The sequence below is a fragment of the Diceros bicornis genome, chromosome 39, assembly GCF_020826845.1.
Source record: "Diceros bicornis minor isolate mBicDic1 chromosome 39, mDicBic1.mat.cur, whole genome shotgun sequence".
Classification (NCBI taxonomy): Eukaryota; Metazoa; Chordata; class Mammalia; order Perissodactyla; family Rhinocerotidae; genus Diceros; species Diceros bicornis.
In genome coordinates this window covers 6,918,887-6,990,975 of record NC_080778.1, presented here as the reverse complement: position 1 = coordinate 6,990,975, position 72,089 = coordinate 6,918,887, and positions in this window count along the sequence as shown.

Genomic DNA, 72,089 nt, shown 5'->3' with positions numbered 1-72,089 from the left:
GGACAAATGAATGGCAAGAAACGCTGGTACTGGTGAGTTTAGATGTCTGGGCTCTCCTGAGAAACACAACCAATAGGATTTACTCCTTGTCTTTAAAAATTACTTTTATTAATATATTCTTCTGATTATAAATCTAACACATGCTAAAGTACAATAAAGCACAATAGTGGGGGCGGCCCCGTGGCTTAGTGGTTACGTGCACGCGCTCCGCTACTGGCAGCCCAGGTTCGGATCCCGGGCCTGCACCGACACACCCCTTCTCCAGCCACTCTGAGGCTGCGTCCCGCATACAGCAACTATAAGGATGTGCAACTATGACATACAACTAACTACTGGGGCTTTGGGGTAAAAAAAAAGGAGGAGGATTGGCAATAGATGTTAGCTCAGAGCTGGTATTCCTCAGCAAAAAGAGGAGGATTAGCATGGATGTTAGCTCAGGGCTGATCTTCCTCACACACACACACACAAAAGTACAATAGTAAAATGCAGTGAAAGTATAGCAAAATAAATAAAATCACTTGCAATCCCTCCACCCAGAAATTACCATCCTTTTATATTATGGTGTATTTTCTTCTAGCTTTAATATAAAAAATTAATTTTGGTGTCACATAAACGGCTCTCTGAAAGGACTGCTGAAAGTTTACATTTAACAGTTTTATATCTCATGATTTAAACTTGAAACATATACACACACGCACATATTTGGAGAGAGGGAGAGAGAGGGTCAGAGATGGTAAGGAATTGGCTCATGAGACTGTTGGCCTGTCAAATGTGAAATCTATAGGACAGGCCAGCAGGCTGGAAACCAGGAAAGAGTTAATGTTTCAGCTCAAGTCCAAAGGCCACCTGGAAGCAGAATTCCTCTTCCTGGGGTAAGTCAATCTTTGCTCTTAAGGCCTTCAACTGTTTGGATGAGGCCCACCAACACTACACAGAATAATGTTTTACTCAAAGTTTACCAATTAAAATGTTCATCTCATCTAAAAAATATTTTCACAACAACATCCAGACCAGTCTTTGATCAAACATCTGGGTACCGTGGCCAAGCCAAGTTGACACATAAAATTAACCATCCACCTGGTGACAACAGCATGAGAGCAGCCCATGCTGTGATTGGCTGGCCAGGAAGCAGCTCTGCCTTGATGGGTTAGTGGGAAAGTCAGACATGGGGGCGGTTCTTGGGAACAGAAGGGACCATCTTGTTCCAGCCACTTCTCCCCAATGCTCTGTTGACAATTTAACAACATTTGGTGGAAGCTTGTCTCAGCACATTCCCTGTACTCAGCCTCTCTGGGCTTCTGGGAGGCAACCCTGGGAAAAAGTCCCAAAAAGAACCCAGCGTGAGCCCCAGCTCACTGGGAAGTAGTTCTTGGAGATGATTGCTCGCCAGGCCATCCGAGGACTGAGACGTAGGAGATGACTATGCATGGCTTGGGGATCAAGTCCATCCTGAGATTTCTCTGATGACTCACCCCAAACCCAGTTTACTCAATAAAAAGAGAGCAGCAGGTCACCCCTGGCGGAGGAGGGCCTGTCTGAGGCTTTGTCCTTAGGAAGAGTCTCGGTTCTTCTCCAACACTTGGCTTTAGTGCGGAGCCTGCCGAGGGAGAGCTCCTGGGTTTGATTAGCAAGAAATGATTCAGTTATCCCTAAAACAAAGAAATTCACTCCCATATCCTGTCCACTTTCTAGTTATAGATCCTTGTTATCACTTAAGAACTACTTTATTTTTAATATCTTAAGAATTTTATTTTTATCACATATTTTTCCATAAGAATATCATATGACACAAATTAAATATTTTTCTATGTTTCATTTTATCTACTACTTAATTTTTTTCTTGATGGACATGTATATCCTGCTACATTTTCAAGTTTAAAACCATGAGATATGGAATTGCTAAATATAAACCTCTAGCAGTCCTTGGAGAGAACCATTTATGGGACATCAAAATTAATTTTTCATAGCAAAGGCTAGAAGAACATACACAATAATATAAAAAGATGGTAATTTATGGGTGGAGGGCTTGCAGGTGATTTTATTTGTTTTTTATAATTTTAAGGTATTTTACTAATGTCATACATTAGCAGGTATATCATTTATAATTAGAATATGTTAATCAAAATAACTTTTAAAGACAAAGAATATAAAATTACATTACAAGCAGACATTATCTATGTAATAAGTCTTTCATAATTTAATATGAGAGAGATTTCGATAGTTTGCTAAGCTTGTCTTTCCCATCTCTGATGTGGGAGCTAGATGAACAATTATTTACAAGCTCCTAGTGACAGAGAGGTGAGGAAGTCTTGGAGGGTGGACACCATTCTACATGTCTTATGGGCTGATTTTACCTTTTATACTTCTTGGTAAGATTTTGCATCCCTCCTTGGGTAAACGTGCAGTCACCCATACCTATGCTGTCCAACCTCATTCTGGGCCAGGATGGAATAGCTGTGGTGTCCCTAAACCCAGTGCGCCCCATCTTCTACAATCGGGGTCACCTGGTGAGAGGGAGAGGAGACCCAATGTTCTGGATCCTAAAGTCTCACCTCAAACACATCTCTTTCATTCTTTCTGCTGGAATTACTTTTTCCCCTTTTGTGCGTGAATTTTGTCTGTTCTGCCATTTGAGAATTCATTGTACTTTAATTTATTCGCAGTAACTTGGTAATGCCTCATTCCGTTAATACACTGTATATAATTTGTAGGCAGGTGTCACATCGATGTCTCCTTGTAGTCTCTGCAATTGCTATGCTAGCACATTGCTTTGCATGTAGTAAATGTTGCATTGCGTTGATGTTTCCATGATGCCATTCTGGACAAATGAATTATCTGTCTGATGTCTCCCCAGTATCATGACTAGACACTTAGATATCTATTAGACGTTCTCCGTGGGATTGATCCTGGGGAGCAGGGTCAAGGATGTTGCCTATGAATCAGGCTTTGTTAAGACCCTCAGGTCAAGGTTAGGGATGAAGTCACTATTCCAGTCTGAAGCATCTAGCCTCTTCATTTTCAAATTCAATTGAGAAGAGCGGTCAATTTAGAGATTAAAATGGATTCTGGCCATAAGGGGCCAGTTAAGTCTTTTAAATAAATTATCCACAAGGTCCAAGCCAATAACAGGAAAAGCAGGGTGAGTTCTATAAAACAACCCAGGGATATTTAGAAATGAAATTTACTTTTTTGGTGATAAAGGAAGGCCAGACTCTGTTTTTCATTCACTTGACAAGGCTGTGCCTGATGACACACCAAATTCTGCTGAAGAACAAGGGAAAACAGGGCACTAATTAAAATATTAATATTAATAGTTAACACTTACATACCTCTTGCTTCATGACATTCAAGTATTTTTTGGTGAGTCATTAACCCCTTCTTGAGACAATTTGGCTTTTTGTTTCCTCAAACATCTTCTGTCCTTAAATTCATATCCTGGTTAGAAGTCATTGAGTTTCCTTGGATTTTATTGAGACTTTCCAGTTTCTCAGAAATGATTTCCAGGCATCAAAGCTTCTGCAAAGAGTGTGCAAATCAGATTTTGTACATCAAGTTTGCCTGCTGTAACAATTATGTTATATTTTTATGTTAAAAGCCATTTAAATATGAGATTTTTTCTTTATGCTGCGAGGCTAAGATTTTGAAAGAGGGATAGATACCTTATGAAGATAAAAGATGAGAAAGAGAGAATGGAATTGTCATCAACAATTAGAAAAATGGTGCTGAAAATTGGAGATGATTTTTTTTTTTTTTGCTGAGGAAGATTGGCCCTGAGATAGCATCTGTACCCATCTTCCTCTACTTTATATGTGGGACGCCTGCCAAAGCATGACTTGACAAGCAATGTGTAGGTCCATGCCCAGGATCTGAATTTTCAAACCCTGGGCTGCCGAAGCAGAGTCCATGAACTCAACCACTACGCCACAGGACCGGCCCCTGGAAATGATTTTTTTAAGACCTGTTTAGATGTGCAGGTGGCATAAAGAAAGAATCCTCCAAAGTTTAAGACCCACAAGGGGTTTAGTGGCTTTTTCAGGTTGGTGAAGCAAGACTGGATTGGAAATTGTGTATTTAGCTGGCAGGAAAGAACAGCGAATTAAAATTCTTCTAGTTCAGATTTGAAGGAGAGTGCTGGAGAGGGTCTGACATGGGGAGATTCACAAGGGAGCAGGTGAGGAAATGTTAACTATGAATGTTCTGGAAATTCATTTCTTTTCTTTCTTTCTTTTTTTTTCTTTGCTGAGGAAGGTTGGCCCTGAGCTAACATCTGTTGCCAACCTTCCTCTTTTTGCTTGAGGCAGATTCGCCCTGAGCTAACGCCTGTGCCCATCTTCCTCTATTTTGTATGTGGGTCGCTGCCACAGCATGGCTGCTGAGTCGTATACATCCGTGCCTGGCACCCAAACCTGCAAACTCGGGCCACTGAAGCAGAGCATGCCGAACTTAACCACTACACCATAGGGCCAGCCCATCATTTCTTTTTATACAAACTATTCTCTCTCTCTCTCTCTCTCTGTTGCAGAGTACCAAATAAAACACAGTCTGACCAGGAGCAAGTGCTCCCCAGAGGGAGGGGAAGGGGCTGTGTTGTGGAATATTTAGTCCTGTTCCCTTCCTTCATTCTCTGAAGAGAACAGACTCCAGAAAAACACAACAGCAAAATGAAAACTCATCCCCCAGACTCTACAGAAGACCCACCAGCACTTCTTCTACAAGAAGAAGACTGACTCTGCAAGGCTAACCTTGGTAGTGTTGGCAGCTAAGACTGAAATTTTCTGAATTATTCTGGGATGGTACATCATGGCTATAAATGTTCTGAAGAGCAGTCTTCATTAGAGCTACGAACCAGTCAAACAGTTTTTGGACATATAGATCATATAAATAGTTAACAACTACATGAGTTGAGAATTATTCAGTTCAATACTGAATAATGTTCTTTTGAGCCCTAAATAGGTGTAGACAAAGCAGCTGATAACATCTAGATATATGAAGATGTTTCCCTACACTCGTGTTAAAAGGAATTATTTGTGTGCAGACACTATAGGATCTGGGCAAATCGCACTGAATACTCTCTTGATATATTGATGCAGATGGCATACAGCTAAAATTAGCATGGTAGCAGACATCTGGTGGGGTCTGGGAGTGTGTGTGCACTAGAGTTTTGGTGGCGGGTAAGGAGGCTTTGGGATCAAACCACAGGCTAATCTCAGTCCTTAAAGATAGTAGAGGAATTTATATGCTGATCATGTGTGTATGTATGTGTGTATGGATGCGTGTGTGTTATGCATACACCCCAAATCCTAGTGGTTTGTGGATTTGCTTGTCATGCTAACTCTACCCTCAACAACGTGGTTCTCTCCAAAGTTCAAGACTCAGAACAATTGATCTCATATGCCTTGCGCTGGAGTTGGCATTTATAAGGATGTGGAGCACCACCTCTGCAGTCGTCATGTTTTCACATATACTTAGCATATCGTCTTCTCAAGGTCGTCATTGAGTCAAATCTCAGGAGTAGAGTGGATTCCAGAGAGTGGTATTTAATCCAGAGGGGCAACCTGAATGGTCGTCCTTAATTGTTGGAATTTAAACAAGAGAAAGGACTTTTAAATGAAAAAGCTAAGAGCTTTGACACCGTTTAAGGGAATGGTGATGCTGACATTTTGGTTCTTACCATAAATTTAATGTTCTCAATTATGGCTTTGGGGAAATGGAAATTGCTGTAGTTGGGGGTAATAGATACAGTAAGTGTGCAAATTTTACCCAATATATAAACCAAGGCTTATGGTAATTATAATCTACATTTCCTTTTTCTTGTTCTCTGCATCTTCCGAATAAAAACTCTCGGCTTTGACATTCAATATTAGGCTGATCTTTGCAGGACATTTTCTCCCCTTCTATCTACACACATTTCACACATGCGCACACACACAGACACACATGTACATGGACACATACACTTTCTATTAGTATTCTGCAGCCCCTCACAGGCACATTTAAAGGTCTGGATGAAGTTATAGAGGTATACTAGTTCAAGCCCCTGCCTCAAGCAACGCTAGCCAGCCACATAGTAAAGATGGCAATAAATGGTATTAGTGGAGATTTCAAGGACTATAACTTCTCTTAGTGGCCCGTGCTGGCACTTAATCATTTAGATAATAAATTTTCCTTACAGTTGAACAAATTTTCTTTGTATCTGATGCAGATTTACTTTATTTAGGGTCTTGATTTAAAGATAATTAAAATAAATATTATTTTGAGGGATAGGGATTCTCAAAATTCTTCAGCCTGTCTGTGGGTAAGCTTGATAGACTGCAGATGCCACATGAACTCAGGCTGCCATAGCAGTAAGTGACTTTAGGTTCTTTGCAAAGCATATTTTTGCATACCGTCCAGTTTCTTATAAAAATAAGACTCCATTATGTGTTTTATTGGTTTATTCTTTTAGTGTGTGTCTCAACTGAATCTTTAGTTCTCTACTATTATCTCTCTTTCTAACATTCACTTAGTTCATTGCTTGGCAAAAATAGCATTCCATGAATATTTGTGGAATGGATAAATGAATATACCTCAGCATTTCACAAACTGTTAATAGGTGTTATGCAGCACAGGGTTCCATTGTCAAATTAGTATAGAATATATCAGATTAAATAAAGTCGAGGAGGTTCCTTTGCTATAGGACCTGTCAGAGTATAAAATGTCAATGTACATCGTGTACGGATAAGAGGGAGATGGGGGATCCTGAGCTTCCCGGATAACTGGTTCTTAGAACAGTGCTTGGCACAGAGCAATGTGTGTGTGTGTATGTGAGTGTGTGTGTGTGTTAGTTGTTGTTGCTGATATTGTTGTTATTGTTATTGCATTTGTCTTTGGAATACTTATTTTCATAGAATTTCTTAGGAGTAGAGTTCCTCTAGCACACACTTTTGGGAAAGGCTGACATACCCTCTCTTTGCATTAAGGGGACTCATTGACTCCTATGACACTGATTAGGAATTTGAAATAATTCACTGGGGCTAGTCTGATGTTCATCGTTGTGCTATCTATGACAATGTAGTTTGTAAGGAAATCATATGGCAAAACAAACTTCAGGAGGAATTCTTAATTTTAAGCAAATGAAGTCTTCAAGATAGCCACGAGCACTTTGGAAGCTCCGTTTACTTACTTAGAAGTGTCTGTGGGCCAGAGATCTCTAAGAAGCCCACCATGGATACCTTCCTGGCAACATCTGATTATTTTCATTTACTTTATGTATGGTAAAATAAGGACTCGGCATTTGCAGTCTTCTCATGTTAGAACTAGTGATGCAACACTAAACTTTTTCTTTTTACACTGAGTTGTGTCAGTATCAAATTTCGTCCTGGTTTTCAGGCTGATTCGTCATATTCATCAAGGTCACTTGGGATCCTTCCTGTGTTCTAACGTGGGAGCTTGCATCCTTTGTAAGCGTGCTCCCAGTTCCTCATCCTGAGCATCCGCTCAGATGGGGAATCCTGGTGAGAACCACCGATTGCCCTCTTTCCTTCCCTCCATCGAACATCACTGCTTTGTGACGTCCCCACAGGCCCATGAGAGCCTTTCTGAATCTCCTAAACTGCTCTCTTTCTGTGTTGTTTCCAAAATTAACATTCTTACTGAAGCCCTGATAGCTTGTGCCCATTGCTTAACCTGTAGCTCTGAGGACTGTCATTGTCAGAGAAGGAGCTAGAACATATCAGATAGGATGTTCTCCCATGTGTACAATCATGATTCTCAGTGTGCATTTGCAAAGGAACCCTTATTTGGAATAAATTCTAATATTTAATCAAGCATCAAATTTCATTGACTGTCCTTAATTACCACTAGACTAGGTCTCATCTGTCTGCCCTCCCTCCTTCCCTCTTTCCCTCCTTTTTCCTACGAGCCTTGTGTTTGTCCCTTTCCAGGCCTTGGGAAATTTTCCTGCCTTCCACATCAAACGTAATCACTGATGGCTCCTCAATAGCACTTGCTGATTTGCCAACGTAATGCGCAACTTTCCAGACTGCCTTTGGTGTTCTCATCAATCTGTCCAGAAAGGCCTTTTATACTCCGGATTTATGACTAGTGGCCCCAAAGAAAGTTACAAATTCATAGCACGCATTTAAAAGTGGGATTTTAACACTGATTTTCTGTTTTCAAATTTTAAAAAAAGGATTTAAAGTTGAGTTTATTACAGCTTGAGAGGAGTTGGAAAAGGATTCAAGACAAATATTTTCGGGCTCAGCACATGTGTGAGGTCACAGTGCCCTCACAGAAGTCTTCTCGTGGTGAGGCAGAATGGTAATAGGAGACGGAAATCTGGAGTCTATTCCTGGAACCTCCTCTGACTCATCCCGTTATCCGGGGATGATTCTTATTATTTCTGCATCACTTTCCATCTGTAAACTGTGGATGCATGTCAATGCTCTAACCTGCAGGCATCCTTGAATCTTGGGTTTTCCGCCAGAGTCTGTCCTTCAGTAACTTCCCCGGAAGCCACACATGGAAGAGTGGGTAGCCAACCCCAGGCATGGAGGGACGTGGAGGGGTGGGGATCTTGGCAGCAGAGCCTCGGGTGATTGCACAGTTGAAGAGCTGTTCATCAGGCTATGCCCAGAGGGTTTTTGTCGGGGTGGGAAGGGCTGAAACGCCTCCCAAGTTTAGGGTCTGGGCATCTGCCAAGTGATCAGTTGTATGATTTTTATGATGGCTTAGAGATGCTGAGGGCATAAGCATTTTAAAGCCGTTATAGGGTAATAGTTTCTTTTGATTTAAAAGAAACTTGGGCAGGGCAGGGGAGGGTGTGGAGGTGACAGAAATCCAGGTACGTATGCTCAGATATTCGAGATCAGCCAAGAGGAGCATGACCGGATTTCTTTATGCAAAGTCCTGGTTGTTTGCTAGGGGTATCTTTTTGCAGTCCTTGTAGCTATGGTTCTGTTTAATACTGCAAATGGGAATGTTGGAAGTCATGTTGAAGATGCAGTGATGAGAGGACTCTTTGGAAACGTCAAGTCCAATTGGAAGGGGTGGGGGACATGCAAACGGACTTTTGTCCCGTGGCACGTGATTGACGATCGTTTGGCAGTGAGTGACTTCTGTGACAGGTAACAAGTTTACAACTAAAACATCAAACGACGCTGATAAAACAGACTAGAATGTATTGTAACTTCGAGGTACGTGGCAGAGCATACAACAGTATCTGCTCCATGAATTGACCCATCTTACAATGCTTACAAAAGAAAAAAAAAAGTTCATGATATAAAATGGCTCTTTATCTTTCTATTTAATCCATTTGATTAAAAAATGAGAGAGAGAGAAAATCACTATTTCCTAGTTTTCTTGTATGGCAAGAAGGAATGGTTGAACACAGGGTCAGAATTGAATCCTTATTAAAGGAATAAGGAGAGGATTCATCTCCAGGGTCCACGTACTTGTTTTGAGCACGCGATATATTGTAATTAGCACTGATATATAGAGGACCTCGAGTTAGAATGATTTTCACCAATTAATTCTGATTAGCACGTGAAGACAAGAAGGGCATGAATCATTATCCTTCTCCATCAGTGTAGAGAGGCTGCCCCGAGCCACATCACAGGGCGTCACCTCGAACACTTGCCCAGATTCCCTCTGGATTCTTCCTTCTCCGGAGCCATTAGAGCTTGAAGATGCACAAAGACTCGAAGTTCCCACTGGGCAAAGCAGTTCAGATATTACCTTGCACTGAGGGAGACTTGACTGCGGGACTGAGGAATGTATAGTAACAGAAGTCCTTAGAAAGCTTTGTTCTTCCCTCTTTCTTTCTAAAGCCTTATGTTGGAGGTTTAATGACAATGGCTAATATTCGTTGGAAGCTTACAGTGGACCAAGCAAAAAGAAAAACACACTCCATATTGTTGTCACAATAGTCCTTTGACACTGGTAGTTAAAACTCACGTGGTATATATTATACACAGCAGGTAAGCATGGGGACTTGGAGCCGGATCACCAGGATTCAGATCCCAGCCCCATCGTCTGTGAGCTGTGTGACTTTGGGCATGTTTCTTAACCTCTCTGAGTCCCAGTTCCTCATCTATAAAATGAGGATACTAGAAGCTCTCTGCCTCACAGGGCTATTATAGGCACACTCCGGAGACATTGCAGATTCATTTCCAGACCACTGCAATAAAGCGAATATCGCAGTAAAGCGAGTCACACAAATTTTTAGGTTTCCCAGTGCATATAAAAATCATATTTACACCATACTGTAGTCTATTAACTGTACAATAGCATTATGTCTAAAAAAACAATGTGCATGCCTTAATTAAAAAATACTTTATTGGTAAAAAATGCTAACCATCATCTGAGCCTTCAGCGAGTGGCAATTTTCTTTGCTGGTGGAGGGTCTTGTAAAAAAGGTAATATCTGCAAAGTGCAGTAAAGTGAAGCACAATAAAACGAGGTATGCCTATGCCTGCGTAATGATGAAATTATATAATGTGTCAAGTACTTAGTCACTACCTGATATTGGGTAACTTTTTAATATGGACTAATAGCATGACTCTTGCTGAACTTAAGAATATAAATTCAGAGAAGAACAAGCTTGTGCAATTCTGTCCCTGCCAGCTCAGATAGGAGCTTTTCAGGCAGGGTTTGTAGACAGGCCTGAGTTGGTGAAGTTTGTTGCTGTGGGATCTGACTTATGCTGAGGCCGTTTGAAGCGCACCTGCAGCTATTTGAAATGTCCGTGACATGTACAGCACACCCGGGCCACTTGAGGGTCCCGTAGTTTAGGATGAGCTGGGTGTAAATCGGTATGGGTTATAGAGGAATGACCCGACTTTTGCTGGAACTCGACCTGCTTTAGGGCCTTTGGATAAAGATGGACAAGGTGTCATTTACACAGACTTTGGCTTGCCACTGCTTGGACTCTTTGGTTCCACATGTGTGCACGTGATTTATGTGTCTGTAATGCAATCAGCGTTTGTTAGAGTAAATAACATCCATTTCAATTTCTGCTGAGGAATGACCTTCTGTTGTGGTAACAGATGCTGCCTGGAGCATGGGCTCATGTATCTCCCAGGTACCAGGGTGGTGCTGCTGGTACCCCGAACAGCAATGCATCTCAACATCAATAAGATGAGTGGGAATGTGTAACAAGTGGGCAGTAAGGAAGGTGTGAAATTCAGATGTTTTATTGGGATAATTTTCCCTTTATTTGAGTTACCTTCACAGGCTTTTGAGCAAAAAGACAAAATAAAATCCAATGAGCTTTGAGGCAAACTGGTGTACCAATTTATTATTTCTTCTGTTATTAAAAACATTCTGTTCATAAAAGGAATGCATGCTCATTGAAGAGCATTTAGGAAAAACTAGAATTATAAAAAGGATAAATGAAACAAATTTTAGTTTTGTCACCAGGAAGTAATCATTGTTGACTTTTTAGATAAGTTTCTTCTAATATTATTTTTAATGGATGTATGTACATTTATGTGTGTGTAAAACAGGGATTATACACTGTGAAGAAATTTGCATCTTGCTTTTTTATACTTACGTGTTGTAAACGTTTTCCCATGGTATTCAATAATCTTCAAAAACACGATTTTCCATGTTGCCTTACATTCCATTGTATATTTGAATGTGATTTATAAAATGATTGATCTAATATCAAATAAGTTTCTTTAAATTTTTCACTATTATAAGTAATGTGGCAATGAACATCCTTTTCTACAAATCTTTGATTGTGTGTCTGATTGCCCCCTTAGGATAGATTCCTAGATGTGTATTTAGTTTATCTAAGTCTATAAATACAAAGAAATTAGTACATATTGCCAAAGTTGCCCTACAGAAACATGACCAGATTAACTTTCCACCATCAATGTATGAGAATTACCGTTTCTCCACACCCTCATGAGCCCTGAGAATGTGCTTGTTAAGTGCTCTTTTTATTCTGTCTTTTCTATATTTTTAATATTCATCTTTAATTTCTAACATTAATCTTTAAAAGTGATCTTTTTCATTATATAAATTCAAATCACTCTGAAATATACAAAGTGAAAAGGAAGTATCCCCTTCTTGTGCTCACCCCTCAAAGAGAGCTTCAGTGAATAATCCAATGTGCATCTTTCTAATTCTTTCTCACAGTTATAAAATTTTACATATGCATAGGCAAATGTAAATATTTATAATAAAATTAGAATGAAATGCTACATATTATCATGCAATTTGCCTTTTTTCCACTTAAAATACAGAGATCTTTCCATGTCAGTATATTTAGAGAGTACTTATGTAGATGTAAAATGATTTACTTCATTACTCCCTTACCAAAAATGGGGCAATGAGCATCCTTACACATTCATCTTTGACCTCTTATGTTCACATTTCTGCAGGGTAAATTTCAAATGGAATTGTTCTGTCTAATTGCTTTTGATGGCTATCTTCAAACTGACTCCCAAAAATCTTGTACTAATTTACAATGCTATCAAAAGTGTATGAGAGTGTCTATTTTCCCACATGTGCATCAACATTGGATGTTGTTGATATTTTTCATTTTTTCCCACTCTGTTGGGTGAAAAATATTATCTCATTCTGTTTTAATTTGCATTTCTTTGGTTTATTACAGTTAATTGTTTTATATTGTTCTTTTTCTATCAAAAATGGCTTATGAATTGTGACATACATTTCTGGTTTACATGCTGTATCTGGGTGGAGAAAAGTACATAAAAATGTTCCAATATTTCTGATCTTAAGACAATAAAGTGGGGCCAGCCCCGGTGGCTCAGTGGTTAAGTTTGGCATGCTCCACTTCGGTGGCCCAGGTTTGGTTCCCGGACATGGACTAACCCCACTCATCTGTCAGTGGCTGTTCTGTGTGGCGGCTCACATACAAAAAGAGGAAGATTGGCAGCGGTTGTTAGCTCAGGGCAAATCTTCCTCAGCAAAAAAAAAAAAGACAAAAAAATTCACTATGCATCCTCTTCCAGTTACTGCCTTATTTTTCCATTTCTCTTTCAAAACAAATTGTGTGTGTGTATTTGTGTATTCCTTCTTGACATTTTACCATGAATACTTAAAGCAATCTCAAATTTAATTTGGCCAAAATAGAATTTTCCTCCTAAAGTTGCCCTCACACAGACATCCTCATCTCAGAAACTAGACCCACCAGTTGCTTAAGGCAAAAATCTTGGCGTTCTCTTTTACTCTTTTCTTTTTTTTTAGTGCTCCGACCAAGCCCATCAACAAGTGCTATCAACTTGAACTCAGGGAACATCCTTAACCATTCACGTCTCTCCATTCCCACCACGCCTCACCTGTGTGAAACATTATCAGCTCTTGCTTTTTCTCACAATCCTTGCTTCCATCCTGGTTGTTACCACATAGCACCCAGCACTGTCTATCAAAAATGGGAATCAGATCATGTCACCCCCCCAGCTTAGAACACTCCACATCCCTCCCAACTCATCCAAAACAAAATCCAAGCTCTTTACCCTGGCTTACATAGCTCGATGTTGCTGCCGCGTCTCTGTCCTCACCTGGAGCCCCTCTCCCCTCCTCTCCTGTGTTCCAGCCCCACTAGCCTTCTGCACACAGTCAAGGGTATCCCCTCCTTGGAGCCCTGTGCCAGCTCTTCCTTCCACCAGGAATCCTTCCTTCCCGTGACTGGCTCCATAATATGCGGTTCTCAGTCTGAGTGTCATGCTCTATCCCATCGGCCTTTACTGATTGACACTCACTATTCTGATATTTGTTAATCAACGTATATATGACCTATCTCTAAGCTCTAGGAGAGTCTGCTTGGCTCACTGCTCTGTTTTCAATGCCTAGAGCAGTGCCTGGTGTATAACAGGTCTTGGTAAAGTTGAATTAACTAATGAATGGGCGGATAAATGCCCTTTATACCTGCACTGTCTTACAACTTTTATTCATGCGGTTCCCTCAGGCTGGAATTCCCTAATCTGCTCATTCTGTTTTTTGGGATAATTTCTAAACTTCTGTCTTTCGAGGCCCATGCTAAAAAGCCTGTCTCAGTCCCTTTTACCTGATTTCATCTCTCCCTTCCTTGAATCCCTGCAGCGCCTGATGTTTCTCACTGACACTTACTCTTTGCTTCCTATTTCTAGGGAGCAAATCATTGTCTAATTATTCCCATAGAATTTAGGAATCTTGATGACGTGAATGACGTGTTTCTTGCCCAGCACCCAGTGAGGCACTACACACCGAGTGGGGGCTCTGAGAACATTTGCCTAATGAACCCATTCTTGCTATTATAGCATTGCAGAGTACTGTAGGGCTAATAAAAGTACTTCATGAAATATGCTCTGATCTATTTCCCAGTTTCAAGAAAAATATTCCACCTTTGGTACCAGTTAGAGCTTTATAGATTCTGAATTGGAGTGAGGTGGGGGATGGAGAGTGAGGGAGTCAGGTGCAGGCTGCGGATCAGATCTGAGAACGTTTGGAGGCACTTCTACCTGAAATCAGGGCTATTCTTCCTTCCCAACTCAAAATTCATTAGAATATCTATGGAAACGGTCCTCTAGCCTCTATTTTTCTGAATTTGACAAATGCACCTTCGCTCTGCTCGTCTCGTGATGGATCTGCATGGACTGTCATATTTCTAGTTTCCTGATGAATTGGGCTGCTGGTAGCTGACATCTCTGAACTGCCGTGGCTGGTGACATCACCTCAGGGTGTCTGTGCTCTGTCTGAGTGACAAGGGCTGACACTCAGCTCAGCTTCCCTTCTTGCTCGAAGGGGGGAGGGAGGGAATGCCGCTGGCAGTAACGAGGATGGCAAAGCTGCACGGAAGGTGCCTCTCGAGGGTGAAGATTCCCTCCTGGGGCTCTCAGGGTGGGTTAGTAGACAGCTGGGCAGTTAGGGGAGGGGAAAGGAGATGCTCTGATATTTTCCACCTCTTCCCTGAAATCTCGCTATGAAACACTCCATAGAGGACAACACCCTCCTGAATCAGGCTTTACTTTGACTTTACAGAACTTTAACCTTGCTGCCACAAGCCATCTTTTGCCCTACGAGTCTCAGCTCCTCCTCAGGGCAGCTGATCCTAAGTACACTCTTTGAAGAAAGCAGCATAGATTAGACACAGGTTTTCTTTTTTTTTCTCTCTCCTAATTTCCTTTGTATTACTCCATTGTCCAGTTGCCAATACTATACTTTTATCTACTACCAAGATGAGAATGATAAAACCATTTTCTTTGACACAGTCATTATTTTAGGGCTTCCTATAGAATTTACTCTGCTTAAACATGTTGTAGGATTGATTTTTGCACTTAATGCCTCGAGCTTTTCACTTACAGCACATTTATTAAAGAAACAGAGACAGACTCAGCGAATCCTTGGCTTCGTCATGGGGGTTGGCTCTCCATGCTGTGGGTGACTGTGACAGCTGCAGACACAGGGAGGACAGAGATGGGCAGAAAGGGGGGTGAGGCTTCTGTTATTCTAAGACGTTGGTGGACAATGACTGACAAATCTTACAAAAGCACTGGAAACAGGTAAAAATTTTGCTTTGCTGTCACCCATCCACTCTATTAGAGTTTTCACCTTTTTAAAGCATCTGTTTCTCTTTTTTTATCTCTTTTGGGAAAACCATCAAACTAGAGGGGACAGGCAGGCTAGTGTGTGAGAACATAAAAGAAACGCACCCATTAAAAATCAACTGACTGGAGGGCATCGCCGTGTGTGATGATGGGCTGTATGGATATAGGAGCAGAAGCCCGTTCACCCAGTTCTAGCATGAGACACCGAAGGGTGTTCTGGGAGCTTGAAAAGGACTCAGAAGTCCTGCTTCACTCAGAGGTGGTAGTAACAACACCACCAACAATGACATTTCAAACATGATTCCTTGAAATGAAACTCTGGCCACGCTTGTTGGACTGGGATGCTCCAGCGTCTCCTTCCTACTCACTATAAAGCATCACTTAGGGTGGGCTTCTCTTCAGATGGTGGCCATTATCCATTACTTGTCGATTCTTCTGGGTTTCAGTCTCATGAAGCTCTTTAGTTTCCAAGTTCTTTTGGACATCTTATTTTCCCCCTGTGTAGTAACGACACATTTCTCTAGAGAAAGGGAATATTAGTAATTTGGAGTAGGCTGAAAGAAAAAAGCAGGACCATCACAAAAGGCTGTGACTTTCATGCACTGCAAGTGGTGATTGACATCAGCTCCATATTCTGGCTCCTGCATCTGCCTGACGTGGACAAAGATGCTGCATGGACCAGCCTTATTCTCCGGAAGAGGCACTGTGTGCTATTCACAGCCTAGACTGTGGCAGCAGCTCAGGGGAGCAGGGGTTTCAGACATTATTGCAGACCTGGCCCAGGTACTGCCGGCCAGGCCTTACTCCAGCTGGGTGCTCCCATCTCCATTTCAACAAGGCCGTCATCTTGGGCAGCATTCTGTGTCCCCTGACCCGAGATGTTGATTAAATTAAAACGTGTTGTTTTTCTTCTCCATTAAGCCCCTATATTGTGTTTAAAAATAATGATAAAAGATTTTACTAATTAATTTTATCTTATTTCATCCACTTAGAGTGCAAGGGCCTCTTGAACTGTATAAGAAAATTTAAAGAATATGATATGGAAATTTTCACTTGGAGTCCAAATCTCTAGCACTTTGGTCAGTGGAATTTCAGTAGGAGTTGTTTCATAAAATTGTCCCCATAAAATTCTGTTTTGGAAAACTCTTACTCAATAACTATACCTACTACATGTCAGGAACTTGCCAGAGTGGTTGGGGTATGGTTAACCCAACAGCTAGAGTCCATTTGGAAGAAGCAGGTGTATACATATGATATAAATACTATATATATATATATATGTATATACAGTCATGGGTTGCTTAATGATGGGGACACATTCTGAGAAATGTGTCATTAGGCGATTTCATCATTATGTGAGCATCATAGAGTGTACTTACACAAACCTAGATGATGTGGCCTACTACACACCTAGGCTATATGGTACTAATCTTATGGGACCATTGTCGTATATGTGGTCCCTCATTGAAACATCATTATGCAGCCCATGACTGTGCATATATATATATATATATATATGTGTCATATAAATGTGTGAAAGAAAGTGTGACACCATGCATTGTATTTAGATCAGGGTTTCTCAATTGTATCATTATTGCCATGTGAGGCCAGATAATTCTCTCTTGTAGGGTTGTCCTGTGCACTGTAGGATGTTTAACAGCATCCCTGGCCTCTATTCACTAGAAGCTAGTAGTACCACACCAGTTGTGACAACCACAATTGTCTCCAGATATTCCTAAATGCCGCTGGGGTACCTAATCTCCCCTGGTGAGGACTCCTGATTGAAAGGAAGTTGAGGAAAGGCTTTGAGGAAGATGGTGGCATTAAACAGAACGTGCCAAGGGAGTAGGATCGGGCACATGGGTTCTGAGATGGGAACCAACGAGCCCTCCTCAGGTAGGAAAAAGCTCAAGAACACAGAGTTAGAGATGGAACTGTATTTAGAAATAAGAAGTCACTCTTTAAATAAAAATAGTTACCATTTATTGAGTACTAAGTTCATGTCAAAGGTTTTAAATGTTACCTCATGTAATCTTCACAATCAGTCATTTTACAAACATGAAGATTGGAGCTTGGGAAGATGCAGAGACCTGCTAAAGTTACAGCTATACAGGAGTTTCTCTCTGGGCTCCTAATCAATCAACATTCCAAAAATGGATCTAATCATTGTGCTAGGTGCTAGCCCCATTCTTTCCTTGCCTTTTCATGATCCCAAAACAATTAAAATCAGGGAGTGGAAAACTATAAATTCAAGACAAAGCTGTCTTTGTCACTTAGGAGATTGAAATAGGAAGGAAGGCTCACTGGGAGAATAATAATTTCTGAAAACTACTCACATAACCCTTTTATGGATATCTGTGTGTTTTCTTAGCGAGAACACCTCTGTTGGTAATCTCTCAGTGGCTTGTTGTCTCACTCAGAATAGTAGTCAAAATCTTCACAGTGACTGCCCTTTCCTACCTGTCAGGTCCTCTCCTACCTAATACCCCCTACTCAGTCACACAGGTCACTCCTGCTCAGGGATCTGGAACCCCCGGGCCATGTTGGGGCCCTTGCACACGACGATTCTTTCACCTAAAATGCTCTTCCTCACTTAGCTGTTTCGCTAGCTCCCTCACCTCCCTCAATTGTTCATTAAAACAGCATCTCTCAGTAGAACTTTCTTTTTCCTCCACAGCAATGATCTTTTAATCTACTATAGATTCTACTTATTTCATTTGTCATCTGGCTTCCCCTTCTAGAATGCAAATTCCATGAAGGAGAGAAGTTTTATCTGTCATTCTCACAGCTGTAGACCTTAGAACAGTGTCTAGCCCACAGTAGGTGCTATTCACAATAGTTTTAAATCAATGGGTAGATTTCCTTGTTGGACAGGTTGGCAGGATAAAATGAAGCAGCCACGGGAAAGGTGTGTCCAGTGGGTGAAGAAAGCAGAGTGCCATCCTGGGAACCAGACTCTATGCCTCCCCCCTTGAATACCTCTCTCCACCTGCCCAGTGAGCCAGGTGGTCCTGGGAAGGATGCTGAAGACGCGACGCAGTGCTTTTTTGAGTAGTCACGGTCTGTTGGATCCTTGTGAGTTTGAGCTTGCCTTGGCATGAAAAGAATAATCACATTTGGAGGAATAAAAGTAATTACTCCATATTGCTTAATACATCTAATAACTGTTTAATGAAGGATATAGAAATTTCCCTGCTTTTCACCTTAGTAAATGTCACTCAATCCATAACCTAATTACTTCAATTTTCCATTTAGAAAATTAATTCATTTTGAAGGCATGCAAAAGCAGCTGAGAAATCTTCTTTTCTGGCCAAAGACTTAGAAACTCAGAAACCTAGAACTCTGAGGACCTCCTAGTCCTCAGAGGTCAAGAACAGCGCTTTCAAGTCGGCTAAATGGACTTCCACTTATGTCCCTGCTCCTTGAGTGTGACCTGAAGTAAATCAATTAAAGCAGAGAGAAGATTCTCAGGTTTCTCTCCGTCCCTTTCTCACTTTCAATTTCTTCTTGCAGGGAACATGCTTGATACAGAGAGATCGCAGTAGCAACATTAAGTATGGTATGTGGACCTTGTGTCTCTGTATTTTAGTTCCCCATCTGTGAAAAGGAGGGGAGAAATAAAATTAACTGTGTCAAGTACCCACTCTGTGCTAGGCATTCTGCATATCTTTTCTTATTTAATTTCTGTGCCTTTGTTAAATGAATAAATGAATGGACGAATCATGAACAACACACATATTCCCTAACATTGAATACAAGTCTACTATCTTCCAAATATTATGCTAAGTATTTTACATAAATTTTCTCAATTCACATAACAACTGTATAAGGTAAGAATTGTAATTATAATATTAGCCCCATCTTCTAGGTAAGAAGGTGGATGTTTAGTGAAGGTAAATAATTTGCCCAAATCACCTAGCTTATAAGTAGTAGAGCCTGATTTTGAGGTATTATTTTTTTCTAGTTTAAACAAAACTCAAAATTTTTCAAAGCCTTTTTCAAGATCACCAAGCTAGTACATGGCAGGACAGACTACAGAGTATCTCTTCATTACATGACATGCTTATCTTCTTCAAGATGGTTTCATGCAGCCTACATGATGGTTGATTTAACACTGAGATAATCCTTGGACGTAAAATTGTGATTGGCTGGAACACGTCGGTGTGAACAGAGCTGAGATCTGCAGCCATGGGGCTCTCTACGCCACTTCCCAACAGTGCTGGAAATCCTGCTCGCTTCCTGTTGAAGCTTCTCTCAGTCCTCAAACATGAGGCCTAGAAAGCCGATGGCCAAGAGAAGAGCCATATCATAGTGACATCTCTGGTTCTTGCACTGGAGCAGGGAAGCTGTAGGGAGGCCCTGGGGGACAGAGAAATCCCCCACAGGGCAGGAGGGCACTAGGTGGACTCCAGAAAGTGAAAGGAAGACATAACCCAGTGGCAACCAAACAATAGACAGGTGTCTTTCTTTGAAAATAAGCATATTACCTCCTTGGCAGGACCTATCTATATTAATTTCAGAGTCTAAGCTTGGTCCAAATGATTTCCCCGATGAAAGCTCCTTGCGGCTCGGATTTAGAGTGGGAGTCAGCTTGCTGTGGCCTGCAGTGGCATTATTAGATTCCTGCAGCCTTATTATAAAACTGACGCACCAAATACTAATTACAAGTTTTTTTAAGTAAGGGACTTAAATGGATCCTTGGCGTTTTGTTCTTTTCACCCAGTGACAGAAATTGGTTGTAACTAAATCTGAATAATACTTCTGTCCTTTCTCTGGCCTCCTCTGGACAATAAGGGCAAAGTCAGCCAGTGGAGTGAACTCCTTGCAGGTCTACCTTGTTCTAAGCTGACACCTACTCCCGGGGCCTCGTGCAATCTCTGCTTTGAACATCGTGGGTCCTCAGTCAATATCTGTTTCTAATACTGTGATGATGGCGATGTCTAGTCAATGTCCACATATGGGGAAAAGAATGATGTTCTTTCCCTTAAACCACCTGACACAATGCCCGGGGAGGATGTTTAAACAGAAGGAGGAATGACAGCAGTGGGGTGGCTTGCTCAGGCTTCACAGCATTTGCCCAGGTTGCAGCTAGACTGAGCAGGACCTGAAGCCAACAGAATTCAAGATGCAGTTCTCCAGGGAGAGTGGGTGTGCTTAAAGAAACCACCGATGGAAATACAAGGGCCACCCCTCTTGCACTCTTGAACTACCAACTTTAAACACAGACAGATCAATGGACCATTGTTATTAAAAAGAATAATCGAAATGATTTTCCTCAAAGAGCAAAGTTCTTTTCCAAGTACGATGGGTCAGTCACTTCTAAAACCTAGAAATTACTGGTGTGGAAGAGAGTGGGCTTTCCTCCTTGATTTTATAGAGTTAAGAATTCAGACCTGTATAAGGCTAGATGCAGAAGATGGATGGGGAAGTACTGACAGGGTTTAGGGTTCTTGACACGGACCAGTGGCTTTGTCCCCAATTCACACCACCTATAGCAAACGCTTCCTTTGTTCTTATCTGGTTTCTTAAGATTCTCTACTGATGATGTTCACGATTAGAATTTAAAGGATAAAAAATGCATGAAATAGCATTGAGACAAAGCAAGTTGAGCTTGGTGAGCAAGAAAAATGCTATTTACTGAGGTGTGTATGAGAGTTTATCTTTAATTAACAGTTAAATTTTAGGTAGAGCATATGTTCAAAAGTTATAAGCTTCAGTATTTTAAGAGTCAAGGAGGAGAATTATAATTCATTTTTGTTCATCAGGATTGTGAACCTGCCAGGAATTACACAGGGTGCTGGGAACAGCAGTTTATCATGGTAATAAGACATTGGCCTTGAGTTTTGCCCTAAGAACAAACAGGACCCTGGTTGAGGGTCTGGCAGGGCCAACGCCTCAACTGTGGAAGTATTTGAAATTGTGCCATTTCTTGGATACATCAAGACTACATTTTATTTATCTATATTTACTATTTTTATAATGAGAATTTATTAGTTTTAAAAGAGAATAATTTGTATTATAAAATACAAGATATATCTTGCATCCTTTTCAAAATGTTGATGCACCTTTGTGTATGGATGTTTCCTCTCAAGGAGGGAAGCAGGATATATAGTGTAGGAGGATGTCCGCTCACTCAGTGATGGAGACATGTGTGTAACACGTAGCATAGTGTTGTGATGTAGCGGGAACTTCAGGAACCAGCTATGATAATGTTGATCTTTTATTTGCCTTCCTAGTTTCTAAATATCTTGCATTACATTAAGTTGAATCACATGAAATTGGTCATATTTGGGTATTTTTGATCTACAATAATGGCAATTTCATACAAGTAAACCTAATAGTAATGGGTTTTGGTAATAATAATACTCAAGCAGAGTAATAGTAACCTCCTAATAGCGAGTTATCTGTGGTTGCCGGATCCAAGGAATCAAGGTGGGAGTTGGGAAAACAGCATCACTAGGCAGTGTGGAGCTGGGCTGGGGGAGCTGGAATTGTTGATGGAGTCTTTCTGGGAGAGCATCCCAACTCTTTCACCTCCTTGCACCTCCTGAGTGGTACAAGAGCAGACTTGAAAACCTCAGGGGTAAGAACTAGGTAGACTTGGCCAACTCCATACTCTGTTGGAGGCAGCAGGAGAACCAGATCTGCTGACAGTGAGCTGGAAGGTCTTCTCTGAAGCCACTGCTGGAGCAGAGACAAGGTGAAAACATTTCCCCCAAGGTGAAAGCAGTCAGCCTCACTTTGGGGGTGTGTGACGGGGTATTGACTTGTACACAAGGCTTCCCAGTGAATATTGAGTCTCCTTCCCTCCTTCTAGCTCACTTTAGACTTTTAATGGCCAATGCTCAATTTCCTTCAACAGGTGCTTCAGGGCATCTTGATTCCTTAAGATGCCTTTTAAGGCTCTTTACTTGCTTAAGGGTATTTCGGTGCAATGGTAACTTCTAAACACTCCCCCCACGCCAAACAATATTCTAAAGCTCAGCTAATGTCTGTGAGGATCCACTGAAGAATTATTATTTTCTCCCAATCTGTATGTTGCAAATAATGCATGCAAAACTATGTTTTCGTATGTCATATTTTTAAGTTGGACTTAGGAGCATTTTGAGCCATTTTTAGAAGGTATCTTCTACAAGCAAGATGTTCTTCCCCCGAAAAGGTACTGCAAAATCAATACCGATGCCTAGGGCGAGGCGTATGATATGCACCTTCACAGCCTTTTCTATATCAGAATCAATTCCAAGCCCACAGACACAACTTTGAGCCTTAAAGATTAGTGACCTTAATAACTTTGGCAAAAGGCCTTGTGAGAAACTACTGTGAAGGAGTCTTCGTTACTCCACACCACACATGGAAATGACTTCCAAATTTTCCTCCCAGGTACTGATAAGTGTTGCTGTCCAAAACCATAACACATGCTCCTCTTGAACTTTTAAATTTACATTTTAAATATGATAATGCTTCCAGCTGTAACAGATAAACCCAGAAATCTCAGTGGCTTAGCAAAGTTGAATTTGTTGCTTATGCAACAGTCCAGCAAGTGTGTTTAGTAGATGGTCTTCCACATAGTGATTCAGAAATCCAAGCCCTTTCTCTATTATGGCTCCATTATCTTCTACATGTGGTTTCCATGTTCACTGTAGAAAGGGAACAATAGGGCAGTGAAGGCACATTAGCGTCTTATTCGAGCCCAGAAAAGACACGTTACTTCTGTTTACAATCCCCGGTAGTGAGAACTGGTATCACGGCCCCACGTAGATGCAAGAGGAGCTGGAAACTTCATTTCCTTGCCTCAACATGACACTGGAAGGGGAGCTGACATCTTTGTTTGACAGCTGGCTCTCTCTGGCACAGTAGAATATAATTTTTATGCTTCGTTTATTAAAGAATCAAGATATCCTAGTGACTTGTGCTTGGAATTTTTTTCTGAAGGATTCTGGAGAACATACATTCTTGAAAAGTTGCTTCCTCTTGCAGAAACTTCCTTCTCCTTCCTGAATGGGCAAACTGCATGAGTGTGGCCCTCCATCTCTGCAGGGTCTCGCCTCCTTGACTTCTTGAGCTCCATTGACTCTGGGAAGGAGTCGCCTGCCTTCATGTTAGAGATGGTATTTCTATTAGAAACGTCACCTTTGATTTCTGTGACATGTAGTGATGTGGTATCATTAGGGAGATACTTTTCTTGGGCCATTATGAATGTCAAATGTGGTTCAGTCAGAAAGCACTGTTGGAAGAATTCACTGTGAACGCTGCATGCAAGGTAATTCCACAAACTCATCTAGGAAATCTCCAATATTGCATGGTCGAGACAGTTGACATGGCTTTTCAATAAACTCAGAGATGTGCTCACCAGATTCTTGATTTCATTTGTAAAATCTGAATCTCTAAACAATGATTGATGGCTCTGGTTAAACGTGTGCCATAATTCTACAAGCACATTAAATGTCTTGTTCTTTAGTATAGCAGAAACATGGAGGGATCTTTGTGGATAAGCACAAGCGGATAGGAGTTGGAGCTCTGAAATCAGACCTGTTAACCTTTTCAACTTCAGTTTACTCATCCAAAGGGAAAAATAATAATAGCACCATGGTATAGGAGAGCTGGAGGACTGAGTGAGGTAAGGCAAGTAAAATACTTAGTCAAGGTTTGGCACATAGTAAATGCACAGTAAATAGTAGCTCTTCTCTTCCTCCTCCTTCTGTATTTGTTTCCTATCGCTGCTAACAAATTACCACGAGCAAATTTATTATCTTGTAATCCTATGAGTTAGAAGTACAACATGGGTTTCACAGGGCTAAAATCAAGATGTCGGCAAGACTGGTTCCTTCTGGAGTTTCCAGGGGAGAATCTGTTCCCTTACCTTTTGCAGCTTCTAGAGGCACTGGTATTCCTTGGCTCATGGACACTTCCTCCATCTTCAAAGCCAGCAACAGCAGGTGCAGTCCTTCTCACATAGCACCACATGGCTCTAGCCCACACTTCTGCCTCAGCCTTCCATTTCTAAGGACCCTGTGATTACATTGGTACACCTGCATAATCCAGAATCATCTTCCCACTTTAAGGTCAGCTGATTAGCAACCTCAATTCCATCTGCAGTAGGGATTCCTCTTTGATATGTAGCCTAAGATATTCACAGGTTTGGGGCATTAAGACGGGGACATCTTTGGGGGGCTATTATTCTGCCTACCACACCTTCTTCTCTTTGTTGTTCTTAAAATATTTGAATGCTTTAAATTCTGATTTATTTGGTGTACTGCTCATCTTTTTTGTTTTTAGAGTGAACTTCTCTTAATATAGGAATCTTCCAAAGTAGTTTTTTGATGTCTAACTCCTGTTTTTGTTCCAAAGCAGCTATTTTAAGCACAGTGGACCATAATAGAGATAATGTTCTATTATTTACCAGTGGCTATTAAGAGCAAAATAATAATGCACATTATCATTTTTCCCCTTGGAGGATCTCATGTCACTAGAAAATATGTCATGTTTGGTAGCCAATACAAACCAGCAATGGATGAGCAAACATTCGATATTAGAGGAATTTATTTCCACAAAACAATTCTGGAATGATTCCATGTTAACTCTCTGCACTATGGAGGATACTCAAAAGGACAAAAACAAAAATTAAAATACAAAAAAATCCACTGTTGTTGAACTTGTTATTTTCTGAGGCATATCCCCTTCTTGGGCTATTTGTGTTTGCATAATTATCAACATCTTTGGCCAATTCGAAGGATGGCTCTGAAGGCAGATTTCCAGGCCACCAGGTGGAAGAGGATTTGAGGGTTCAGCTGGATCCTGCTGTTGGTATTCAGCCACACTCTTTCTCTTCTCCCTATCCTTTCATATCTCTTCAAAGAGACTTGAAAGGTATTTCCTTGCTCAGAAAAGACACTCTGCCCAGTGGGAAGGGAGCACCAGTTGATTAGCATTAAGCATCTCTCTGACACTTGATACCCACCAATGTGCAGCAGACGTCTGCCGGCTTGTGTCCAGTTTCCTCCAGCCGGGCTCCCAGGCCTCTACCTCCTTCCCTCCTCTCCGGAGTTTGCTGCAGGGTATCTTCCGGTTCAGCCAGGAGGCCTGAGCCTGGAAACTGGTTGACCGGCTCCAGGAGGGAGGAGGGAGGACAGCAGAGCCCTGGGCCCGGCTGGGGGAGAAACCAGCCTCAGAGGGGGCAGAGGAAGGAATGGGAATGGGAGAGATGTTGATAAATCCCATTTAGCAGATAACACAAGACGTGTACGGGCACAATGGCCTTTTCCACCTGCAGATTATCCCAGCCAGCGGCTTTGCAGCATGAAAAAGGAAAGGAAAAAGGGGTGGCGTGCTGAAGAAAAAGAAGCGGGGCTGTGCCGCAGCAATCAATGCTGTCCTTTGTGCTGCCTGACATTTGAGGGGCTTGTTATCGGCGATTGCCGGCTGCTTTATCTAAATGTATCTCCCCAGCTGCCCGGCGCTGCTGATCGGCGCGGACGTGCGATGGCCCCGGCAGATACGGCGCCTCCAGGGCGGGCTGGCGCTGTCACTCTCCAGTGGGGCCTCGCCTCCCTCTCAAAGGGAAGATGCCATGCGTCCCTGCTCCGAGTCCCAGGCACTCTTTCTGCCTCCTGTTGACTTGAGGAGACAACCAAACAGACAAACCCGACCCCAAACTAAACCCGCCACCCACTCAGTTCCAAACCAATGAAGCCGATGCCGGAGGCAACCGGGGTCCACCGAGGGACAGAGGGAGGGGAAGGGAAGCTTGCATTTTTATATTTGGACTAGATGCTTCTCTCAGTGTCTGTCCTGTCCCGGGCAGGGCAGAAGCTGTCTGGCACACTGGCAGCTCTTCTCTCCACTCTTCAGACCTTGACCGGAGGCTTCCAGGAGGACAGAGCTGCTCTATTCGGTTGGCGCCAGGATTTGATTTCCTTTTTCAAGTCTACCCTTTCTCCAGGTCCACCCTGCAAGCACGTCTACCCAACTCAATGCCAAGCACACACCATCCTTGACCAAATGCACTTACTGGTGTTGAAGGTGATCATAGGCTGGAGGACACTTCTGCTGGGCATCCCATGTGATCTGAGGCAGGGCAGCACCAGGGACATTGAGAGGTCATCTCACATCCGTTAGGATGACTACTACCCAAAAAACAAACAAACAAAAAAACTCAAAGACAAATGTTGTTGAGGATGTGGAGGAAAGGGAGTCCTTACACACTGTTGATGGGAATGCAAAATAATGCAACCGCTATGGAAAACAGAATGGAGGTCCCTCAAAAAATTAAAAAGAGAACTACCATATGATCCAGCAATCCCATTTCTGGGTATTTATCCAAAGAATTGGAATCAGGATCTCGAAGAGATATCTGCACTCCCACGATCATTGCAGCATTATTTACAATAGCTAAGATATGGAAACAATCTAAGTGTCAATGGAGAAATGGATAAAGAAGATCTGGTATATATATATAATGGAATATTATTCAGCCTTTAAAAAGAAGTCAGAGCTACAATATGCACCAACATGCATGAATCTTGAGGACATTATGCTAAGTGAATTAAGCCAGTAACAGAAGGACAAATTCTTCATGATTCCACTTTTATGAGGTGTTTAAAATAGTCAAATTCATAGAATCAAAGAGTGGGTGGTGGTTGCCAGGGGCTGGGGGCCAGGGGTAATGGGGAGTGCTACTCAACAAGCATAAAATTTCAGTTACACTAGTTGAATAAGTTCTAGAGATCTGCTGTACCACATTTTCCCTATAGTCAACACTAACGTATTGTACACTTAAACATTTGTTAAGAGGATAGATCTCATGTTGAGTGTTCTTACTGCCATAAAATAAAATTCAAAAAAAGACAGTGAGGTCTCTAGCACCAGGCACCTCTTGTTTAAAACTTCCCATTGCCACTTGGCATTGTAACCTCAGACAGTGAATTTGCCACCCCACACCTCAGTTTCTCCATCTGTAAAGTGGTAACAGTGCCCACATTTTTAGGCCATAGTGAGAATTAAATGAATCATCACTGCCTAGTGCCTGGCAGGTAGTAGTTTCCACTATGTTTAAGATATTATTATCAAGTCCATTTTCTCAGGAAGGGCTACACTAAAACTATTTTAAACACGCAGTTGGATGTCTCCTTATCATTTGGATATTTCCAGGAAAAGAAGTTCTTCCAACACCATATGGATGAATTAATGTATGGCTAAAGTAATGAATTCTCACTCTGGTCTATTTTTACGTTCTCTGTCCTCTCTTGGCCCAAGATTTGAATACTTCCTTCCCCACATTTAAAGTACGTTTCATCTATCATCAGTCTCTAGATTCTTGCATTATGTAGGCTGTTACAAAAGAAAAATATACAGAAAAAATGAAGTGACGTGTTCTAGAGAACGTTTGCATAGAGTGTATCAGCTTGTTTTCGAGATGATTAAAATTACCTATGCTGTTAAGATGCTTGGGGATCTGCATGAAAATGTCAACTCAGAGCTTGGCATAGATTTACACTTGCTTAGAGGTAATGAATCCATTAAGATGGGCATTTCTGGTGAAATGAACCATTTTTTCCCCCTAATGTAAATTTTTGCTATTGTGTTGTCTGAGAAAAACATCCTTAAACACCAAAAAAATAGTTTTAGAAGTCCATAGAGCGATAGTCATCATCTCTATTATCTGTTTAGCTACAGAAGATTCTTTGCCAAATATGATAATTAATTAGCTCTGTACTTCCAACTCTGGAGTAATTGTCATTAGGGGCTGTCATTAGGGGCTGATGTGGCCCTTGTGTGTGGCTGCTCAGCCAGCTCAGCTGGGTGGTGCTTTGGGAAGCTATATAAAGAAAAACAACATGAGTATAATTATAAGCAAAAAAAAAAAAAAAAAAAGAGTCAGATGCTTGTGATGTGATTTTCTAAGCTTGATGTTTCTTTTCTTGAGAAACTTACTAAATAGAAGGCTTGAGATGGGGGCTATTATTGAAATAAGAAAATAATACCCTTATGATCGATATTGCGGACACAATTCTGAATGCAGGTGAAAAATAAAAACCAAGCCCTTTAAAATACATTCGGCATTTTAAAACGTACTGCTGCACTTTGCTCTTCTGTAATTCGGTTTTCGACTTGGTTGTAGGATCTGATTTGGTTTGGAGCCGCTGTCTGTATCATTTTGCTGTTGTTAATGCTATGCTAGGGACAAGTGAAGCGTGAAAGGCCATCTTTGTTCTCGGGGCAGCAATGATTTCTGTGTCCTGAAGACGGAAGAAAAATGGGGGCGTCTTATTTTGTTCTCTGCAACACCCAAAAGAATAAAAGAAGCAAGTAATAAAAGTGTAATTGTATGGGTGTGTTTTTTAAAGCAAGAAATACACTGCACCGGCACTATTTTCCTCCTGTTAGTGTTCGGTCATCTCAGAAAAATCCACTGGCTCCCTGTTCGGCCCGCCTGAGTCCGCCGCAGGATGCCCTGCGAGTCCTTTCCTCCCACCGCCCTCTCAGCCACGTGCGGGCGTCCACCCAGACACGCCTGTGCAGCGTCACCTCTGGGAGAGTTTCTGTTTCTGCAAAGCCAAGGAGCCCAAGGGAGCCAGCTCCTCCCAAGAGCGTGTTTACATCCCTCTGAACCTCTTGGCAGCTGAAATATTTATGAGTTTTCGGTGTGTGCGCTGAGCCTGGCCGGATCACACTAGCTTCAGTGGCCGTGTGGGTGGAGTTGGTGACTCCCTTGCTCCCGTTCCGTTCTCTCCTCCGTCACTCACACCGACATTTGTCCCAAACCCTTTCTTAATGCTGTAACATAATTCATTAGGACAGGCTTAATGAGCTGATAATTAGTCTGGTAGGAGGCGGTGAAGGGAGGGGGGACAGCAATGCCAGACTCAGAGGAAGTCGAGCAGGCTGGGGCATCGTAAAGAGCCCTGGGAGAGCTTTTTGTCAACAAAATGGATCACGCTTGCAGGCAGTAAAACTTTCAAATGACCTTCATGTCAAAATATTAGGCTGCTATTTTTCGCTGGATGGTAGTTTCATAAACATAAAAAGCACACATATCATTCAGAGTGCAGCAAAATTTGTCTCAAAGACGTGGAGCTCTCCTTTTTTTAGCAAGACTAATGTAGGCTCCGTATAGTGGAGAAAATGACATAATGTCCCAGCCTTTCAGTTCAGCTGAAATAGATATTTACAACGGTTCTTGTGTGCTCTTCAGCCTCTCTCACTTTTTTTTTTTTAAAGGAAAACACTAAACTATGTACCTTGATATAAATTCTCAAGAAATTTTGCTTGTTTTCATTCAGGAAAATTGCCCACAGAGTTTTGCAATTTATGGAAAAGGCAAGAGCATTAATATCTAACAGTCAGAAGATGGAGTTATGCAGAACGGCTGAAAGTAACTCTTCTTAATGGGAGAAAAATACCATCCCAACTGCGAACAACAGATGTTTTTACTTTGCTGAAATCTTTTCATCTCAAGGTTAAACTTCAGGAAGGTGGGTAAGGTCTGAATTTGCACTGTCTAAATGAGAGTAAATCTAACTATGTTCCAAAGAATTTGTAGTTTCTCTTCGCTGGAGCTTGTGTCTTCTCCCTTATCTAGGGAGCACCAGGGATGTGGACACACACCAGCCGAAGCAGTAATGGAAGACTGATAAGGCATTCTGATTTGAGCCGCAAAATCAGGTCTAAGCAGCGAATCTGAGGATAACTCACCAGCTTAGGAAATAACAAACAACGATGATTGGAGGGAGACAGAGAATCTAGCTACTGATAAAGATTAAAACAGTAATTATATGTCATTTTTGAATAGTCCCCTGGTTACCAGTCAATAAAGATAATGCACATTAAAAGTGCTTTGCCAAGAAAAAAGCATTTGACAAATGTTGTGTTTTATCGTTGCTCTCAGAATTGAGGTGATTACTTAGCTTGGGTTTCAGTGGCATAAATAAGAATTGGCCCTGCCTGTTTCTGTCACCTTTGACATCCCTGGTTCAAATAGAATTTCTTCCTGCCCTTAAGACTTGAATTAGACAAATCTTCTTCGAAGTAAATCACAACCCATAGTCTTTACCATCAAGTGCTTGTGGAGAGTTGGTGAAAGCAAGCTTTCTTAGCACGTTAACCCAGATTACCTCTTGGCCAGTGGCTTACTGTTGTCGCCATCACTGTCTGAGCCAGTGGTGTGGCCTATCTGCTGCCTGACATCCACGGTAGCTGATTTGGGTCTGGGATGATGGATCTACTTTCCTGTCCAGCGCTTCTCGAAGGTTGACCTCCACATGCGTCACCAGCAGAGAAGATCAGATTCAGCAGATCCGGGCGGGGCCTGAGGGTCTGCGTTTGTCACCAGCTCTCAGGTGATGTCATTGATGCTGGTCCAAGGACAACAAGTTCTTGGCATGTGTAGTCAGCTGACAGGTTTCATCTCACAAAACCCGTTTCTCAGAGTCTGTTTCCTGTCAAGCCTCCAGCTGCAGTTTGGGACTCGACCAGCAGGCGAATGGAAGGGCACGTGGCTGGGAGGTCACAGTTCCAAATTATGAGTCAAGGTGAGCATAGATCATTCAAGATGACCCTATCAATTTTGCTTTTCTAAACTTTTAATCCAGTAAGATCTTATTCCTTCTCCTATATCTACTTTTAGGTTTTGTAAAGAGAAGGTCCTTTACTTTGATGAACCTGATAAAATTCTTCAAAATAGAGCATGACTCAGTTTCTAATATTAGAAATAAATATATAGAGGTGCTTCTCCACAGCCTGAGCAAGTAGCTGAGTAATGAGTCAGACTAGGGCTTGGCAGGGTGGGGACACCTTCCTAGATGCTTTAGAGGGACTCAGTCTAAGGCTGGGCCTTCCCTTGGAAAGATTTGGCCCTCCAAAGGGCCTAATATGATGGCTAATCTAACAACCTGGGAGCTAGTCCAGACTTATAACATTGTTCATTGGTTGAATTTTTTATTAGAAAAATTATTTCACACCTGAGCAATACCATATTCTTCTCTAAGCCATCAGCATTCCATGCCTCTTTGGAGTTTGCAGTTGTGCATGCCCAGCATCTGCTGGAATCTGTTTTTAGGACTCAGGTTTGTCTGGACAGCTTCACATACCTTGGAGCCACTTGAGGCTGGCTCACAGGGAGAAGGCTGAAGGCACTGGGTGCCTAGGTAGCATAGATGCCTTCCCTTGACATCAACCATGATCTTTGTACAGTCTACAGCCCTCTCTGTTGCATGACTTCTATCCTCTGCTGATGAACAGGACCACTTTATAAAGAAAAGTTATCTCTGTGACTAAATATTCAGTCAAACTGTTTTCAAGCTCTTCCACGTATTTAGAAGGATCCATTTACTAAAAAACAATCGAACTGCCAATAACATGTCATTTTAATCTATTCATTGAAACAATTCACTCCAAAAATCTGAGTTGTCAACATTAGCATCCTTGAAGTGTATTTATCTGAAAATAATATGTTTGCATTTCTCAAAAAAGTAAAACGTAGATTTTCCTCTAATTCAGACTAGTCATCTTTAATTAGTCTGGACTTAGCTCTGTTTCCTTCAGTGTTGGTTCCTTTGTATCCAGAGCTGAGAACTGTCCGTGCATTCTGCTACTTAGGCAGTCCTCTGTCTAAACGAGGCCCCAGTGTTCAGCAGAATTAAGCCTAGACCTAAAAGTCTCCAGGAAGCTGGAAGACAATGTTTAAGGTTAACAAACTCCAGTGCAAATTGAAAATTTTAAAAGTATACATTTTTTTTTTTTTCAGCTATCACACACCCAACCACTCTGCCCTGGTGGCAGTCAGGATGTGATCTGACTGCCTTCCGGGAGTGTGCAGTTTCACAGCGCCCCTCATCCAGAGGGACGTTGGCGCTTATAATCTCTGTGTCGCTCAATCCATGAACTGTGACTCCAAGGTCCATTCCAGCCCTCTCCCTCTTATCACGTGGTTCCCCAGCTCTAAGGCCACGTGGTTGTGAAATCAGGGGGTCTGGGTTCAAATCCACCGCAGAGGGCCTGTGGGACTCTGAACAAATAACTTAAGCTCTGTAGGCCTCAGTTTCCTTGTCTGTTAAATCTGGCTGTCCACACCCCTGGAGGGTGGATGCGAGGAAAGTCTCAGAACAGTGGCCGTCACAGAGGAAAAGCTTGCTCCAGCTCTTATCAATTTATTTTTATTTTCGTTCCTCCCATCAGAAGCCTGTGGCTCCAGCCAGCCCAGATGCTCCCTGAGCCACACCTTCTCTCTGTGGCTTTGCTCAGTGCCGTTACTCCTGGACTGCATAGCCCTTTGCCCATGTCAGTCCCTGGGGAAGAGCACTGTGCTCTGAGCTGAGCGGGAGCCTTCCCCTCGCCCTCTCTCCTTGGTGCACTAGCCCACACTGGCTCGTGTGTGGGTGATGGCTTGGGAAGATGTCTTGCTGCCTTCATGCTCAGTGCCCAGTAGGTGCTCAATAAATAAATGCTCCTCAGCCAGTGAACATCACCCCCCCAAGTTAGTTCACCCCCACAGTCTGTTCCTAACCAAGCAGTAAGTGAGGGCTGTTTGCCAGCAACATGGTCAATGGATTTTCTTTCTCCTGCTACTGCCCACCTGGTCCTGGAGGGAATGAGGGCTTGTAAATGACCAGGATATTCTCAGAAGAGAGTGATGTAAACTGAGGAAAGGGTCTTCAAGCTAAGAGAAGAACAATGAAGTGTTAATAATTGGGAGTTGGCCATCTTCGTTGCTTCTGGACGACGTGAATAATGATGCCCACCCGGGGTGGCAGATTTCCTTGCTCATCTCCAGTCTGGTTTTCATTATTTCTATTCTTCACAAAGTAAATTTCTACTGAAATGGCTAAGGCTGCCTTCTATTACCATTTCTTTTCTATTTTTCTTGTAAATTCCATTTATCAAGACTTTTATCATGGTTCCTGCCACAGTCTTTTTCCTTTGTACATTATCTTCTTTCTCCTTCTCTGCCTCCTTCCCTCTCTCTACTTTCTTCTCTCCTGGAGCCTAGAATAGTGTTCCATGCAACGTGGATTTTCAATGTTTACTAACTGGATTAATTTTTTTCACCTTTTTTTTTTGTCTTGTGAGGAAGATCAGCCCTGACCTAAAGTCTGTCGCCAATCCTCCTCTTTTTGCTGAGGAAGACTGGCCCTGGGCTAACATCCATGCCCATCCTCCTCTCCTTTATATGGGACGCCGCCACAGCATGGCTTGACAAGCCGTGTGTCGCACCCAGGATCTGAACTCCGGGCTGCTGCAGTGGAGCATGCATGCTTAACTGCTATGCCACAGGGCGGCCCCTATCTTTTTTGTAAAAGAGGACTTTAGTTTCTTTTAGAGCAGTTTTAGATTTACAGCAAAATTGAGAGGACAGTACAGAGATTTCCCATATACCTCCTGCCCCACACATGACAACGTCTCCCATTCTCAACATCATTTACCAGAGTGGGACATTTGTTACAATCAATGAACCTACACTGACACATCAGAATCACATTACAGTTCACTTTTGGTGTTGTACATTCTATGAGTTTGGACCAGGTATAATGACAAGTATCCATCACTCTGGTATCATGCAGAGTGTTTTCACTGCCCTAGAAATCCTCTGTGCTCAACCTACTCATCCCTCCTTATCCTTCAACTCCTGGGAACCATTGATCTTTTTATTGTCTCTGTAGTTTTGCCTTTTTCAGAATAGCTTACAGTTGGAATCGTACAGTATGTGGCCTTATCGAATTGGCTTCTTTCACTTAGTAATATGCATTTAAGGTTCCTCCGTGTCTTTTTATGGTTTGCTGGCTCATTTCTTTTTCGCACTGAATAATATTCCATTGTCTGAATGCACCATACTTTATTTATCCATTCATCTCCTGAAGGACGTCTTGGTTGCTTCCAAGTTTTGGCCATTATGAATAAACCTGCTATAAGCATCCATGTGCAGATTTTTGTGTGAACACAAGTTCTTCACCTCCTTCGGGTAAATAACAAGGAGCACTGTTGCTGGATCATATGGTAAGAGTATGTTTGGTTCTGTAAGAAACTTTCAAACTGTCTTCCAAAGTGGCTGTACCACTTTGTACCACCATCAGTGAATGAGAGTTCCTCTTGCTCCCCATCCTCGCCAACGTTTGGTGTTGTCAGTGTTCCAGATTTTGGCCATTCTAATAGGTGTGTAGTGGTATCTCCTTGTTTTACTTTGCATTTCCCTGATGACATATGATGTGGAGCATCTTTTCATATGCTTATTTTCTATCTGTATATCTTCTTTGGTGAGGTGTCTGTTAAGGTCTTTGGTCTATTTTTTAATTGGGTTGTTTGTTTTTTTATTGTTGAGTTTTAAGAGTTCTTTCTATATTTTGAATAACAGTCCTTTATCAGATGTGTCTTTCAAAAATATTTTCTATCAGTCACTGGATTGTCTTCTCATTCTCTTGACATTGTCTTCTGCAGAGCAGAAGTTTTTAATTTTAATGAAGTCCAGCTTATCAATTATTTCTTTTATGGATCATGCATTTGGTGTCATATCTAAAAAGTCATCATCATACACACAGTCATCTAGGTTTCCTCTTTTATTATTTTCTAGGAGTTTCATAGTTTTGCCTTTTACATATAAGTCTATGATTCATTTGGAGTTAATTTGTTTGAAGGGTGTAAAGTTTGTGTCTAGTTTCATTTTTTGCATGTGGATGTCCAGTTAAAGAGACTATCTTTGCACGATTTTACTTCTTTTGCTCCTTAACAGAAAAGATCAGTTGACTACATTTATTGGGGCTATTTCTGGGCTCTCTGTTCTGTTTCATTGATCTACTTGTCTATTCTTTCACTAATACCACATCGTCTTGACTACTGTACTTCATAGTAAATCTCGACCACTCTCTTTTCATATCATTTCCTCTGTGTGCTTAAGTAGAAAGTACCCTACACTTAAATAATACCAACATTTTGAACTGAGAAACTCAATGCCATTATGATATAGTTTAACTTTATCAGATGGTTGGGAAGCTGCAATTTTCTAGAGAGAAGAATAGCCTTGACTTTTTTTTTTTTTGCTTTATTGTAGTAACATTGGTTTATAACATTGTATACATTTCATCAGGTGTACATCATTATACTTCTATTTCTGCATGGATTACATCATGTTCTCATGTTCACCATCCAAATACTAATTACAATCCATCACCACACACATGTGCCTAATCATCCCTTTCACCCTCCTCCCTCCCCTTTTCCCCTCTGGTAACCACCAATCCAATCTCTGTCTCTATGTTTGTTTGTTGTTATTATGTACTACTTAATGAGTGAGATCATATAGTATTTGACCTTCTCCCTCTGACTTATTTCACTTTGCATAATACCCTCAATGTCCATCCATGTTGTCACAAATGGCTGGATTTCATCGTTTCTTATGGCTGAGTAGTATTCCATTGTGTAAAAATACCACATCTTCTTTATCCATTCTTCCCTTGGTGGGCACTTAGGTTGCTTCCACATCTTGGCTATTGTTAATAACGCTGCAATGAACACAGGGGTGCATGTATCTTTACGCATTGCTGTTTTCACATTCTTTGGATAAATACCCAGCAGTGGAATAGCTGGATCATATGGTAGTTCTATCCTTAATTTTTTGAGGAATCTCCATACTGTTTTCCATAGTGCTGCACCAGTTTGCACTCCCACCAGCAGTGTATGAGAGTTCCCTTCTCTCCACATCCTCTCCAACACTTGTTGTTTTCTGTCTTGTTAATTATAGCCACTCTGACGGGTGTGAGGTGATATCTCATTGTAGTTTTGGTTTGCATTTCCTTGATAATTAATGATGCTGAACATCTTTTCATGTGCCTGTTGGCCATCTGTATATCTTTTTTGGAGAAATGTCTGTTCAGGTCTTTTGCCCATTTTTTAATTGTGTTGTTAGATTTTTTTCTTGTTGAGTTGCATGAGTTCTTTATATATTTTTGAGATTAACTCCCTATCAGATGTATGGTTTGCAAATATCCTCTCCCAATTGTTAGGCTGTCTTTTCATTTTGTTGGTGGTTTCCTTTGCTGTGAAGAAGGTTTTTAGTTTGATGTAGTCCCATTTGTTTATTTTTTCTATCGTTTCTCTTGCCTGGGCAGACATGGTGCTTGAAAATATGTTTCTAAGACCGATGTCAAAGAGCGTACTGCCTATGTTTTCTTCTAGAAGTTTCACAGTTTCAGGTCTTACATTCAAGTCTTTAATCCATTTTGAGTTAATTTTTGTGTATGGTGTAAGGTAATGGTCTATTTTCATTTTTTTGTATGTGGCTGTCCAGTTCTCCCAACACCATTTGTTGACGAGACTTTCCTTTCTCCATTGTATGTTCTCGGCTCCTTTGTTGAAGATTAGCTGTCCATAGATGTGCGGGTTTATTTCTGGGCTTTTGATTCTATTCCATTGATCTCTGTGTCTGTTTTTGTGCCAGTACCATGCTGTTCTGGTTACTATAGCTTTGTAGTATATTTTGAAATCGGAGAGTGTGATACCTCCAGCTTTGTTCTTTTTTCTCAGGATTCCTTGAGTTATTCGGAGTCTTTTGTTGTTCCATATAAATTTTAGGATTCTTTGTTCTATTTCTATGAAAAATGTTGTTGGAACTTTGATAGGGATTGCATTTAATCGATAGATTGCTTTAGGAAGTATGGACATCTTAATTATGTTGATTCTTCCAATCCAAGAGCACGGAATATCTTTCCATTTCTTTGTGTCTTCTTCAATTTCTTTTAACAATGTTTTATAGTTTTCAGTGTACAGATCTTTCACCTCTTTGGTTAAGTTTATTCCTAGGTATTTTATTCTTTTTGTTGCAATTGTAAATGGGATTATATTCTTAATTTCTCTTTCTGCTACTTCGTTGTTAGTGTATAGAAATGCAACTGATTTTTGTATGTTGATTTTGTATCCTGCAACTTTACCGTATTCGTTTATTACTTCTAAAAGTTTTTTGGTGGATTCTTTAGTGTTTTCTATATATAAAATCATGTCATCTGCAAATAGTGAGAGTTTCACTTCTTCCTTTCCAATTTGGATCCCTTTTATTTCTTTTTCTTGCATGACTGCTCTGGCTAGGACTTCCAGTACTATGTTAAATAGGAGGAGTGGTGAGAGTGGGCATCCTTGTCTGGTTCCTGCTTTTAGAGGGATAGCTTTCAGTTTTTCACCATTGAGGATGATATTAGCTATGGGTTTGTCATATATGGCCTTTATTATGTTGAGGTACGTTCCTTCTATGCCCATTTTATTCAGAGTTTTTATCATAAATGGATGCTGTATCTTGTCAAATGCTTTCTCTGCATCTATTGAGATGATCATTCGTTTTATTAATGTGGTGTATCATGTTGATTGATTTGCGAATGTTGAACCATCCCTGCATCCCTGGAACAAATCCCACCTGATCATGGTGTATAATCTTTTTAATATATTTTTGTATGCAATTTGCTAGTATTTTGTTGAGGATTTTTGCATCGATGTTCATCGGTGATATTGGCCTGTAATTTCCTTTTTTTGTGTGTGTTGTCCTTGTCTGGTTTTGGTATCAGGGTAATGTCAGCTTCATAGAATGAATTAGGGAGCTTTCCTCCCTCCTCAATTTTTTGGAAGAGTTTGAGAAGGATAGGTATTAAGTCTTCTTTGAATGTTTGGTAGAATTCACCAGGGAAGCCGTCTGGCCCTGGACTTTTATTTTTGGGGAGGTTTTTGATTACAGTTTCGATCTCCTTACTGGTGATTAGTCTATTCAAATTCTATAGTTCTTCTTGATCCAGTTTTGGAAGGTTGTATGATTCTAAGAATTTATCCATTTCTTCCAGATTGTCAAATTGGTTGGCATATAGCTTTTCATAGTATTCTTTTATAATCTTTTGTATTTCTGAGGTGTCTGTTGTAATTTCTCCTCTTTCATTTCTGATTTTACTTATTTGAGCCTCTCTCTCTTTTTCTTGGTGAGTCTAGCTAAAGGTTTGTCAATTTTGTTTATCTTTCCAAAGAACCAGCTCTTGGTTCTATTAATTTTTTTCTATTGTGTTTTAGTCTCTATTTATTTCGGCTCTGATTTTTATTATTTCCCTTCTTCTACTGATTTTGAGCTTTGTTTGTTCTTCTTTTTCCAGTTCCTTTAGGCACATTGTTAGATTGTTTATTTGAGATTTTTCTTGTGTGTTGAGATGTTTATATTGCTATAAACTTCCCTCTTAGAACTGCTTTTGCTGTATCCCATAAATTCTGGCATGTCATATATTCATTTTCATTTGTCTCCAAGTATTTTTTGATTTCTCCTTTGATTTCTTCTTTGACCCAATCATTGCTCAGTAGCATTTTGTTTAATCTCTACCTATTTGTGGCTTTTCTGATTTTCTTCCTATAGTTGATTTCTAGTTTCATACTGTTGTGGTCAGAAAAGATGCTTGGTATTATTTCAATCTTCTTAGATTTATGGAGACTTGTTTTGTGGCCTAATATGTGATCAATCCTGGAGAATGTTCCGTGTGCATTTGAAAACAATGTGTATTCTTCAGTTTTTGGATGGAATGTTCTGTATATATCTACTAGGTCCATCTCTTCCAGTGTGTTATTTAAGGCCAATGTTTCCTTATTGATCTTCTGTTTGGATGATCTATCCGTTTGTGTAAGTGGAGTGTTAAAGCCCCCTACTGTTATTGTGTCACTGTCTATTTCTCTTTTTATGTCTGTTAATAATTGCTTTATATATTTAGGTGCACCTACATTGGGTACGTAGATATTTACAAGTGTTATGTCCTCTTGTTGGATAGTTCCCTTGATCATTATGTAGTGCCCTTCTTTGTCTCTTTTTACAGTTTTTGTTTTAAAGTCTATTTTGTCTGATATGAGTATTGCTACCCCAGCTTTCTTTTCATTGCCATTAGCATGGAGTATCTTTTTCCATCCCTTTACTTTCGGTTTGTGAGTGTGTTTAGGTCTGAAGTGTGTCTCTTGTATGCAGCGTATATATGGGTTTTTTTAAAAATCCAGTTAGCCACCCTATGCCTTGTAATTGGAGCATTTATCCCATTAACGTTTAAAGTAGCTATTGATAAGTATGTACTTACTGCCATTTTTTAACTTTTTTTTCTTGGTGTTTTAGTAGTTCTTCTCTGTTCCTTTCTTTTTCTCTTGCTCTCTTCCCTTGTGGTTTGATGGCTTTCTTTAGTATTATGTTTGGGTTCCTTTCTCTTAGTTTTTTGTGTATTTATTATAGGTTTCTGGTTTGTGATTACCATGGGGTTCATATATAGTAACCTACGTATATAGCAGTCTATATTAAGTTGATAATTTCTTTAATTTGACCTCTGTCTGAAAGCTCTACTCTTTAAGTCCCCTCCTCCCACATTTTATGTTTTTGATATCATATCTGACCTCTTTTTTGTGCATTTGTATCCATTACCCTCTTATCATGGAAATAGATAATTTTTCCTATTTGTGGTCTTCTCTTTTCCCCTTAAATAAGTCCCCTTAGCATTTCTTGTAGTATAGGTTTCTTGGTGACAAACTCCTTTAATTTTTGCTTGTCTGGGAAACTTTTTATCTCTCCTTCCATATTGAATGATAACCTTGCTGGGCAGAGTATTCTTGGCTGTAGGTTTTTTCCTTTCAGCACTTTAAATATATCATGCCACTCCCTTCTAGCCTGTAAGGTTTCTGCTGAGAAGTCAGCTGATAGCCTTATGGGGTTTCCTTTGTATGTAACTTGTCTTTCTCTTGCGGTTTTTAGGATTCTCTCTTTATCTTTAATTCTGGACATTTTAATTATGATGTGTCTTGGTGTGGGCCTCTTTGGGTTTATGTTTGGGGCTCCTTGTGCTTCCTGTACCTGGATGTCTGTTCCCTTCCTTAGGTTAGGGAAGTTTTCATCTATTATTTCTTGAAATAGATTCTCTGCCCCTTTGTCTTGCTCTTCTCCTTCTGGGATACCTATAACCTGGATGTTAGCGCACTTGATGTTGTTCCAGAGGTCCCTTAGACTGTCTTCACTCTTTTTAATTATTTTTTCTTTTACCTGTTCAGCTTGGGTAATTTCTTCTAGTCTTTCATCCAGCTCACAGATCTGTTTTTCTGTATCCTCTACTCTGCTTTTGAGTCCCTCTAGTGAATTTTTCATTTCCAATATTGTATTCTTCATTTCTGATTGGTTCTTTTTTGTATCTTCCATTTCTTTGTTGACATTCTCACTGAGTTCATCCATTCTTCTCCCAAGATCAGTGAGCATCCTTAACACTCTTTGTTTGAACTCTCTGTCGGGTAAGTTGCTCATTTCTGTTTCACTTAGTTCCTTTTCTGGTATTTTGTCCTGTTCCCTTACTTGAAACGTATTCCTTTGCCTCCTCATTTTGCCTCTTTCCCTGTGCTTGTGTCTATGATTAGGTAGGTTGGCTACGTCTCCTGCTCACGGAGAGGTGACCTTATATAAGTGATGCCTTAGGAGGCCTGGCAATGTGCTTCCCTCTCCTCTCCAGTTGCAAATGTTCCAGGAGTAACTCTGTTGTGTGTGTCCTTCTGTTGTGGCGGGGTTGTTCTTCCCGTAGGTGGCCAGGGAGGCTGAGCTATGCCCCTGGCCAGCTGTTGTAATGCTCAGTTGCGTGTAGTTGTTGTGGACCCTTCAGTCTCTTTATTGGGTGTGGGGTGTCCCAGCACAGTTGGCTCCAAGGTCTGATAGCACTTTCCTGTTTCCGTATTTCTATTAAGTGAGTAGGCCCCCAGTGTGGCAGGTTGTTAGGCTCAGGGCCTTACAATTGTTATAAGCATCTAGCCTTTAGGTCCCTTGTCAGCTCTCTGAGGATTGCAGCTGGGTGGGGCTGGCCTCAGGCACAGGAGCACCCAATTGTTTCAGGCTGGGAGGTGGGTCAAAGCCCCTATGTGGGTCTTTGAGAAGCACAAGTCTTCTGCAGCTGACAAGCCCCACTGCCCACAGGTCCACACACACAGTCAACACAGTCCTGCTGGGTGTGCCTGCCCCGACCTCCTGAAGTGGACTCAGTCTCTCCAAGGCAGGAGCCTCACACTCTCCACCACCACCCCACACTCTCCACCAGCTCCTTGCACACACCCTGCCCTACAGAGGAGGACCCAGTCACCAAGCTGTGGAGAATCCAGGCAGCTCCCTTAGCAGGCCCACAAGTTGCCAGGGGGCTTGTTGTTGGGTGGGGCCAGTCTCTAGGGTGGGCTGCCTGCCCTGGCTGAGCTGGATTAAATCGGTGCTCTAGTGGGTGGGGCAGACCCTGGGCTAGCAGGCCCCAGGGAGAACTCCAATGGGGTCTGTGTCAGCACGCCCACACCAGGCCACAACAATGGCCACCGCCAATGTCCCAGTCCCTGGAGAGGTCTTACCTCTCACCGAGATGCACTCAGGGCCTATCAGGTGAGTCTTTTTTCCCAAAGGGCTGTGCACCTTTCTGTCTGCTGATTTTAGGTTGCTTTCTGAAACGGATGAGTTTGCACATAGACCCTTTGAGAGCTGGTTTTAATTTCTTTGTGAACCAGCTCTTCTGGGGTTACTCCCTAATGTTTTAGTGGCAGGCAAAGTCAGATATGCCACTCATCTCGATTGTGCTGGGTTCAAAAAATGCCCCCAGTGGGGGCGCTCCCTGCCCGCGCCTCCAGGGAGGGCTGTGTACCTGTGGGCTGTTCCCAGGCGGCCGTGAAGCTGGCGGCTTGTGAAGGCGGCGTTTTTCCTCTCCAGAAGGGAGTCTCTGCCTCTTCCACCTCAGTTCTGGTTGTCCTGTGTTGCAGGAGTTCCTCTTATCCAGTTTTCAGTTCTGTCTCAGAGTTAATTTTTCCAAGAATAGTTGTAAATTGGCTGTGTCCACGGGAGGAGGTGAGCTCAGAGTCTGTCTATGCCACCATCTTGACTTCTCTCCCCTACCCTTGAATTTTTATGCTTGTAAACAGACTATGGCCACCAAAAAAATTAATGAAAAGGGAGAAGGCTTGTGTGTGTGTGTTTTTCTGCAAACTCCCTGTGTGTGGACACTGAGTTTCCACAGGATCTTTAGGGTTTGAGCCCATCTTTCTCTTCTCTGGCCCTGTTTTGTGTATCAAATAGACTATTCAAGACTTCCTCTAAGACAGAAACTGAGTAATTTTAAAATAAAAGTACATATTTTAATCTGTTGTGAGGACTACCCCTTCATGATGCTGCCTAACTGAAGAGTTGTGTATCTCTTGCAATCACTCTTCCATTTTCTCTGTATCTCTCCCCTCATACGTATTTACATGTTTCAGGATTTTGTTTGAAACCTATATTCTCTAGCAAGTTAAGTTACACAGCACAAGAAAATCAGGGATTAAGTTGGAGTAAAGCTTATTGGAAGATTTGTTTCAGGTGTTGAGGTTCTTTTTCATATCTCTCTTTTAGGGAAACCTTCTGAGGTTCTGTTTTAGATTGGGCCATGTCTTGCTTTGGGACTTCCACATAAGTTGTTCTCCTTTTCTGTAGAGCACAGGAAAGTACACATCTACCCCCAATGAGATCCATTCGATAAATGATCCCTCAAAGTAAATGCATACAGGATTGCTGCTACCCTAGATCCAGATCTCTAAGTGGGGCTGGTGTAAGCAGTTGATATGCATCATTCAAAGCAACTGAAGGCATCCTCTTAGCCTGTTCTCAGTTCACGATGGTGTGTAAAAAACAGCTCTTGCTTCTTTTAGTTCCAGGTAAAGTTTTATGACACGGTTATAAACTCTTGGAAGTGTGTGCTTTAAATAGAGACATTGCCTAAATCTTAATTATCGCAGTAAAAGGGATCTTAAAGAAGATTGCAGGGTGAGAGGAAAGTGAGAGGAGAATGTCACGGTGCATATGGTGGCACGTAATCTTGGACTATATTAGAAATAGCAGATAGGTGAAATCCAGGAACAGAGGACATGCAACATAAATTACATAATAAATGGAAATTGTATTTTTGAAACACTGAAAGGCATAACTGAATTAATTTCCTGATTTTAGCTCCGTGGGCTGCACCCTATTCTCCACAGAGCTATACACTTAGTGCTGAACAAGATAAAATGTAGAGAAAACTTCCCTGGTTGGAAGTGTTAAAATTCAATGAAGATTGCTCTTTTTCCCCATGGAAATGATGAGAAAGAGAGGAGTCTCTGAATGGTTACAAAACCAAGCTGTGATGCTGCAGCTTCATAAACCCTTGGAGTTTTCAAGTTCTTAAAGAGCTGTCTTTGTTCAGACACCTGAGATCTTCCATTTCGGGGTCACTTTTCATAAAAAATATATCTGCTTCTATGGTGCTGTCAAAGGCAGCATTATTTTGCAAGCATTCATTCATGGCTAGGATTTTTAGCTTTGTTTTATATTTTACTGTGTGGGATCTCAGATTCCATCATTTTGCTAAAGACTGATCTATCCCATTAAACTTTGGAGTGAGAAGGGCAGGAGGACTTAATAATCTGACCTAACATCCCACAGCAGTGAGTTTTGAGGGTTCAAGAGTCTTACAACCTGAGACTTGGCTCCTGGGCTGACCGGCAAAGCCTTATTCTTTTGGTCATAGTTGACTAGTTCTGAACTTAAAAGAGATCTATGTAGGTTCAGAACAAAATTGTAAATAAAATCTTGAATCTTGTTCAGTGAAGGTTTCCGTGTGTTTGTTAGAGAGGTTGGGGAGGGTTTTTTTCCCCTTGTATTTTCTGTACTTACCATAGACCATTGCGGAACTTATATTTTCTCCACGGTTCAGTAGTGTTCACTCCTGACATGAATACGTGTGGTGATATATACGCTAGCCCTGGAAGTATCTATTCCTTCAGACAGAGAGTTCTGCCCTTTAGATACAGGCTGTGGTGGTCCACAGTTCTTTTCTGGATTTGTAGTTTACGCTGTTCAAAAGTTAGTGATGTTCAAGGCAAGCTAATTAAAGACTTTTGTATATATTACTGTAGTGAATTTCCTCTACCAGAAAACAAGCAGAAATTAAAGTTTTTTTCCCCAGGTGTGACATGAACACTTACCAAAACATAAAAAAAGATTGACAAGCAATCTGTAAGTTCTACCTTAACACTAAAGAAAAATAAACAATTTTTAATTCCTAAAAGAACATAGCTCAGAGCAGATTTTCAAAAATTGTAAGTAACAAAATTCTGTTTTAAAATAAAATCTCCATGGAAGCCTGCTAAGTACTGAATTATGGTCCACCCCCCCTCCACCCAACTAATTTCCTATGTTGAAGCCCTAACCCCAAGTGTGATGGTTTTTGGAAATGGGGCCTTTGGGAGGTGATTAAGTTTAGATGAGGTCACTCGAGTGAGGCCTCCATGATGGGATTAGTGCCCTTATTATGAAAAGACACCAGAGAGCTGCGCACCTGTGCGCTCTCTCGCTCTGTCTCTGCCATGTGAGGACACAGCATGTGAGAAAGGTGGCCATCTGGCCATCTGGTATTTTGTTATAGCAGCCTGAGCAGACTAACACAAACTCCCGTGCATAAAACAGATTAAAGTGACACTTATTATGCATAATTTTACATTTTATATATATATTTTATAAATTTATATTTATATATTGTCATTACATATAGTATATTTTATACAATTGTATATTACATATATTATGTATAAATGTTTTATAAGTAAATTTTATAACATTTACTTATGATAAAATCAACTAATGATAATACTAGTTAATTTGGTGTTGCCTGATATGTTAAATTTGGCCTACAACATATTGGAGTGTTTGTGTCATTTTTTTTTCTTTTTTTTTAAATTTTTTGTTTATTGCAGTAACATTGGTTTATAACATTGTAAAAATTTCAGGTGTACATCATTGTACTTCTGTTTCTGCATGGACTACATCATGTTCACCACCAAAATACTAATTACAACCCATCACCACACACGTGTACCGAATTATCCCTTTCACCCTCCTCCCTCCCCCCTTCTCCTCTGGTAACCACCAATCCAATCTCTGTCCCTATGTGTTTGTTTATTGTTGTTATTATCTACTACTTAATGAAGGAAATCATACGGTATTTGACCTTCTCCCTCTGACTTATTTCACTTTGCATTATACTCTCAATGTCCATCCATGTTGTCACAAATGGCTGGATTTCGTCGTTTCTTATGACTGAGTAGTATTCCATTGCGTATATATACCACAGCTTCTTTATCCATTCGTCCCTTGATGGGCACTTAGGTTGCTTCCAAGTCTTGGCTATCGTGAATAAGGCTGCCAAGAACACAGGGGTGCATGTACCTTTGCAAATTGGTGTTTTCAAGTTTTTTGGATAAATACCCAACAGTGGAATAGCTGGATCATATGGTAGTTCTATCGTTGATTTTTTGAGGAATCTCCATACTGTTTTCCATAGTGGCTGCACCAGTTTGCACTCCCACCAGCAGTGTATGAGAGTTCCCTTCTCTCCACATCCTCTCCAACACATGTTGTTTCCTGTCTTGTTAATTATAGCCATTCTGACGGGTGTGAGGTGATATCTCATTGTAGTTTTGATTTGCATTTCCCTGATAGTTAGTGATTTTGAACATCTTTTCATGTGTCTGTTGGCCATCTGCATATCTTCTTTGGAGAAATGTCTGTTCAGGTCTTTTGCCCATTTTTTAATTGGGTTGGTAGTTTTTTTGTTGTTGAGATGCATGAGTTCTTTATATATTTTGGAGATTAAACCCTTATCAGAAGTATGGTTTGCAAATATCTTCTCCCAATTGTTAGGTTGTCTTTTCGTTTTGTTGATGGTTTCCTTTGCTGTGCAGAAGCTTTTTAGTTTGATGTAGTCCCATTTGTTTATTTTTTCTATTGTTTCTCTTGCCCGGTCAGATGTGGTGTTTGAAAAGATGTTGCTAAGACCGATGTCAAAGAGCGTGCTGCCTATGTTTTCTTCTAGAAGTTTCACAGTTTCAGGTCTTACATTCAAGTCTTTAATCCATTTGGAGTTAATTTTTGTGTATGGTGTAAGGTAAGGATCTACTTTCATTTTTTTGCATGTGGCTATCCAGTTTTCCCAACACCATTTGTTGAAGAGACTTTCTTTTTCGCATTGTATGTTCTTGGCTCCTTTGTCAAAGATTAGCTGTCCATAGATGTGTGGGTTTCTTTCTGGGCTTTCGATTCTATTCCATTGATCTGTGTGTCTGTTTTTGTGCCAGTACCATGCTGTTTTGGTTACTATAGCTTTGTAGTATCTTTTGAAATCAGGGAGTGTGATACCTCCAGCTTTGTTCTTTTTTCTCAGGATTCCTTTAGCTATTCGGGGTCTTTTGTCGTTCTGTATAAATTTTAGGATTCTTTGTTCTATTTCTGTGAAAAATGTTGTTGGAACTTTGATAGGGATTGCATTGAATCTATAGATGGCTTTAGGAAGTATGGACATCTTAACTATGTTAATTCTTCCAATCCAAGAGCACGGAATATCTTTCCATTTCTTTGTGTCTTCTTCAATTTCTTTCAGAAATGTTTTATAGTTTTCGGTGTACAGATCTTTCACCTCTTTGGTTAAGTTTATTCCTAGGTATTTTATTCTTTTTGTTGCAATTGTAAATGGGATGGTATTCTTAATTTCTCTTTCTGCTACTTCGTTGTTAGGGTACAGAAATGCAACTGATTTTTGTATGTTGATTTTGTATCCTGCAACTTTACCATATTCGTTTATTACTTCTAAAAGTTTTCTGGTGGATTCTTTAGGGTTTTCTATATATAAAATCATGTCATCTGCAAATAGTGAGAGTTTCACTTCTTCCTTTCCAATTTTGATCCCTTTTATTTCTTTCTCTTGCCTGATTGCTCTGGCTAGGACTTCCAATACTATGTTAAATAGGAGTGGTGACAGTGGGCATCCTTGTCTGGTTCCTGTTCTTAGAGGGATAGCTTTCAGTTTTTCACCATTGAGGATGATATTAGCTGTGGGTTTCTCATATATGGTCTTTATTATGTTGAGGTACTTTCCTTCTATACCCATTTTATTCAGAGTTTTTATCATAAATGGATGCTGTATCTTGTCAAATGCTTTCTCTGCATCTATTGAGATGATCGTGTGATTTTTGTTCTTCATTTTATTAATGTGGTGTATTACGTTGATTGATTTGCGAATGTGAAACCATCCCTGCATACCTGGAATAAATCCCACTTGATCATGGTGTATAATCTTTTTAACGTATTGTTGTATGCGATTTGCTAGTATTTTGTTGAGGATTTTCGCATCAATGTTCATCAGTGATATTGGCCTGTAATTTTCTTTTTTTTGTGTGTTGTCCTTGTCTGGTTTTGGTATCAGGGTAATGTCAGCTTCGTAGAATGAGTTAGGCAGCTTCCCCCCCTCCTCAATTTTTTGGAAGAGTTTGAGAAGGATAGGTATTAAGTCTTCTTTGAATGTTTGGTAGAATTCACCAGGGAAGCCGTCTGGTCCTGGACTTTTATTTTTGGGGAGGTTTTTGATTACTGTTTCGATCTCCATACTGGTGATTGGTCTATTCAAATTCTCTACTTCTTCTTGATCCAGTTTTGGAAGGTTGTATGATTCTAAGAATTTATCCATTTCTTCCAGATTGTCGAATTGGTTGGCATATAGCTTTTCATAGTATTCTCTTATAATCTTTTGTATTTCTGAGATGTCTGTTGTAACCTCTCCTCTTTCATTTCTGATTTTACTTATTTGTGCCTTCTCTCTTTTTTTCTTGGTGAGTCTAGCTAAAGGTTTGTCTATTTTGTTGATCTTTTCAAAGAACCAGCTCTTGGTTTTATTAATTTTTTCTATTGTTTTTTTGGTCTCTATTTCATTAATTTCTGCTCTGATTTTTATTATTTCCCTTCTTCTACTGATTTTGGGCTTTGTTTGTTCTTCTTTTTCCAGTTCCTTTAGGTGCATTGTTAGATTGTTTATTTGAGATTTTTCTTGTTTGTTGAGATAGGCCTGTATCGCTATAAACTTCCCTCTTAGAACCGCTTTTGCTGTATCCCATAAATTCTGGCATGTCGTATTTTCATTTTCATTTATCTCCAGGTATTTTTTGATTTCTTCTTTGATTTCTTCATTAACCCAGTCGTTGTTCAGTAGCATTTTGTTTAATCTCCACGTATTTGTGGCTTTTCTGATTTTCTTCCTATAGTTGATTTCTAGTTTCATACCGTTGTGGTCAGAAAAGATGCTTGGTATTATTTCAATCTTCTTAAATTTATGGAGACTTGTTTTATGGCCTAATATGTGATCAATCCTGGAGAATGTTCCATGTGCATTTGAAAAGAACGTGTATTCTTCGGTTTTTGGATGGAATGCTCTGTATATATCTACTAGGTCCATCTGTTCTAGTGTGTCGTTTAAGGCCAATGTTTCCTTATTGATCTTCTGTTTGGATAATCTATCCGTTGGTGTAAGTGGAGTGTTAAAGTCCCCCACTATTATTGTGTTACTGTCTATTTCTGTTTTTATGTCTGTTAATAATTGCTTTATATATTTAGGTGCACCTACATTGGGTGCGTAGATATTTACAAGTGTTATATCCTCTTGTTGGATTGTTCCCTTGATCATTATGTAATGCCCTTCTTTGTCTCTTTTTACAGTTTTTGTTTTAAAGTCTATTTTGTCTGATATGAGTACTGCTACCCCAGCTTTCTTTTCATTGCCATTTGCGTGGAGTATCTTTTTCCATCCCTTCACTTTCAGTTTGTGAGTGTCTTTAGGTCTGAAGTGTGTCTCTTGTATGCAGCATATATATGGGTCTTGTTTTTTTATTCAGTCAGCCACCCTATGCCTTTTAATTGGAGCATTTAGTCCATTGACGTTTAAAGTAGCTATTGATAAGTATGTACTTACTGCCATTTTTTAACTTTTTTTTTTTTCTCAGTGTTTTAGTAGTCCTTCTCTGTTCCTTACTTCTTCTATACAGAATTGATGGTCACTTTAGTTTGACCTCTGTCTGAAAGCTGTACTCTTTAACTCCCCTCCTCCCTCCTTTTATGTTTTTGATATCATATCTAACCTCTTTTTTGAGCATTTGTATCCATTACGTTCTAATCGTGGAAATAGATAATTTTTCCTATTTGTGGTCTTCTCTTTTCCCCTTAAATCAGTCCCTTTAACATTTCTTGTCACACTGGTTTCTTGGTGACAAACCTCTTTAATTTTTGCTTATCTGGGAAAATTTTGATCTCTCCTTCCATTTTGAACGATAACCTTGCTGGGTAGAGTATTCTTGGCTGTAAGTTTTTTCCTTTTAGCACTTTAAATATATCGTGCCATTCTCTTCTAGCCTGTAAGGTTTCTGCTGAGAAGTCAGCTGATAGCCTTATGGGGTTTCCTTTCTATGTAGCTTGACATTCTCTTGCGGCTTTAGGATTCTCTCTTTATCTTTAATTCTGGACATTTTGATTATGATGTGTCTTGGTGTGGGCCTCTTTGGGTTTATCTTGTTTGGGGCTCTCTGTGCCTCCTGTACCCGGATGTCTGTTTCCTTCCTTAGGTTAGGGAAGTTTTCATCTATTATTTCTTGAAATAGATTCTCTGCCCCCTTGTCTCGCTCTTCTCCTTCTGGGACACCTATAACACGGATGTTAGTGCGCTTGATGTTGTCCCAGAGGTCCCTTAGACTGTCCTCACTCTTTTTAATTCTTTTCTCTTTTACCTGTTCACCTTGGGTAATTTCTTCTAGTCTTTCTTCCAGCTCACAGATCCGTTCTTCTGTATCTTCTACTCTGCTTTTGAGTCCCTCTAATGAATTTTTCATTTCCAGTATTGTATTCTTCATTTCTGATTGGTTCTTTTTTATGTCTTCCATTTCTTTGTTGACATTCTCACTGAGTTCATCTATTCTTCTCCCCAGATCAGTGAGCATCCTTAACACTCTTAGTTTGAACTCTCTGTCGGGTAGGTTGCTCATTTCTGTTTCACTTAGTTCCTTTTCTGGGGTTTTGTCCTGTTCCCTTACTTGGAATGTATTCTTTTGCCTCCTCATTTTGCCTCTTTCCCTGTGCTTGTGTCTACGTATTAGGTAGGTCAGCTACGTCTCCTGCTCTTGGATAGGTGACCTTATGTAAGTGATGCCTTAGGAGGCTTCCAGTGTGCTTCCCTCAGTTCTCAATGTTCCAGGGGTGACCCCTATGTGGGCTACATGTGTCCTTCTATTGTGGCCTGTTAGCTCTCCCTATAGGCGCCCAGGGAGGCTGAGTTATGCTCCTGGCCAGCTGTTGTAATGCTCAGCTGCTTGTAGTTGTTGTGGGCCCTTCAGTCTCTTTATCAGGTGTGGGGAGCCCCAGCACAGTTGGCTGTAAGTTCTAATACCACATTTGTGTTGCAGTATTTCTTTTAAGTGAGTAGGCCCCCAGTGTGGCAGGTTGTTAGGCTCAGGGCCTTACAATCGCTGTAAACCTCTAGCCTATTAGGTCTCTTGTCAGCTCTCTGAGGATTGCAGCTGGGTGGGGCTGCCCTCAGGCACAGGAGCACCCAATTGTTTCAGGCTTTGGAAGGTGGGGCAAACCTCCTATGTGGGTCTTTGAGAAGCACAAGTCTTCTGCAGCTGACAAGCCCTGTTGCCCACAGGTCCACACACACAGTCAACACAGTCCTGCCCCGTGTGAGCGCCCCGACCTCCCCAAGCGGACCCAGTCTCTCCACGGCGGGAGCCCCACACACTCCGCCACCACACCACACTCTCCACCCACTCCTTGTGCACACCCTGCCCCGCTCAAGTCAGCTCATTTGCCAGGCTGCAGAGAATCCAGTGGCCAATCTATGCAGGCCCACACGTTGCCTGAGGGCTTGTTGTTGGGTGGGGCCAGTCTCTAGGGTGGGCTGCCTGCCCTGGCTGAGCTGGATTAAATCGGTGCTCTAGTGGGTGGAACAGACCCTGGGCTAGCAGGTCTCAGGGAGAACTCCAATGGCGTCTGTGTCAGCACGCCCACACCAGGCCACAACAATGGCCGCCGCCAATGTCCCAGTCCCTGGAGAGGTCTCACCCCTCACCGAGATGCACTCAGGGCCTATTAGGTGAGTCTCTTGTCACCGAAGCACTGTGCACCTTTCTTTCTGGTGATTTTAGGATGCTTTCTGGAACGGGTGAGTTTGTGCGCGGGCCCTTTAAGAGCCAGTTTTAGTTTCTTTGTTAACCGGGTTTTCTGGGGGTGCTCCCCAATGCTTTAGTAGCAGGCACAGTCAGATATTATGCCGCTGGTGTCGATTGTGCTGGGTCCACAAAATGCCCACAGCAGGGGTGCTCCCCGGCTCAGGGCCCCGCGCCTCCAGGGAGGCTGCGTACCTGTGAGCTGCTCCCGGCGGCCGTGAAGCTGGCGGCTTGTGAAGGCGGCGTTTTCCTCTCCGGAAAGGAGTCACTGCCTCTTCTACCCCAGTTAGGATTGTCCGCTGTTGCAGGAGTTCCTCTTATCCAGTTTTCAGTTCTGTCTCAGGGGTAATTTTTCCACGAGTAGTTGTAAATTGGCTGTGTCCACGGGAGGAGGTGAGTTCAGAGTCTGCCTACGCCGCCATCTTGACTCCGCCTCCTGTTTGTGTCATTTTTATGTTTATGTTTTAATTGTCAGAAAGGTTTAAAATTCAAATCAGGGCCAGCCCTGGTGGCCTAGTGGTTAAGTTTGGCACGCTCTGCTTTGGCGGCCTGGGTTTGGTTCCCAGGCATGGACCTACACCACTTGTCTGTCAGTGGCCATGCTGTGGTGGCGGCTCACTTAAAAGAAAAAAAGAAGAGGAGGATTGGCAGTGGATGTTAGCTCAGGGTGAGTCTTCTCAAAGAAAAAAAAAAATTCAAATCAAACATTTGCAGAGCCCCTGCTTACTAGTTTTACTTTCCTAATTTGTAAAATGGGGTTTATGTTAGTCTGCTAGGGCTGCCACAACAAAATACCACAGACTGGGTGGCATAAACATCAGATATTTATTTTCTCACAGTCCTGGAGGCCAGAAGTCTAAGATCAAGGTGCCATAAGGGCTGGTTTCTGGTGAGGCCTCTCTTCCCAGCTGGGACCTTCTCACCATGTCCTCAAATGGCCTTTCCTCTGTGTGTGAGCACTGAGACAGAATGAGCTCTGGGGTCTCGTCCTCTTGTTATAAGGACACCAGTCCTATTGGATCAGGCCCCCACCCTTATGACCCCACTTAACCTTAGTTACTTCCTTAAAGGTCCTCTCTCTGAATATGATCACATTGGGGTTTGGGGCCTCAACATATGAATTTTGGGGGGACACAATTCAGTCCACAACAGGGGTAATATTAAACTCATAGGATTGATGTGAGGTTTAAGTGGGTTGATTTGTAAGAAGGGCTTAGAACAGTGCCTGGCACAGGGTAAGTGCTTCGTAATCGTTAGTTGTTTTTACTGTTGGGAAAATCATGGCTTCATGAAAGCAACTCCATCCTTATTAAGACAGTGACCAAAATTTGGAAAGCGGTGGATAATTTCACGTGCTTTCACTCAGTGCTGTCTTGGCAGACAGAGGTTGGAGTTAACTGTCTCCTGCAGCCTGAGCCAAGGCACCCCTGGGACCCTCAGGGGAGTGGGGACCTGTGGAGCTGCTCCACCCCTTGGTGGACAAGTGTGCAATTCTCCCACTATCAACCCTCACTGTTCTGAGCAAGAAGGTCCACAGAGCATGATTAGAAGGCGCCTTCAATGGATGGCTGTCCCAGTCTAGATCCGCACACTTCAGATTTACCCTGCAGGGCTGGCCTAAGGGCTGGGAGTAAATATTCAAGTGCCTGGCGGGGGCCGGAGCTGGATTCCGTTATTCTCTGTACCCTTAGAATCTAGCCCTGTGCCTATGCAAACTTGGTAAGTGTTGGAAGAATGAAAAAGTGAATAAGCGATGGCTAAATGACATCTTTCTTTTAGTTAAAGATCTTGTGAGATACTAAGGATTCTTGGCTGCTTCTTTTCTGGCAAAAAGGAAAAGAAAGAAAGAGAGAGAGAAAAGAAGAAGGAAGAGAAGAGGGAAGGAAGGAGGGAAGAGAAGAGAAAGAGAGAGGGAGAGAAAGGGAGGGAAGGAGGGAGCAGGGAAGAAAGGAGGAAAGAGGATGCACACAGCTGTCTTGGAAGACAGAAGTGTTCATTGCCACTCCAAGTCCTGACTGTCACAGGCTTACACCTGCCTCACTTATCATGTATGTCACCAAATTAATTACTTTCTGCTTTGACACCCACTCTTGTAAAACCCCCTGGGCTGTGCTGAGACTGGCTCCACCCAGGTCTTGACAAGGCAGATGGAGTGACTGGAATCCATAGGTGTGAGAATGCAGGAAATTAATTAGCCAAGGCAGGAAAAAAATTCGATGAAGAAGGAGAAGCTTCTTTGCAGTTTCCCTCAACATCCTTGTCATTCCTTTTTCCCTATCCTTCTCTTGGGTTTTTCTAATTGTGGAAAGCCTGGTGCAGAGGAAAAAAGCATTCAGAAGAGTCTACATAAGAGTCCAGCTGGGCGCGAGGTAGGACTGGGATGTGCACGCCTGTCTGCCTGTGTTTGGGGCACCTTTTGACACATGGTGAATGAGGCCAAATGGCCAAGGTCCTGGGACGAATTGGGCAGGAGGCTTAATGCACGGTCACATGCACATACAGGTCCATACCGATGTGTGTAATTTTGAGAAACTTCATAGGGGTGGGAGTGGAAGGAGCACATTCTAGAAGGCGAGGGACACAGGTTCAAGACCAACATCTCTCACTCACTGTTTTTCTAGTCTTTGCTCATAGCGTGATTTCTTGATTTTCTCATCTAAAATAAAAAGGTTGATGATCTCCAAGACCCCGCTTGGCCCCTAAATCCTATAATTATACTACATTTTTTACTCTTCTGCTGATAGGATTTTCTCACCCCCAGAACCTCGAAGGGAGGCACTGATGGAGACTTGGAGAGTTGCAGAGAGGATACGGGATGCTGAGGGCTGGGATTGGGGCTTGGGCTGCAGCCTTCCTGGGATTTCTCAGGAACCATTAGGCAGCCCAGCCAGCGAGATGCTGCACTCCACAAATGACAGAAGTTAGCAACAAAATCAGAGGAACAAATACCAGTGAACAAACTAAGAAGACTTGGAAATGAAAGAGCCTGGGCACTCTGCCCACTGTGGTGTCTGCTCCCCATTACGGGGCGCCTCACTCCTGTCAGCTCCCCAGGGTGGACGAGGCAGGGCAGGTGTTCAGACCAGCAGGAGGTAGATGGTTATTGGTCATGGCCAGAATTTAGACAAATCTTTGGAACACAGCAAAGCAATTCAGGATTTAGGGGGTTAAAATTCACAGCAGCTTTTAAAAATCACCCCCAAAATGAATAATCAAAGACATTTTGGCCATTTGGTCATAAATAGAGTAGCTCAATAGCATAAGAAATCATGCCGACAGTACAGGGAGACATAAAAGCTCTGAATTATGTATTAATGTGTCATGTGAGAAGAAAAAGTGCTGAAGAAATAGTGTAAGAAATATAAATAAAACCACATTAAAAGTGAGTGTGTCCCATTTGGTCAGTTATGTCAAACGAGAAACAACAAAAAAGCAACATTTGGAAGTGAACAACATTTTTAATTTTACTGCTGGATTCTCCATCATAAACTACATCAAGGTATGAATAGGGAGGAGGCTGAAACATTGATTTTTATGTCTACATTAAACATACATATATTTTTGAAGAATTTGCATAAAATTGTGTATAAAAAATTATTAAATTGGAACTGACAGTGTTCTCGCCATCCTTACATCCTTGAAGAAGCAGCTTCTTCTCCTGGGACCCTACTTGGTGGATGGTCTGAGGACTTGACCCCAGGTGGGCTCCAGAACTCACTGTGGTTCATATGTTCTCCTTGGGCCTTAATTTTCTTAATCTGTGAAGTTGGTATTAGGTATATTTTCTTATTTATTATTATTAACAATAGCAGCAATATAATTACGGTTACTGCAAAGACTTGTATTTATTGAACTAATTATCCCCATGTATAAGAAGGGATAAGACCCAAAATACTGGGCTATGGCCCCACGTTTTCTGGAAATAGGGAGCTTGCTTTTTAAACGTGGTCTTGAACCCAAAAAATCATGCTTGTTTCACTTTGTTTGTGGTTCTCGTTGCTTGGTTGTGCCTTTGGTTAAATCACTAAAATTTTCTGTCTTAGATTTCAAGGAGAAAAAAAAAACACATGAATATGAAGAACCACACATTTTGAAATACTGGATGCAGTAGTGATGGAGTTTCAGAGCTATGGGATGCACAGATAGGGATCCGATGCCCTTGGTCCCAAGGCTCCTTTCCCCCCAAACCCTGCCCCTGTTTTTCCTCTCATTTCAGCCAGACTCTGACATGCAGCGCTAGAGGGAGAGGGGTGGGTTTGGATGATAAGGGCTCTGAGGAATGTCCACTTCTACCTCTGCAGTGATGATGTTCCATCTCCGTATATTGACGGTTAAGATTTCACTATAGACGTTTTTTACACTGGAAGCTTGACTAATACTACAGGCAGTTGCTGGCATTATATGTACTATATTCTACCATAATTATGCTATGCTATTCTATCTACAACATGGTATAATAATGATGATGAGAGTACCAATACCATTCCCATTCTTACGGACCTTTATTATTTACCAAGCACATTCACAGGCGTTACCTTATTGTGATTGGGAAGATTACAAGACCCAGTAGGGTAGATGAGGCAGGTATTTTGAGAAGATTATCTGTAGCCTGAGTGGCTTGCTTTCCCCTTCCAGTTAAAACATAAACCAATAAACAGTTGGTACTTACCCCGGTTATTTGTACCTTGATAAGAGTTAGTAATTTCCATTTCAGTTTGTAACAGAGACATTGATGGACTTCATTGAGGCTTCACTTCCTCCTTACCATGGAGAATTACTCATATTCAAGTTAGTCACCTGTGGAATAATGACACAGTGGCTAATTCAAATGGCAAAACCCCTGTGTCCAAGCTGTGTCCTTGTCTTGCTTTATATCTTTAAGGACTAATCGTGGTGGGTGGACAGTATGAGATTTTCACTGGACTGGAGTCAACACTGTGTAGACTGAATGGGTTTTATCTGTCCTTATCAATTCTGTGATGGAGATTTCGAGTTAACTTGTTCAGATCCTTGCAATCCACTGTACGGTAAGAATGAGGGAAGTCAACTTAATCTTGAGTCTCAAGTTGGAATGGACAAAAATTCCTACTGGCTTTCTTTTTTAAAATCAAGACTCAGAAATATCTGTTGTTGGAGGTGGCTACAGAGTTGTTGAAGGAAGATCAGATTCGGATTAAAATTTTCAAATTCAAGCCTTTGTATCACGGCGTTATCTGTGAGATGTTGGATATGTCACATGACTTCCATAAGACTCAGTTTTCTTCTCTGTGAAACAGGGTAATAATGGCCACCCTGGTTATTGAAAATCTTTGTGGTAGTGGGTAACAGGTAATTTCTTATTTTCTCAAATGAGAAAATAAGCATGGAATCCTCCTGTGAAATGTATACTTGAAAAGAACACAAGCTGCTATGTTCTATGGTGCGGACAGGACTCTGCTGGGGGCTGAGGTGAGCTCTGTATTCCCAGGACATACAACTACGAAAGGGCAGTTGGTGCTCGCAGATCTCATCTGATAAATGTGCTGCTTTTCTTCCTCTATCTACACTCGACTCCCCTGTGACTATTTCTCATCAAGCCGGCTACTGTATTACCTGACCAAATCCATTTTTTCCCCTTTTTTGAAGAACTGATCACACGGACTTACATTTTTATAAATAGAGTTAAATAAATATATTATATACAAATGTACATCCATTCACCATGGCAACTGGTTTAATGGATATCACTTATCTACATGCTTACATTGCAAGGTTCTTCAGACAAATTCTGGCCCTTTCTCATATTTGCTACTATTTTTATCCAAGAGGATAAATAGGTAACTAATTGAACTGTTCTCTGAAGTCTTTTCCTTGGATGAAATTATATTACCCAGACAGGGCATATCCTCAGTGGGCTCTTTCAGGCTTATTTATTTACCTATTTATTTTATAATGCTTCTGCTGCTATAACAGGTGTGTGTGGGAAAGAGCAAAATTGCAGTTGGCTGAGAAGATAAAGCAGATAACAGCCTGAGTGTGGGCCCAGACTAAGGGAGAGGATACTGAGATATCTGGAGCAAAATGCAAATCTGTCAAGATGGGGGAAAGTGGTGGCAATTGGGTCAAATGTTGATTTGTTTTTGTACCAAATGTAATGTTGAGTGTTTTGCCTAAGATAAAAAAAAAAAGTTATTACTAATGGCTGGTATCAATCATTCTGTCATTTACTTGAAGCCCCCTAGAAGAGAGAAACAATGGGAAATAAAATGTGTTTAGTTGTGACAAAAAAGCAAATGCCTCATCTGAAAAGTTTTATTCACCCAAGGAATATCTTGAAAGTTTCATTTAGCTGACTAAAGAGAAAATGTAGTAAATAACTAAAGGAAAATTACCACGGAATGCTTAAAGAAGGCTTAGGGTAGCTGCTTGGGGACTAGCAAAATAGCAATTAAGTTTATAGAATGAAGGGATTAAAAGGAACGCAAATGAAAAGTAGAAGGAAATGAACTCCGTTCTAATCTCTAAAAATGGCTTAAATAAGATGCTCATTATAGAATGGGTTTATGAGGCACACACGAAGCTGCAGGGATTAGGATGCAGGGATTTAAAAGGCTAGGAATCTACTTTTGACGATGCTGACAAAATGCTGTGCGGTGGGTTCCTTTCTCGGGTACCTCTCCAGCCAGTGCCAGAGGAATTCTATTTGAAACCAAGTGACTTTTCAGTTTTGTCGTGAGTATTAATATAAGAAACTTTCCAACTGATGCATTCCTGGGTGAAATTTCACACACATACACAAATATATATATAGCATATATTTATTTTTGAAAGTCCCTTCCTGTTAGAAAATTGTACCAAATAGTAGACTGCAAAATATTCAGTAGACTGAAATAGAGTTATTGCAACTCAGGAATGGAAAGTAAATGAATAACCAAATGTACCTCTAATCTTAACTGGAAGGCATTTCCATAATTGATGCTCCCTGAGCCTTCCGTGAGCGGTGGGTTTGAGAGCTGAGGGATTTGACTTGAAAAGGCTCTGACACTTAGTGATTTATGGCCGTGGTCCTTCATGAGCCGGCCCGTATCTGCTCTGCACAGAACAGGACCTGGCAACAGGGAGCAGAAGCCTCATTTAGTTATACAGGGAGCCTAATCGTATGGCGCTTCCCAGGCTAACGGATCTTAAGGGAAGCCTGTGTTCCCCGGGCAGTGAGTGAGAACCGGACGCCCCCAAGGTGGTGTCTGGACTACTGTTTATCTGCACCAAGGTGGGGAGGCTGCTTCCTAGAGATCTCACTATCTTGAGATGCCTGGAGAAAATATCCAGTTATCTGGCAAACGCTATTGCTTTCTATGTGTAGCTATTTTGTCATCTTGAATATTTCATCATTCTACCATCATCTTCCCTTTGGTTTGCTAAGCACTCTTATTAGGCAAACCCCTTGGTACTGAAAGATCTGAAGCTGATTTACCACCCTGTAAAATCCCCGTTTCTAGTATAAAGAGAGATTTCTGCCTTGTGACAATATACTGGCCACCTATGCCATCGCCAAAGTGACTTCAGAATTGGTGGCAATTCTACCACTTCCAGAAATCTGTAACTGAATAAACAGTAAAACAATTGGCAGACACAACTTGATTCAACTAGATTTTGATAATTTGGATTATGTGTTAAATCAGAAATGATCAGGGCTAAGTTCACCTTTCTACCATCTATAATAAATGGGTTCCCTTGGTGGGTCAGTTAAGCCTACCTGGGGAATGTTTAAACTGCTAAGGACAGACATGTTTTAAAGTATTTAGGCAGCATCCATTCAGGTAGCAAAGCCCATAGGAAATTCTGCTAGTGAATATTTTTTTTTTTTGGTGAGGAAGATTGTCGCTGAGCTAACATTTGTGTCAATCTTCCTGTATTTTGTATGTGGGATGCCGCCATAGCATGGCTTGATGAGCTATGTGTAGGTCTGTGCTCAGGATCTGAACCCGCAGACCCTGGGCTGCCAAAGCGGAGTGCACGAACTTAACCACTATGCCACTGGACAGGCCCCATAGTGAATACTTTTTAAACTAAGTTTTGATTATTTTATTATCTAGAAGCTGTGAAATAGCAACTGTTAAACGTTCAAATTAGTGAGGTTTCACTGAGTTAATGAACAAAACTCTGCCACTTTTAGGCATGCATATGTTATGAATTTAAATATTTTCTTATGCCATAATTAAGATTTATTTTGGGGCTGGCCCAGTGGTGCAAGTGGTTAAGTGCGTGGGCTCCACTGCAGTGGCCCGGGGTTCGCCAGTTTGGATCCCGGGCGCACACCGACGCACCGCTTGTCAAGCCATGCTGTGGCGGTGTCCCATATAAAGTGGAGGAGGAGGGGCGTGGATGTTAGCCCAGGGCCAGTCTTCCTCAGCAAAAAGAGGAGGATTGGCAGATGTTAGCTCAGGGCCGATCTTCCTCACACACAAAAAAATTTATTTTAACAAAAAGAGTACATATTTGTCCTCATCTCATATGTTTTATCAAGGTCAGGCACACAAATGGGTCAGGAGTGTATTTTTTGGGATTTTGACCAACGTTTTCTCTCCTCCTGATGGCTTACATGGTTTCTTTCTTTCCAACTCCCTCTTCCCCCAGCCAAGAGGATGGTCACCCTGTGTCCCTGGTCTCAGCAGGGAAATGCAGGTCACACAGCACATAGTCCTGCTTTCTCCTGCCTCTTGTGTTCCAAAAGCCAAACCCCTCGGTGAAAACCCCACAAATGTAGAAGAATTATGTGGAAGAAACATCGTGGGTGAGAACAGTTCTTCTCTTCTCCAGCTGGAAAAGATTTTCTAGGATCAAGTTGAGAGGAGAGACTGCACAAGTGAAGAAAGTAAAGTGTTGAGAGGCCCCAGAGAAAGGCCCAGAGAAGTTAGAGAAGCATGGGGCCAAGAGAATCTGCATGCACTCCCACATCTGAATTCCACAGCAGCAGCAATGTTCTGGAGAAGGCATGGCGGCATGGTGGGTCCAGACAGAAAGGACTGTAACTGCATTGAAGGGATTCTCATCCTCGGCACCACACAGAAACCATGCATGGGTGTCCAGCGCTTAAAGTGTTAAGAAGGAAGCAGAGGGAACTTCTGGATGTCATGGGCAGGAAGATGACAAGGATGGCTCAGTGGGGATTCAGTGAATTGATGACAAGTCCACATGGGACATGGGATGACTCAGAAGATGGCCACTTGGATAGAAGACATTAAGGATCAAATTCTAGCTCCCTACCCAACACCCAACACAGAAATAAAAATCCTTTGCACTAGGCAAGTACTTGAAATGAAGATACAACTTAGGGAAGACAGTTGGTTCACTAAATTGGCTAAGCTTTAAACTTTTAACAGAAGTTCAGTTGTAGAAACATACTTTGAAAAGTTCTATTTCTTCATAACTGCATTTGTGGATTGGTATGCAGAACTATTAAAGAGTTGCCTATAGCTAAGTTGTTTTTTTTTTTTTTTTTTGAGGAAGATTAGCCCTGAGCTAACATCTGTTGCCAATCCTCCTCTTTTTTGCTCAGGAAGATTGGCCCTGAGCTAACATCTGTGCCAATCTTTCTCTACTTTATAGGGGACACTGCCACAGCATGGCTTGATAAGTGGAGTATATGTCTGCGCCTGGGATTCGAACCTGCAAACTGGGTTAAGTGGAGGGCACAAACTTAACTGCTATGCCACCAGGCCAGCCGCTAGCTAACTTGTTTTAAGTAGACTATTTCCCCCTGTTATGGGTTGAACTGTGTCCCCAAAAATGATGTGTTAGAGTCCTAACCCCCAGTACCTCAGAATGTGGCCTTATTTAGAGATAGGGTCTTTACAGAGGGAATCAAGTTAAAATAAAGTTCTAATGATTAGGGATGGGCCCTAATCCAATATGACTTGTCCTTATAAAAAGGGGAAAATTTAGATGCACAGACAGACACACGTAGAGGGAAGATGAAGTGAAGACACACAGGGAGAACGCCACGTGAAGATGAAGGCAGAGATTGGGGTGATTCTTCTACAAGTCATGGAACGCCAAAGATGGCCAGCCAACCCCAAGAAGCAAGGGGAGAGGCATGAAACAGATTGATTCTCACAGCCTCAGAAGGAACCAACCCTGCTGACACCCTGATTTTGGACTTCTGGTCTCCAGAACTGTGAGAGAATTAATTTCTGTTGTTTACGGCACCCAGTCTGTGATATTGTTATGGCAGCCCTAGCAAAGTAATATGCCCCTGTTTTCTGGATTGGCTGGTACTCAGTGTTTTTTCCTGAATAGGTTACTAAGTGAGGATTTAGTACTTTTTTAATAACCCTCATCTGTCCACTCAACACTCACTGGGAGGTGGAGGAGTGCCCCAGTCATAGGAGTGGAACAGTGTTTCTGTGGCTCACGTCCCTACCTGGATTGGGGGATTCCTGGAGAGTCACCTGAACTGGTGATCTGAGTCCTCCTGGCCCCCAGGTGGGGGTGTTTGCCTCTGCCACTCTCCAGGTGTGATGCCAACATGCCACTGCTGTCGCCTGGCCTCCTTCAGCACAGTGTTCCACATTCAGGGCTCCTTGCCCTTCCTTGTCTAGATGTTGAGAGAGGGACCACCTAGGAGTCCCCTCAATGCTGCTTCTGCTGCTAGTAGCTGTCCCTTAGTTCTGCAACCTGAGAGTGTTGTACAAAGGCAGGGGATGGCCTGACTTACCCTGTTACCTCCTGTTTCTCCACTCCCACTGTCCGACAGAGATAGAATATGAGCCACATCTATCATTTTAAATTTTCTATTAGCCTCATTGTAAAAGCAAAAAGATGGGGCCGGCCCTGTGGCTTAGTGGTTAAGTGTGCACGCTCTGCTACCGGTGGGCCAGGTTTGGATCCCGGGCGCGCACCAACACACCGTTTGTCCAGCCATGCTGAGGTGGCATCCCACATACGTCAACTAGAAGGATGTGCAACTATGACATACAACTATCTACTGGGGCTTTGGGGAGAAAAAGGAGGAGGATTGGCATGGATGTTAGCTCAGGGCTGATCTTCCTCACCAAAAAAAGCAAAAAGAGGGGGCAGCCCCATGGCCTAGTGGTTAAGTTCAACGTGCTCCATTTTGGTGCCTGGGGTTCATGGGTTTGGATCCTGGGCGTGGACCACACCACTTGTCAGCCATGCTATGGCAGTGACCTGCATATAAAATAGAGGAAGATTGGCACAGATGTTAGCTCAGGGTGAATCTTCCTCACACACAAAAAAGCAAAAAGAAACAGGTGGAGTTCATTTTAATAATATATTTTACTTAACTCAATATATCCAAAATATTATCATTTAAACACTTAATCAATATAAAAATATTGAGATATTTTAACTTTTTTTTTTTACTGAGTCTTCAGATTCCAGTGTGCATTGAAGGGCTTACAGCACATCTGGACTCAGCAGCCACATTTCAAATGCTCGATTGTCACATGTAGCTAGTGGCTGCCATATTGGACAGCATGTTTCTAGACCAGAGAGCTGCTTGCCTCTCTTGATGCTGCACATTCTGAGGGTCCCTGTCCGTAGGACTCTGGCACGAGCACATGTGGCTTCTCTATGGGACCGTCTGATTAGTATGTCCTGTTCCATAGATACATCCTCATTCCAGCCAATGGACTGAAGTCTTACCCATTCATCATGGAAAGAGACCCCGGGAAGCTAGTTTTCTCACTGTCTTCTTTTTTTTTTTCCTATTTTACATGGACTTATCTTTGCTCCCCAAAGAAGTCACCAATAGGATGTTATTCTATGCCCTTAAAAGTGTGGTTTCTTGGTTAATTGATTTCCATTTGGTTAACTAAGAGCTGTGTGACTGCCTGTTACCTGGAAGAATCACCTTGAGGAGTGGGCACCTTTCATAAAGGGAGGTGTGCTTCCCTATGAGAATCTCCACCCTCCTGTTGCTAACATTTGTGCTGTCTCCATATTTTCCACCTACTTGGAAGTTTCCTTGTATCTTTCACTCTATCAGGCAAGACAGTGCTATAAATTCATCCTCAGGTGTGATTTCTTCTCTGGGATAATTCAATTATTCTGGCTTCTGGTACTCATTCCCTATTAATGGGATTGCTTGAACTTTTTGTGGTGTTTCTTCGATTTATCGGTACTATTTAAGGTCCCATTTCACAGTAAATTCTTCTTTCTGAGTCCTGTCCCCATAATTTCATTCCCATCAATAAATGTTGACATTTGTTAACAATGAGTCTCCCAAAGCTGAACCACAATTCATGTCACCCATTAATCCATCAGACTGCTGGGTGAGGTTGCGTCTTCAGTCCTAGTTTTAACCAGAGAATGGGGCTTCTCAACCCTATTTTTGCTTTAATTGCTGGTGAACTTGATATGGTTGTATCTTGATCAGCTATGACATGTTGTGCTTATTATGGGACCCCAGAAGAGAGAAGCAGGTGTTGGGAGGAGGTGATTCCCATGTCAGAGGGATTTCTTTGTCCTCTTTATACACAGGAGGGGGCACACCTCCCACCTTGCGATGAGGCAGCCAGCAGCTGCCCAATTCCTCCTCAGGTCCTCTGATGGAAGACTAGGTGGTTTTCTTTTGTCCCCATGGCAGTGGGACATGGGACATTTCTGCAAACCTCCTGCACCCCGCCCTCATGGCAGGTTATCAGGAAAGTTATTCTCCCTGAGCCACTTCCCGGTGCACTGATGCTGCCTCTGCTCTGGATTCTGAGGATTCTCGTGTCCTCTTCACTGCCGCTCACCCAAACTCACTCCCCTGGATGAGCACTTATGCGTAAGTTGAGCCACACAAAATTGCTGCTTTTGAAAGTCAAGACTTGTCGAAGATCAGCATTTTCACATCATTCCACCTAATCCGAGTGAACCCTCCCGCACTGTGGTGAGTTATTGGGATGCCTGTCTGCATTTCCCCATTTTTTCACATGACTCTGGCCGTGCCCACAGAGCTGCACCCGGAAAGGCCTCTGTCACGAGACAGGCCACTGACAGTTGAGACCATCACACTAAAGGATAAACAGGATACGCAGCTCCCACGAAGGGACGTATGACAGGGAGTTGTACAGAAAGCAGCAGGTTATAGAAGAAGAGACTTGTTGCTCCAGTGAGAAGACCAGCCCTCCATCTCCTAGCTGTGTCCCCTGGATGAACCCCTACTTCCTGAGTTGGCTAGATTTTCTCATGTTGGCCATTGCGGTGCAGTGGGTAAGCCCACATGGGGATAAGGCTGCACTGGATTCAAATTCTGTATTTGTCATCGACTGCTGCATAAACTTGGGCAAGTTACGTCTATCTCCATGCCTCAGTTTCCTCATCTGTAAAATAGAGATAAAGTAACTACCACCACGGCATTATGAATATTAAATGAGTTGATTCATGTAAAGTGCTTAGAACATTGTTTGCCACCTAAGAAATGTGAGCTATTATTTTATTACTACGTGGAAAAAGGAACCTGATTACACGAAACTCACTACGTCCTTCTGAAGCTTAAGCAAGAGAACAAATAAACACGCATTTGATAGAGGAAGTGAAGTACCACACCAGGTACCTTAACACATGTCCCTATGTTTAATAAACAGCAAAGTGTTACATTGATGTAGTGTCTTTCTGGTTGGTGAGATTTTTTAATGAGGGTTAAGTCTGGGGCATGAGAAGGTCACAGAGGATGGAACAAGAAAAAGATCAGCTAGAGAAGTACAGACTCATCAATAAAGCCCCAGTGGTCTAAGCTGACACCAGAGAAAGGCTTTGTGCCCAGGGAACAGGCCAGAGGAAGGCCTTTCCCCTGGACACAGCTCTTTGAGAGAAGGGAAGAAGATAAGAGGAAACTGACCATAGAGAAGGCGATGGGGTGAGGCAGCTGGGGGTCTCATAGGAGGGACATGACTCTAAGGTATGCACATTTTGTGACCAAAGCAAACTTACTGTGACTTGCCTCTTCAATAGGGGGCTGAGGGTTGATGCAGTTGGAGACTGCAGCCCATCTATGTAGAAGCACTCGCCTGTGGTGCCATCTTTGGAACTTGCCAACACAATATAAATAGGCAGGGCCTCTGAGTGGAACAGGAGGGCAGTCTCAGGCAACAACCGCCCAAACACCCTAGAGATATTAATATCCGTAACCTATATTGATATTAATATAGAGACTCCCAAGAGCTCCCATGACAGATCTCTCAGACAGGAACTCTTGACAGTTATATTGCTTTACTCAATTGCGTCTCGGTACCAAAGATTTATATCTTGGTCTTATGTTTATAAATACTGAAACCAAGTGAAAGAGTTGTGGATCACTTCACTGGAAATTGCAAAACCCGGTTCCAATTATAAAAACTCACAGGGATCCTATACAAGCTTATTCTAAAAAAAAATATCACCCTGATTCCTTTAGAAGTTAAGGCTGTCTGTATGGGAGTGAAGGCTGGGGGCGGAGGGGGGGTGTCCAGAGGAGCAGGAAGGAGAGACTAGAGGTGTCCGGCGGATCCCGCAGACATAGGGGAGACCAAGGCGAGAATCTTCACTTCATACTCAGAGCAATGGAAGTCATCCGGAGTTGGGAATGGGATTTATTTAGTTGGGAACAGTGTTTATTTAGTTAAAAATTATCAGAGTCACAATTGGTGTGATTTGTGAAATGGAAAAGAAAATGTGTTTTAGGAGACATGCAAGAATGTCTCACCCAGAACTGATCCTCAAAGTGAAATATTTTATTTGAGGTTTGGCAAATCTGGTTAATTCTCACATCTGAATACTTGCACATTTAAAGCAACAGTTTGGATAAAAATCACCAAAGAAAGCGTCTCTGTTTCAGAAAGAAATGAACTGTAGAGTTTCTTCATGTAGTCTCTGCCTTCTGTCGTTTTCTTGTTTTGAGGTTTCCTTTATGAGAAAACAAAATTATACAGTATTGTATTTAACCTACCCACAGCTGAGTAATTCTGGCAATGATCTTTCTATGTTACACTATTTCTGGTATGAACGATGGTTTAAGGTTAAGATCTATATATGATACTGGATACAGTTAGCCACTAAATTTAGAGATATAGGGGGCTGAAGGGGCTTGTATGGTTTTCTTTGTCTATTGTTTAAAGCAAACATACCCTGCATTTTGTTTAAAGAGTTTGTTTTCCATTTCTTTGCAGTGAAAATAACTACTTGAAAAAAAGGATAAGATCATGTTTATATTTGTATAAAAGTTATTAATAATAAAATAAAGTTTTTCAAATACAGTTTACCAGGTAGCATTTTGTAGGGTGGAAGTAGATGTTTTCCTCTTCAAGAAATTCATCTTAGAGGGACACAGTGTCTTGAAATTTGAAGACCACAAACTCTAAAACTTTTAGCAAATAGTAGGTGGAGAAGAAAACACATTTCTCATCTTCAGAGATTGAAAACTGGTAACAAGGAGCTGATATGTTGGGCTTCTCAGTCATGAGTCCTTTTATTGTCACCTATAACTTGTTCAGCTTTGGAGATTTGAACAAAATAAAATCAATTAGCTTTTTTTGTTGTTGTTTGATTTTTTTCTTCAGGACAGAATTTCTGCTTTGGTAATTCACTAATTAACTTCCAGTTGTTAAATTGGTTCTATTCTTCCCTAAAGTGGAAATATTGAGACATTCTGGCCATAGCAAGGGGTTGGATTAACCTAATGCTTCTCTCTTTCCCTCCTTGCTGCCTCTACCTGCCACTTCCCCGTTCTGGACTCTAACTGGAGAGGTGAGGTTGTGTAGTTATGGCACTCTTTCCTTATCTACTACAAAGTAAATGCTTTCTGGAAAGGACTGTGGGCCCCCTATCACAGCCCCCATTGCATAGTCCAGTATTACCATCCAAGAAGTGCTGAGGCACGGGCCAATAGATGAAGAAGAGACACCATTCTGAACAAGACTTTAGTAGAGTGACCACGTGGAGGCTGCCTCTTGTAAATGCTGCTGTGAGGCCATAGCAGGACTGAGAACCCAGATGTCACCTGAAGACTGTGAGAGGCACGCCCCAGACCAATAGAGAGCCCCCTGTGCCTGGGTCCCACAGGGTTCTGTGCCTGCCCTCAGAGCATCTCTTCTACTGTTCTTCAGGAACAGGCTCTGACTTCTAAGTGAAGGTTAACCCCTCCTCCCAATCCCTCATGTGCCCTCAGTCAGCTCTGCTTCCCCAGGCGCCCGAGCAATCCACACAGCACATTTTCCTTCCGTGATAACTGGCTGGGGAGGCACGTCATCTAAGCCGACTCAATCACAGTGAATTTTAGGACTTTGGTTCCAATGGTCACACAAGGAGAGTAGCTCTTCTTTCTCTGGATGTAAACCTGGGAAGGTGTGAGAAGCTGTAGAAGCTTCTTATCTCCACAAAGGAATTGCCATTGGAGAAAGGTTCCCAGAGGGGGTGAGGAAGTGAGTCCTGGTGGTGTGTTCAAGACTCTGGGTCAAATTGTAGCTGACACTTATCTTACTTTGGGCTTTCTACTTACATAAAAAGTGGATGTATGTGTATGTTTATATATATGAATATGTTATATGTTATGTTTGTATGTGTATATATATATGTGTGTATATATATGTATATATATATATACATTTAAGCAACTTTGGGTTGAATTTTCTGCCACTTGCATCCAATGGGTACTAACTCATTCAGATGGTATCTTCAACGTTTGTTATCAAACAATTGAATACACTATCTTGCAGGGTCTTGTAAAGTATATGCAGTAAGATAAAACCAATGGCTTCTGTTTTCAGGGGTCTACAATCTAAACTATTGGGAATGATATAAATACTTTGGTCCATCAAACTGTTAATCCACTTTGGCTCCTTCATTTTATCGAGCTTTATTGAGATAAAGACTTTATGGTTCTTTCCATTTTGTACATCCATCCTCTGTCTCCAGTGATTGCTTTTGGCAAGGTTTAGGTGCATATAGTGCTTGTTGGCGTAAAGTAACCATTTGTGATAATGCATTAGAGTAAGTGGCTAATCAGCACTTAACTTCCCTGTAGGACAATTGATCACAGGAATATCATTTTATTCTTGGAGCTCTCAACATTTCATGAGATTTTTGTCTAAATTGCAAAATGTGAGGGAAGGGAGGCAGGTCACGAGGCGTAAAGGTTAAGAACACAATTCAAATGCTAAGTCCACTCTTTTCTAATGATGTGACTTTGGCAAGACACTTAATCTCCCTGGGCTTCAGTTTCCTCCTGTGAAAATGGGGCTAATAATGCCAATCTCGTAGATTTAGTGTGAGGATTAAATGCTTTAATGAATGTAGATCTTAAGGAAAGCATCTCACATATGGTAATTACACAAACTATAGACTAATTTTGATAGAACTAAACAAGTCTTGGAATCCTAACTAATGGGAATGGCTTTTAACGTTATAAAATGTCTCATTAACTGCTTATTCTTTTTGTATCGTCTTCCTAATAAATTGTTGTAAGTTGGTATGAAAGTATTTGTATAGATTTATTTGTCAATTAGGCTTTACTTATTTAAAGTTATAAAACAATACATTTTAACGTGTAAATTTATACATTATAAAACATGTGAAGTAAAAAGTGGCAGTTCCTTTACATTTCTGTCCCCTTCCCTTTCCGTATTTCACACATAGCAATATTGGTAGCTAGGGTGACTTCCTCTTGATATTCTTGAATGAACATAAAACATACAGTGTGTATATGTGTACCCATGTGCATGCACATGTATGTGTGTGTGGATTATACTAAATGTGTAGTTCTGCAATTTGTATTTTTCCCCAAACAGTATATTATATATTCATAATAGTAGAATGTTATAGGCATATTTCCGAATTTTTATTTCGTTGAAATTTACAATGAAGATGTCATGGCTTCTGGGAGATTCCAGTCTTTGCCAGCAGCAGATAAATGGTGCTGAGAACTTGGGTCACTTCTGATATTGAGCAGTTTGCCCACTTTCATGACCAGTTAAGCAGATTTAAATGCCCAATTGCCTCATAGTTAGGAGCATGTGTTTTGGTTTAAAAATATGTCAATTTTTCAAAAGTAATCTATGAAAGTATGCATTTTGTACTTTAGATTTGGGAAAACATTTTTTTTTCTGATGTTTTTGCTTGTGTTCACGAAAACACTAGCCTGTTACAGACTTTTTTTTTTTCTATTTTTTGAGGTTACAGAAACATATTAACAATAAAACAAAACAAAACAAAGTAGGGCTTGATCTAGAAGTACAGTTTTACATAAAATTACTGTATTGTAAGTTTGGAAAATGGTGATAAAGAGAAATTTATATTGGCTTGTAGCCAAAATTCTATGTTTAGAAAGACACAGAAGTGTCAAAATTGGTAATAACGAATTAAATGTTAAAGAATTCTGGTTGGAAATCAGTATCAAATTTTATACCTTTAACAACCCATAGAGATTTTTCTATTCAAATCAGCTCTATTTATGTTGAATAAATTAAAAAGACCCAAAGAGGTTACATAATTCCAAGGGTCACCCAGCTAATTACTGATACAGTTGACACAAACCTAGATTTCTAGGAAGTAAATTGTTAGCAAGGATGATGGTTATGATAATGATGACGATGAGGATATAAATAACTATAAATTACTAAGTACACTATTCCAATACACTGGTTATTGTTCAAGACTTTGTGTTAAGTTTACTCTTCACACATACTTTGAAAGATAGATATTATTTCCCCATTTCAGAGAATAGGAAGCTGGCGCTACACGACCAGTATTGGATTTGAACCCAGGTCTACAGCTGACTTTAAAGCCTGAGCTCCTCAGAGAAGTTATATTACGTGTGTAAGCATGAGGTTCCATCAATGTAATAGAACGTGTTTTCTTCCTTACATTGTGGCGTGGGTCACTACCCACACAAATAATCATTTTCATGTTGCAGTGTGAAGTCTTGTACCTTTTCTTATGCACATCATACTCAACTGCATCTAGAATCAAAGACTCTGCCACAAGAGGAGATCAAGCATGTGGTTCAGACACATAAAAAGAAGGAGTTTGGATTCAGAAATAATGTCGTAAGAAAACTAAAGACAAAAAATGTAGTGATTTCACACAGAAGTGTCTGAAATAGCACTCCTTTCGTGAGATACACCACAGAGCCGGTTGGTCCGGAGCCGGCAGTGTGGGAGCCTTGACTTACCATGTTTCTCCGCCAGCTGTCCTGTTCGTCCTTTTCTCTAGTTTTCTTCATGGCCTTAAACCTCCATCACCTCACTTCTCCCCTGGCTTTTCTCTTAGTAGCCTTACCTCCTACCTCACAGAGAAAAGAGGCCGTCAGAATTACCTCATCTTCTGGCCACCTTAGGGAGCAACACACCTGCATCCACATCTTCCCCTTCCTCCCTCCCTCCTGAACAATGGAAGAGGTGTCTCTCTCTAGGGCTTTTCCCTCCTCATTGCTAATGCAAAGCTGCTTCTCCATGCGGATCTCCTTTTTCATCTTGGAGCATTAAACACTGTTGACCATTTTTAATTCTTGAGTCACACCCGCTGTTGGCTTCCAGTGGGCCACCTTCTCCTGTATTTATTCCTATGTGTCTGGAAGTGCCTTTGGAGTCTTCATTTCCTCTGCCTCTCTCTTGAATGCACGTTGTGCCTCTGGGTTCCCTCTGACCTTCTCGTCACTTCTTTCCCTCACTCTCAGGCCTCAAAGACCCTCTGCGTGTACTGATGACTCTCAAATCTCCCGTCTCGTTTAGGCCTCTCATCTGAGAGCAAGACACAGACTCCTGACTGCCAGTTGGATGTCTCATTGGAGAATGCTCTCCAGATGTCCTAAATCAGGAGGCCCCAAACTGCTCTTCCTCCGTTTCCTTCTGGAAAAAAGCACTAGAGTCTTCATCTCCTACAAGTCCAATCCATTTTAATTCTTTAATATCTATTGATTCTGCTTAATCCTCTTTTTCCTTTTCTCTATGCCATTGAGACAACCATCATCTCTGTTTTCTCACAGATTCAAATGTTTAAACCATTTTTATTGTGGAAAAAACGCCTTACATATGAAAAAGCATATAAAACAAAAGTATAGAGCCAAGTAAATTATCGTAAAGTGAGTGTTTTTGTAATGGTAACCCAGACCCAGAAATTTAACATTACCTGAGGCCCCCTTAAGGCCGTCTTCAGTTACCAAACCCTTTATTTTCTGCTTGATGTTATTTTCCTCTTTCTACCTGGTTTGTGTACACTTTGTGTTTTTCTAACTTTCTTGAGATGGATCCTTAGCCCCTGACTTTTTTTATCCTTTTTATCCCTGCTAATGTTTGTGTCTTATAGTTACACACATACTACTATGCATAACTTTGCATCTCACAGGTTTTGGTATATAGTGTTTTCATTATCATTCAGTTGAATATATTTTTAATTTCCATTTTAACTGTTTTTCACAAATGAGTTATTTGGAGGTTTTTCTAAATTTATAAAAGTTGGTAGATTTTTTTAATCATCTTTTTTTTGTTCCTGATTTTTAACTTAATTATCTTGTCATGAGAGCATAATAAACTACATATGATTTTAATCCTATGAATTTTGGGGTCTGCTTTA